Below are 72,089 nucleotides of genomic sequence, written 5' to 3'. Positions count from 1 at the left end.
GTAGGGACCCTCTCCTCTAGTCAGGGCAAGGGAATTACTCTCTTAAAATAACCCCTGCTCACCCTCTAGGTGGCGTGGCGCGAGCAGTCAAGGCTTATTTCAGAGGTGATGTAAGTTAAGCATTTGTGACCACATACAGTAACCCAGTGACAACACTACAAATGGACACCACACAAGGTTTTATTTCAAAAATAAGTATACTTTATATAGAGTTATCACAAGACCAATAAATGACAAAAAGAATCCACAGTACTATTAAGTTTCAATAGCTCAAGTTAGAAAGGCTTAATTCAAGGTTCTGTGTGAGTCGGTAGCCTTATCCGGTTACAACGTTGCTGAAAAGAACACAGAGTCTTACAAATCCAGCGGACTGTGGCGGTCCGGGCCCACTCAAATGTCGACAGACTCAGTCACAGTACCTTTTCCTTGAGGCGGCCAGCACGGATGTGCGAGCCGGTTCCGGGGTTCATCGCGGTGTATAAAAATAAATCATTGCAGGTCACAGTGTCCTTCCAGTCGCGGTGCAGACTACGGCTCGTTGACGGCGTTGAGGCGGAGTCGGTGAGCTCAGAGCTTGCGTTGTTCGAGGTGGACGTTGCTCGTTGTGGTGCTAACAGCTTTATGGTGTGGCGACAGAGCCGGAGTTCGAGAGCTGGCGTAGGTCAGTCCGGACAGCGGTGCGAGTCGGGCGGTGCATCGCGAAGTTTGCGAGGCGTTGCCCAACTCCGGTGCGGTCACAGGACTCAAAGTCAGCAGTCAGCAGCAGTGACTGTGTCGGTCAGACCAGTTTGATTTGGTGTAGCGAGGCGTTGCACTTCGCGGTGTCCTTCCAGTCGGGGTGCAGGCTACGGCTCATTGACGGAGTTGATGAGCGCAGAACTTGCGTTGTTCGAGGCGGACGTTGCTTGGTGCGGTGCCTACAGGACACCGGGTCGGTCGTGAGAGTCGGTCACAGCTCCCTGCCTCTAGCCACTTGTTTACAGCAGCAATTCACAAAGGCTGATGAAGTCCACTGGTCCTGGGACTTCGGTCAGGGGGTAAGCTCTCTTCCAAGCCCTTGGAAATCTTAGCACAAGTTGAAAGAAAAGTCCACAAAGTCTTTCTCCTCCCTTTGGCAGGAAGGCAACCACTGCAGGCCAATCCCCCAAGCAGCACTTCAGATCGGGAATAGTCTCTTCTCAGTTTCCTCAGGTTTCTTCTCCTCAGCAGAGGTTTCGTCTTGTAAGTCCAGAAGTGATCTAATTTCATGGGATCAGGGTCCCAGTACTTATACCCCAAAATACTTTGTTCTCTGAGGGGAGAGTGGCCTGTGCCCAGTTCAAGCCAGTTCTGAAGCACTCTGTTTACCAGACTTCTCCTTTCCTTTCACAACGCAGGGCAGGCACATCAGACGCCCCACAGGAGGTGGAGCCAGCATTGTGGAAGGCAAGTACAGTCCTGGAGCACTTTGTTGACAGTCTTCCTTCTCTTCTTTCAATGTGCAGGGCAGAGACATAAGACACACCACAGGGGGTGGAGCCAGCATTGTAGAGGGAAAGCCCAGCCCTATTCAGGTCCCAGGTGCAACTCCTCTCTCCCATCTAGATGCAGATCTCCCTATTCACCACCGGGCAGCCCCAGTCTGTCTCCTGGAATTCCCCAGTCCTGTCACACACAAACCCAGACAGGGAATACACAACCTCACAGAGGCGGGCTCAAATGGTAGGTGAGCAAATACCTACTTTCTAAAAGTGGTATTTGCAAACACAGAATATTACAATAAACTTTACTAAAAGATGTATTTTATTATTCTGAGTCCAGGCATACTAAACTCGAATTTCTACCATGTTCTCTGAGTCTGCTAGAATTATAAAGTGTAATAATTCTAACAGCCCATTCTGGCCTATGGAGAACAGGTAGCCTTGCAATAGTGAAAAACAAAAATGGCTGTAATTCACTATTAGGACATGCCACACACATCAGGGCTTGTCCTACCTTATACTTACAATGCACCCTGCCCATTGGCCTACCATAGGGGTGACTAATATGAAGTCATGGGAAGGTTTAGGGACTGGCAAGTGGGTGCACTTGCCCAGTCACCATGACAGTACCAGACTGCTCGCAGGCTCTGCAATGGCAGACCTTAGACACGTTTTACAAATCCGCTTCTGTGGGTGGCATAACCAGTGCTGAAAGTCCATTAGCAGCATTTGGAGTTGCACGCCCTGGGCACACTCAGTACACTGTACTAGGGTCTCACAAGTAAACCAAATAGTAAAACATGGATTCACCAATTAATGCATTCATTTACAATAGGGAAAGCATATGCACTTTAGCACTTATGAGCAGCGGAAAAGTGCCCAGAGTCATAAAATAGCCAACAACAGGTCAGAAAAAATATAGGAGGAAGGCAAAAAGTTCAGGGTTGACCCTGCTAAAAGGGAAAGGGCCAAGTCCAACAATGGGCATCAGTCCTAGTTATTGCATTGAGGCCCCTGTAGTCAACATAGAACCTCATCTCTTTCTTACCACCCTGGGTGTGAGTTTTTGGTACCAAGACTATTGGACTAGCCCAAGGGCTATCTGAGGGCTCAATTACTCCCAGCGCCAACATTTTCTCGACTCCAGTCCTGATATAGTCCCAGACATGGTCAGGTTGCCTGTAAATCTTATTTTTAGCCAGCAGACTGTCACCTGTGTCCACTTCATGAGTGCACCAGGTAGTCTGACTTAGAGTTAGTGAAAACATATGCCTAAACTGATTCAGGACTTGCCTACAATCAGTTTGCTGCGGGTCAGTAAGGCTGTCTGCCAAGGTTACACCATCAACTAACCCATCATGAAGGTTCTGTGAGAGCAGGTCAGGGAGTGGATCACTCTCTTCCTTCTGTCTCTCATCAGTAGCCATGACCAAGCTCATGTCTGCCCTGTCCACATAGGGATTGAGCCTGTTCACATAGAGCACCCTTTGAGGGCTCCTGGGAGTTCCAAGGTACACCAGGTAGGTAGCCTCTCCCTTTTGCTCAATGATTGTCTGAGGGCCACACCACTTGTCTTGGATGGCTGCTGGGGCTCCAACACACATACTTTATGTCCCGGCTGATAAACAGTCACAACATCCTTTTGCCCATGCTAGGCCGTTTGTAATTCCTGGCTAGCCTCAAGGTTTTTGGGTGCCTTCTTCATGTACTCAGCCATCCTGGAACGGAGACCAAGTACATAGTCCAAAATAGCCTGTTTAGGGAGTTTGAGAAGTAACTCTCATCCCTTCTTCACTAGACATAAAGAACCCCTAACTGGATGACCAAACAGAAGTTTAAAAGGGCTCTAACCAACCCCCTTCTGAGGAACCTCTCTGTAGACAAAGAGAAGGCAAGGCGAAAGGATGTCCCATCTACACATGAGCTTTTCAGGGAGACCCGTAATCATGCCCTTGAGGGTTTTGTTGAATCTCTCAACTAACCCATTGCATTGTGGGTGATAAGGGGTGGAAAATGTGTAACTTACTCCACACTCCTTCCACATAGCAGTCAAGTAACCAGACATAAAGTTGGCATCTCTGTCTTAGTTCTTTTTTTTTTTTTTTTAGTTCAAGTTTAATTTATTTGTATAGTTAATTAAAACCATTGCAATACAAAAAAATACTCATTTAAAAACTGTCATGTACATAAATAAAACTTTTGTATCTAAAAAGCCATATTGTCTGAGTTCCCAAATCATATACTCAGTGTTCGCAAACCCCTTGCATTTATACAAGTGCTATTTCTAGTTAGGTTCTTATTATCAGTATTTCTGGCATCTTGCTGCCCCACAGTCTCAGATATTTTACTGTTCTGCAGTTCAATTGTGGGTCGCTCGGTTCAAAACATGCTAGCAGATCCTGGTGCGTATCCCTCGTTGATTGAAAGGTTGTTTCAGAAATTTCTTTCGTTCCATTGTAAGTTCTCTACAGGAGCATAGTAGGTGCAGCATGTCTTCCTGAGCCAATCCACATAGGCGGCACACAGAGCCAGCTTGGATCCGAAGCCAGGGAGGGAGATGCTCGGCGCAAGGGATCAGTCCGAGCCTATAACTCAAAAAAGCAATTTTTATCTTTTTATCATAACGCAAGTTGAAGTAGGTTTGTATGCCCGGCTTCCTGTATGTATTCAGGATCATCCAGCCGTGGGATCTCTTTGATAGTGCATCCTTTTCCTCCAGCCATGAAAGGAGTTTCACAGTCTTCCACACTAATTTTTAGAAAGTAGGGGTGGTTGTCGGTGTTTCCCAAAGCTGGTTTAGCCCCACATTATGTAGACTGCTATGTAGAAATTCCGCGGCTGGTAATGCGGGGTGCGATTGTAGCTCCTTCCACATCTGTTTGTTTAGCGTGCCACATTCTGCTCTTCGCACTTTGTGCCAAGTGATGAGAAAGGCCCCTTGTCTAGCAAGTGATTGTTTCAGAACCCCAAATTCAAGTCTGATTTGGGCGGGTGAGGTGCATTTTGGCAGCCCAAAGATGACCCTATATGCCGTTGTTACTGTGGCATTGAGTGTTTTCGCGTCCTTCCCTTTCTGTGCCTCGCTGCCATAGGTGATTGTTGGCAGGAGTTTTGCCCGAACAACCTCGATGAGTGGTAGGATTGATGGGCCTGTTAACTTGGAGTTTAGTGTTTTTAGGGAAATTGCTAGTGCTAGACCTGTGTGCCTTATGCTGTTCTTCTGTGCCACAAACCGGCCGCCTGTGTCCAACTTCACGCCTAGATATTTGTATTCAGTTGTGTCCTCTATTCTCGTCTCACCCCAGAACCAGGCAGCAGTTTGACGCCTTTTTCTCCTGACTGTCATTGTTCTTGTTTTGCCAAGGTTAATCGTCAGGTCATTTGCTTGGGAGAAATCCTGCGTTGTGTTTAAGAGATGTTGTAGCCCTACTTTTGTTTTGCTGATCAGGACTATGTCATCTGCGTAGAGGAGACAAGGTAATGAAATATCTCCTAATTTCTGGGCATGTGAGTTGCAGCTAGTTAGTAGCGGGAATAAATCAGCAATGTACAGATTGAAAAGGGTGGGTGCTAAAACACAGCCCTGTTTTAACCCTTTTTCCATGGGTATGCGCCTTGACAGATGCGTTCCATTTCCCAGCTTCACCTGTAGCCACGTGTTCGTATGTAGATTCATTATTAATTTGAGTAAAGGCTGTGGAAGCCCCCAGCTGTGTAGTTTGGACCACAGTCTGGTGCAGTTGACATGATTGAAGGCGGCTTTGTAATCAATGAAGCATAGAAATAGAGAAGACCGTGTGGCCTCGGCCTTATCCATAAGCATAGCCATGCTTAGTATGTTTGTCGTTGTCCCGACCGATTTTATGAAGCCAGTCTGTTGTAGGGGAATTACGGATTTGTCTTCTGCCCATGCCTGGAGATCCTCCAATAACAAGCCAGCAAAAAATGTTGCTTCGTTGTCTAATAATGCCACTAATCTGTAATTTTGTGGATCCGACTTCTCGCCGGATTTATGGATTGGGGAGATGATTGAACCTCTCCATGAGCTAGGCAGAGTATTCAACATTCTAATTTCTCTGAAGAGTGGATCCAGAGCTTCTGCCCAGAAGGTTGCCTCCTGTTTATACAATGCTGGTGGCTGCCCATTTGGGCCAGAGGCGCCTTCTCTTCTCCCTTTTGCTATCTGCCGTTTGATGGCACCTATATAGTTAGTTTGGGGGTCCTCGGTAGGTGTGTCTGTTACTGAGTTCTCAGAGTCGGCGAGATAGTTTTCGACCCAGGACTTATGTGTCATTTGGCAATCTACTTTGTTTTGATCAGCTTGATCATGGTCTCTCTGGTCGCTGCCTCAGTGGAAATGGGACCTGAGATAGTTTACCCAGAATTCCTCAGAGATGTAGGAGCCGATTCCATCATGATTGTTATTGATAAATCGATTTATGGTCATCCAAAATCTGGAGCTGTTGTTGTGTTTAACGTCAGCGTGTAATTTGGCCCTGAGATCTTCCTCCTTAGCTCTGCTCGCATCACTTTTCAGTTTTTTGAGGGTTGCCCTTTGAATCTGTAATACTTTCAGTTGAGTTTTGTCACTGGGTCTGTCCCGAAGGTATCTCAGGAGTTGGTTAATCCTTTTTTTTGCATACTTAATTCCTTGTTTTGCCATGTATGACATGGGCATTGTGCTGCTAAATCTTTGCTGGTTTGATAGTTTGACCTTGGTTGCGTATGATTCCATTCCAGATAAGAAGTTTTTCCATTTCTCGACTTCTCCATTTCTGACCCTTGCAGCAAAATGTTGTTTTGCAGTTTCCAGCATCTTGCTGCTTGCTGCTACTTTGAATTTAATTCGTCTTAGGTCGATGGTGGTTGTTAATCCTTGAGGCTCCCGGCAGCGTTCGAATGTTGAGGTCACTGTTCTCAGAGCTATTTCTTGGGGCCCATGATCGCTGTCACCTTTATTGCCCATCTGAAAAGATGTGATTTGCTGGAAGAGGCCTAGAGAAACAAAGGTGTAGTCCAGAAATGAGCTGGTTTTTGTGGAGTTGTATGTGGCTACAGGAGGATTATCTTCTGGCAGTCTGCCATTTAGAGCCCTCAGGTTAAGATGTTCTAAATCCTCCAAGATCGTTTGTCCGATCTTGGTTTGCTTACACGTTTCCGGTTTCCCTTGCAGCGGGATATTCCAGTTTGCGTTATGCAATAGCACTTCTTCTCCCGACGAAGAGCCCATTAGGTAATGATTTAAGTCCCCGGTTAAAATGAGGTCGGTTATGGGACCCTCTCTTAGGCATGTTTCCGCAAACTTGCACATTTCCTTAGTTAGTTTGGTTTTAAATTTCGGTTGAATGTATAAGTTTATTATCATGATGCTGGTGTCCCTTTTGTTTATTGATGTTTGCGAGAAGGTTACAATAACTGCTAGTGATGATTGCAATGGAGGGCCAAAAATGCAAACAGAACGAGCAATTGTGTTCGCCACATATATGACCAACCCTCCTTGCAGATGGCCATATTTTGCCCCCCTGATGGCATTTGTATGGAAGCGCAAGAATCCTTGGAGGTGGGGAGGATCTTTTGCCCATGTTTCTTGTAATGCCACAATGTCGAAGGCCCTGACGTAGGTGACAAAGTCGAGATCAGCTACTTTGTTGGCAAGGCCGTTTATGTTCCAAGAACAGAGCCGTACTGCGTCCTTTTTTTTCTTTTCCCATATATAGCGAGCGAAGATCGCGTCAATCTTTTGTGTTGTTAATGGATCTTGCGAACCATTGTGTGTCTTCTTCCCGAGCTTGCAGTGTAAAGGGATGGTTGCAGCTCCTTAATTGCTCTGATTGATGCCTCATGTCCATGTTGCAGTGCCCTGAGGTTCCTCTCAGCACTGATGTAGTTGGTCTAGAAACTGCTGTCACAGGACCTCTCGGTGGAGCTGGGTTTAACAGATCCGGGTATTCTGGTTTATAATATGGGGTGATGGTTATCCCCCAGGATATTAGGATGTCCCTTTCTGAGAGTATTTTGTGTGCTGTTATTGCAGTGGTCCATGTAGCTCTTGTTTTTTCGCCTGCCTTTGCATCACCGCAGTTAATAAATTCTATTGACTCCAAGTCTGTTGTTTTTACATCTGCTAGTGGTGGTATATGAGATAGTAACCGCAGTATGTTACCTCGGTTCAGGATGTCATGACTCCCTTTAGAGGTGTATTCAGGTATGAACCATATTGCATTAGTGTCCCTTGCCCCTGCCCAGTTGGAGACGCCAAATTGGTTTTGCGAAATTGGCCTATTGGCCTCGTTCGGTCCGCTATCCAGTGCCATTTGGGTTCCTTCTGTTTGGCATATGTTTCCTTGCCAGTTTGAACACTGGCTGATTTGAATTTGTTCTTGAGGTATCAGGAAGTTTTGTTTTTGAGGTGTCAGGTGATTTTTGGCCATTTGTTGTGTAGCTGCTGCGTCTATGGGCAGAAGCTGACTGTTCTGTGGTTTCTCATCTTCCCCTTTGGCTGTTTGTTTGCTGAGGTGGATGTTCAGACTCCCCTGGTTGGTGTTCCCCACCGCGGCGGTGTTATTGTTTGAAAGTGGAGCTCTGGAGTTGTCGGTGTGTCCAGTATCCTGGTTTGTCGTTTTAATGTGGATTCTCGTCCCTTAATCTTCTTCCATTCTGATATTGATTTGGTTTGCAATAGGGTTTCCGACTGGGGAGGGTTGGCTCCCGCCTCCCCTCGTGCGTCCTCGAGTGTGCAGTTTTCTTTCTTTCTGCTGGAGTAATCTTGGGCGCCGCTAGACATGCTTGCAGTGTTCTTAATGGCGATTGTTTCTGGTGTGGGAGTGTTCTGTTGCATTGTCCCTTCGAGAGCTGACAATGACCCAGTGGAGTGTAGCTTTGTCCCTCCTTGCAGTGAAGATGCCCCAAAGAGTCTTTGGAAACCGTTCCTAGTGGGACTTTGCTTATGTTTCCGACCTTTTCGTTGTTGTGCACGTCTTTGTTGTGCATTTAATTTCAGTTCAAAGTTTTGTGCCTCTGCCTGTGGTAGCGTGTGGCTGTGGCTAGGAGAAGGTGCTGTAAGTTGTGGGTTGTTGTTATTTTTGGGAATAATTCCCAATTTGTTGGTTAAAGTCGGTGATTGCTCCTTGCCAGCCTCCCCAGGCTGGTCGCTTACTGTGTCTTCCCAGTGACCAGACAGGGTTTGCTCTTCGGTAGGCCGAGTGTGGACGTTGTTTGATGCCTTTTTGATTTGTAAGCATAAGTCCGTTAGCATGGCCGGGAGAGTTGCTAGTTTGTCTACAATTGGGCTGCACCCGCAGGCTCGATGCTCTACTGATGTGTGATCAATAGTGCTCTCCAGCGTTTTGTTCAGTTTCCCCAGCTTGCCGTCAATTGATATGACACAGACAGCCAGCGTGTTCAATAGGGTTAGTTGCAAGTCCATTTTGTCAGTCTGATATTGCAGGGCCTCCACTAGGAGTTTCACAGTTTTAAGTAAGCTTGCCCAAGCATCGCCGTGGTCGGTGCCTTGCGTATCCACTTTAGGGCCACCAGCTTCGTTGCTGATTTTGCCGCTTATGTCTGTTGTTAGTATCTCTCCTTGGTTTGTGCCAAGATTTCCAGGTATGCAAGTGGGTGACTCATGCTGCACCTCCGCTGCCCCCTTCCCCCCTTCTTGTTTGGATTTTCTGGAGATTGGTTCCTGTGCATGTCTCCCCGATAGGCTACAAGTAGTGCCTCCCACTCATCCTTATCTAGGTAAGAGTGTTGATCTAGTTCTTCTTGGTCATCCGGCATGCTGGATTGGGGTATCGCTGGATCGCGTTGTTGGTGTGTTGAGACGTAACGTGCTCCATCTTCTGAGCCTTGCTTGTCCCTTGAGTTTTCAAGTGGTCCCTTTTCTGCCTTTAGGTCTTCCGTGTTTGCTTCCAGGATTCCCTCTGCAGTGTCGGGCTTAATTCCCAACCGTGAGATTGCAGTTGGAATGTCTAGCTCACAGATGGTTATTGGCTCTAGTGATGCACAATTTCCACCTTTTTTTATGTTGGTTGGTGGGCCTGGGTGTTGAGGCCATTGTGATGTTGTGTGCGTTTGCAGGGTTGCGGTTGTTTTTGCTTGGTACTTCAATGTTGTTTGCTTGTTCTTCCCTTGCACCATAGGTCTCAGTCTTGTTTCCCCTGTCTTGCGCAGAAGTTGGTGGTTCCTCGGAGTGCAGTTCAGTGTGCTCTATCTCCGGGGTTTTTTAATTCCAATTTACGGCGGCTGTTGACCCGTGTGGAGTTGTTGTTGGGCTGTCTGACCCTTGCCTTTCCCTCTTTCCTCCTTGATGGGTAGACCCTTCTATCCCTTCCTCCTTATGACGATCATCTTGTCGGGAGGGCAGGAGAGGTGTTGGTAGACCCGCAGGTGCCTTGGGACATGAGAGCAGGGTGTCACCTGCATTTTTTAGAAAGCAGAATTTAGTATCAAATTTAGGCTGGAATAGATGGCATTTTGCTGTTTTAGTCCCTGGTGTTGGGTTGCTTAGCCTCATAGAGTCTTGTATAATTTTAATGATGGTGATATCCTCCTGCGTTGCAGGTCTGGCCTTGACCTGTGGTTCTCCCTCTATGCCGTCAGGAGTTTTCAGCTTCCTTTTCCGCCTCGCAGTTTGGTTTGAATTATTGCTAGTATTGCTTGTTCTCGTAGCCGCTTTGGGTCCCCCACGTACACGTCCTGATCTCATGCTTCGAGTTTTATGAGGATTTTTTGGGCTATTTAAACTGTTTTAAGTTTTTTAGACTATGTTATACAGTTTAAGGTGTTTAAGGTGTTTTTCTTTATCTTTAGGCGTTATTAGAGGCGTTTTAGAGGCTTTTGTAGGCTGATGTGGGTTATGCTGCTTAAGCTGCTTGCACCTTTTGACCTGCTTATACTAACAGTGCTGACAATGCTTTGATTGGGCGCTAAAGTCATTGGATTTGCTAAGAGCAGTCCCGCCCCACAAAAGACCTGCTCACAGGTTGTCAACAGATATCCACTCACTGCACTGAACAGTGTCCTGCGGCTCCAGCCGCAATGCGAAGCGATGAAAAGCCACAGCTACCCCCACACGGGAAGCACGGGTTGCTACTGAAGCTCATGCGGCTCTTGCAGCCGCCGTTCGTCTCTGCCGCACTGAAGGAAACCCGCTGATACAGCCGCTACTTACTACTCAAGGAAGGGGGCACACGCGCAGCTTCCGTGATCACTGCAGCAGGTGCCTCAGGTGCGTTTGCCGGTGCGACTGCTGGTGGAGGGCGCTGCGGCCGCTCCCCTCCATTTTGCCTGCAGTTACCAGCAATTTGCTCCGGGCTCTGCTCTGCGCTTGTCTGCTGAGCTTGCTGAGCCAAACCCCCCAACAGGTTGGGAGTCAAGCAGGGGCTTAACTAGCACTAGGGCGGGCTGTCCTCTGTTGCTTGCTAGCTCCCCAAGTCTCACGGCTGCTGCCGCCACTGGGTGGACTCTGGTGGATCCTGCCTGGTGCTGTTGCCACTGCTGTTGCCACTGCTGAGCTGCCAAAATGCTCCCGCTGCTCTTGCCGCTACAGGGTGCCTCACTGCGGCTCCCGCTGCTACCGGGTCATTCCTGCGTTTGTCCGCTGCGTTTATCCGCGATTAGAGTGGTTGATGGTCGGTGCTGTCCGTGCCGCTGCTGGGGGGACCTCGATGCTTCAGCCCTTCCCCGCCCTGCCCTACCCTGTGCTCACGCTCCGCACTCCGCACTCCGCACTCTACGGGTAGCAGGGGAGCAGGGGACGGGAATGGGCAAGACACCAGACACCAGCCAGAGAGCCGCTTCACCCAAGCTGCAGAAAGGGAGAGGCAAGGGGATCGAAGCAGGTCAAAGCAGTGGCAAGCTCAACCGCTTCAACCGCCTCCCAGCGCGTCCTCTCACTTGCGTCCTCCACAGCACAGCACGGCACTCCGGAAGAGGAAACACCTGTCATGCAGCGGATTACAGGACAAGACTCAAGAGGAGGGGCAGTTGGCATCTCTGTCTGATACTACCTCCTTAGGAAAACCCACTCTAGAAAACATTCCCAGGAGGGCTCTAGCCACAACAGGAGCTGTGGCAGTCCTTAGTGGAATTGCTTCTGGATACCTAGTGGCATGGTCCACCACCACTAGTATGAATCTGTGCCCAGATGCAGTTTGAGGATCCATGGGACCAACAATGTCAATCCCAACCCTCTTAAAGGGATCCCCCACCACAGGTAGTGGTATCAGGGTGGCCGTTGTAGTACCACCTGCCTTATCACTGGCTTGACAAGTGATACCGGAGCAACACAACTCCTTTGTGTCCTCTCACATGTGAGGCCAATGAAAGCGAGGAACAAGTCTGCCCCAGGTCTTGTTTTGGCCTAGGTGTCCTGCTAATGGGATATCATGTGCCAGGGTTAATAGGAAGCTCCTAAACTTCAGAGGTATAACCAACCTCCTGGTGGCAACAGGTTTGGGGGCTCTACCTTCTGAGTATAAGAGTCCATCATCCCAGTAGATCCTGTGGGACTAAGATCATCATCTCCATCAAGAGACTGATCTGCATTCTGAGGCAGGGGGGGGAGATACTGCTTTACCCCTACTTTTCCTTCTCTTGGATAGCACCTGGTCCATTATTCCAGGATCCAGGGTCTGTTCAGTGGAAGACATTTTTGCCTGTGACCTAGTTATGGCAAACACATCTGCTGGGATGCCGAGCATTTCTGCATGTGTCCTGAATACCACTTCTGCCCATGCTGAAGTCTCCAAATCATTGCCCAATAAGCATTCTACAGGGAGGTCTGCACTTACTACAGCCTTCTTATGGCCAGTTACCCCTCCCCAGGTGAAACTCACAACTGCCAAGCAATGGTCTGTCCTGACATTGCTTACATTGGTCACTTTGTGCATCTTAACAAGTATGATCTGTATGATCTGTTCAGGGTCTACAAGATCTTTTAACAACATTGTGTTAATTGCACCGCGTCCCTGTATGCCATGGCCTCCTTACCATTGATCAAAGGCTGTTGTCTGTACTGCCCCAGATTACTGGGACTGACAAATAAGGAGGCAATATCTATGCCTCCATCACAGACTAACACAGCCTAAGTTGGAATTTTGACTGGGCCAGAATCTCCTCAGATCCCAAGGTTAACCCTACTACACCCTTATTCGGTGTACCACCACTTTGAACTGAACTAGGAGGACAATTGCCTTAGGGGCAGTGGTGGCTGGAGTGGATTCCTTGGCCCTTGGACAACCAGCATCTTTTGTTCAATGGGTCTTCTCTTTACACATATGACACCAAGGTTTATTTTTGCCTTTACCCTTGTTTGATTGTGACTTCCCCAGATGAAGACTTTTGGTCTTTGGCCTTCTCCCCACCCTTATCTGAGGTTTTAGAATATTGCGTCTTAGATTCACTACCTTGGTTCCCAGCTTTCTGCTTCACCCTGGTTCTGACCCATTTGTCTGCCTTCATTCCCACTTCTTGGGGAGAGGTCAGATCAGAGTCCACCAGGTAGTGATGCAACAACTGATTTTGGCAATTATTAAGGATCTGCTACCTCATAAATAAATTGTACAATCCTTTAAAATCAAACACCTTACTACCAAGTAACCAGCCTTCCAGAGCATTGGTAGCGCAATCTACAAAGTCAACCCAGTCCGGAGTCTGTGCCTTCTGGGTGTCTCTGAACTTAACCTGTATTGTTCGGTGGTTAAGCCAAACCCATCTATGAGAGCACTCTTCAAGACTGAGTAATTGTCAGCATCCTCTTCTCTAACAGTGAGGAGCTTATCTCTACCTTTGGCAGCAAAGGTGAGCCACAAGATAGCTGCCCACTGCTCTGTAGTTTACAGGCCCTCTCTAGTGTAGTTATCCATTTGTGGATGTCATCCCCACTGTGATAGGGAGGGGCTATCTTGTTCAGGTTCTGATGATCACGAAAATACTCTCTAGTTCCAGGGACACTGTTGCTGCCACCATGGGACTGATGGCGCAGGGATGAGACAAAAGTTTTTGTGTACCCCCTGTGAAGTTAAACTCGCATAACTATAACTGACATAACAGTTTGAAGCATGAATAACTAATCAACAAAATGCAATTAGACATTTAATATTACACGTGGGAAACAAATTGCCATTTGTGATAATAATATATTAACAATTGCGAACAAGTGGTATTAACATAGTGCTATAATAATATACATTAATCAAAGAAGCATGTATGTTTAGGCTTCATTAGATTGTACGTATTCATTGTGGCAAGAGAAAAATAAATGCACTTGGTAAGTAAACTAAAGCTATATGTCACTCTTTTGCTAGGTAATCACTAATTAGGGATATTAGAATGGTGGGAGGTAAACAGAAAAACTATCATTCTAAATCTAGCGTCTGTTGTGTTTGTTTTTGCACTAGTTCTCATTGAGGCCTAGTTGTTGAAAATGGCTGCTGACTGCAGCGTTGACATCAGCTTGAGCGAAAGAGCCTCTATGCATGAGCATAAATGAAAAGCCTAGAAAGCAGAATGGCTGGTATGCAAAGCAAAGTGATGTCAAGGTCAGCTTGGCCTAGGGAACGGAAGTGTGCCAAAGGATATTTGCATCTAAGACTGTGGGAACGTAATCAATGAATGGAAGAGAATAGCAAATCATGTAACGAAAAGTGAATGACAAGCATAAATAGAGATGACTGCCATGAGAACATGTTAAAGACGACTACGCATATTGGAAAACTGGTTTGGGCAAGGTTGGGATGAGGTAATCATAGTCACCCCTCTAATGGGCCAATCAGAATAAACTGTGGACCCTAAAAGTTTCAGTTATAAGCTAGACAGTTAGTGAAAAAGGGTATAAAAAGAGCTTGGATAAAAAGGATAAAGGATAGAATGGATAAAAAAGCTTGCTCCTTGGATTTATTTTGCACCACGACATGCTGTCGGTTTGAACAATTTATGGTGCTAGAGACTGTGAAATATTTTTGGGATTTCATTTTTGGAGCAATGAAGATGATCGAATGCAGAGTTTTCAATTTGGGAGGGAGGTGTTGAGGAGAATAGAGAGACAGATTGGGAATTTGTGATTCTCTGTTATTTTCATATAACAGAACTTGGTAAAATGATTTCTGAATTTCATTTTCTTTTAACATGTACTAAATAAAATGCTCAATTCTTGCTTGTCTAAATAAATCTAAAGTTTCCGTTTCCTAAATGAGATAGATAAATTCAAATTTAAACATACCCTTGAGTTGTGGTTTTTATTGAAATGTTATGACAGAATAAAATGCTAAAGTTATAGGTTTACTATGATTAAGCTGGTCTTAGTCTCCATCAACTAAATTCTACTAGATGATCTATTGACCAAATAGTGGAGTACCTTTGGAGTAGAGTTTTCCAAGTAACATATTAGCATATGTAAAGAAGCTCTATAAATGTATATAATATATAGAATATGTACCCAGGTACCCAGCTAACCAGCAGCTCGCCTTCTTTGTCACTGATTCAGGAATAGTAGTGTGCATGTGTGTGTGACTCGCGGTGTTATGGGCCCCATCGATGAGTAAAATTAACTTGCTCCTGGGTAGAGTGTGGTGAGTATTGAAGGTTGTTGGAGAGCCACGCTGGATGAGGACTCTAGTCCCAATCTTCTGGTTGCTCTCTGGAGCTCTAGGGATTCCCTGTCCATGGCCAATTGCTCTCTCTTGAGCCTGAGCTTGATTCTCTCATTCTCTAGAAATTGGCAATGCTTATCATAAGAGGATTCTCTCTTACTAGATATGGAAGTCCCTACAGAAGTACCTGAGTGATTAGATTCCAAAGAGGGTGATCTAGATCTCCTAGGTATACTCAGTACTCTCCCTGGTGGGGTAAAGAGAGGGCCACTGGGGCCTTCTCTTTCACCTAAAGGAAGACCTAAATTGTCCAGGTTAGCATTATTTTGATTCTTCTGGTCAGGGTTTGAGTCCAGGTCCCCACTGTTTTCACTGTCTGGCCTTTCCTCATTCCGTGCCCCACCCAACCTACCTGCCTCACCAGACCCTGGGGTCTTTCTGAGGTCACCTAGAAGCAATATCTCTATGAGGTGTTGAGAGCTGGCACTTCTCCCTGTCTTCAGCTTTCTAGATGTGCACATGTTTCTCAATTCTTGGAATGAGACACAATCATACCTAGTTGTCAAAGAGCCACTGGCTTCTTCTCTAGAAGACTTACTTGTGTTATGTGGTGTAGGCACCTACCTAACCTAGTGGATGCTAAACTCTCTTGAGTTGGAAAAGGTGTGTGCTTAACCCTTGGTTTACCCAACTCCAAGTTCAGTAGAACTTACTTTATTCTAATCTTGATGTATTATATGTACCTAATACTTTCAGTGGTTTTCAAGTAATCACTCAATGAGATTTATCTGGTAAAACAATAGCAAGCTTGAATCGAAACCGCTGCACACCAATGAGAGAAGTTGGCCTGGTATATGCAGTCCACTAATTAAAGTGGGCACCTTGCACCAGTTCAAACAACCCTTATGGTGATTGGGTGAAAGATAACCTTTATAGAAAGCTATCCTAGTGGTAGCTATGGAGAGCAGCTTTCAATCCAAGTCTTGAAGGAATGTAAACCAGCTTGTTTTACCAGAACAGAATCTCCTGAGTGATCAAATGAAAGGAGAACCACACAAGTGTTATATAAAAAAGATGTATTTATTACTAACCACTCTCTACTAATCTCTATACGAGATTAGGACACAAAGCACACAATACTTAATCAATAGAACAACAGTAAATAGCACAATACACAGCAGGCTCCAGGGGGAGACTGAACCATATACTAAAAAAATGGTATAACAACAACGACTTCAACAGACACAGTGCCCAGAGCACATAAAATTGCTAGGACCTCAAAGAACCACCCAAAGGAGTGACACAGGGAGGCCACGGAGGACGGGTGCAGTGTGGGAACACAGACACGGGCTCCGTACAACTCTATGGGAAAATCGCTGTTGGAGAATTACAGTTTAAGGGCACTTCGGAGAGGACTTCAGGCAAACCCTTTGGAACATAGAAGGTTCTAAGGCCAGCACCCTTGTGAGTTCTGAGGTACCCATGTTACCTATCCCAGAGGATCCGGGTGCATAGGGGTCAAGTGGTATCCGAAATCCTCCTAATTTTCAATGGCGTGATATGAAGAAATGCTGCTGCCGGGAAGATGAAAAGTGTCCACTGGAACCCAAGCCTGTATCTGAGGAGAGAAGAAACTGAAAGCAGAGGGGACAGAGTGTCTGGGTCACTTCAGGGTGATCAGGGGCTCGATAGACGAATGCCCACCAATGTCAGGTGCTTCAGGTGTGAAGATAGGATGCTTGACTCTGCAGCCCCGGGAACCAGGAGATGTTGACGATGACCAAAGTCCGGAGGTGAGCTGTTCCACAGAGGATGTCGAGTGCTGAGGGGTCAGTGTCTGGATTGAACACCAACAAGCCTTGGCAAAGGCAACCCACGGGGGTAGAGGAAACAGGTTTTGGTGAGGACCATCAAGGTCCAGGAGACTCTCCAAACTATGGGGAGTCAGGGCACGTCTGGAGCACCCACAGAAGCCCAAGCAAGTGGAGTGGAGGCTGGAGATCTTCGGTGTAAATACTGCTCGGGGTTGGGACTACATGTAGTCCAAAGCACAGCCTCAGGAATTGCCCAAAAAGCACATGCTGCTGCATAAGTACATGGTGCACAGGGGTTCGGGTTGCAGCGTCCCCACAAGGGTTACTGGTCTCAGGATTGCTGAGAGAGCAGATCGACCTCAGAGATGCCCGGAATCCCACCTCCTGTGTTGCAGAAATCTTCGGAGTCCTCAGGAGCTCGGGAGATTCCAACCGATCAGATGCGTTTAGGTGCCTGCTGCTGCAGGGGAGTAACTCCTTTACTCCAAAGGAGATTCTTTTGTCATCCAGCGAAGTGTAGACAGTTAAAGTACTTGGTTTCTGCTTGCAGAGATTCGTCCAGGTAAAATCCAAAGTCCTGTAATCAGGTTTCCCACTTTATACCCAGGGAAGGGGTTGGGCTGACGCTGGGGACCCTCCTACGGGAGGGGCATGATAGAGGGGTGGCTACACCCATGTTGTTTGTCCAGTTTCATGCCAGAGCAGAAGCAAATGGCTCCTGCGACTGGTTTGAGCCAGACTATGCATGGGGACAACAAATGTGCCCCGGTGCAGAATTTCTGGCACTCTAATAGTGTACTCACCCAGCCCCAATACATTAAAGCCTTTCTGGGAGGTGGTCCCACCTCCCTGTGACAGGAAACCTATTGTCAGTCCTTCCTACGTTCGAGCTTGGCTCAGCTGCAGGAGGGCGGACTCGTGTCTTTGACTGGCCGGATCCATTTTGTGATGCCCAGGTCGAGAAAGCTGGTATGGGGAATACAAGTGTTCTCAATCAGTTATGAGGGAGGAAAGGAAATCGTGATCCTTTCAATTCCCTGTAGTTAACTATAGCTAATCAAAATTGGAAGGATCACTTGTCCTGCATAACATTGGGTATGCGGGAACTCTTCTTAAATCCCAATAAAAAACCCTCATACACGTGTTCACTGATGGTAACGTTAAGCAGTATATTTTCGTTCTCCGCTTTTCCCCACACGTGTCTGCAAAATCATGGGGTTTAGTGGTTAAGCAACCTCCACCTGGAGGTAATACCCTTTGTTAAAACAGTAGTGACCAGAAATGGTGCTCGTGAGAGGTGAAGTGTGTTAAAAAGTCTCTAGGTTCCAGATACAATTCTTTATTCCTTCCGAGTTCTTAGAGGCAAGATAAAAAATAATGTGGGTGATAAAGAGCTATTATGGCTCCATCACGCAAAGACTATGAAAATAGGTCGACATGTTTCAGCCCTTATTCGCCAGGAGGTCGGTGGGCTTTCTTCAGGACCAGGGGGTGAAGTGAAAAGAAGTGAGAGTTACTCCTAAGTATTACTTAGTGTATCTATTACAGAACATCATTTGAGTTGTTGTTCTGAAAAGGTCCTTTGGTACCTATGAGAAAGAGATATTTCAGAAACAAACAAAACAAAGGGATGGGGTTCGGGATTCACACAACATAATGTACGGTATTAAACCGGTAACATACAATGCTCATTTGAGTAGTATGTGGTCTTCTCTATACTATTGCTCTTACTCCCCATGTCATGGGTAAGGTCAACTCTCTCATGTAATTTTGGCAAACTGGTGTTACGATTGCTGTTTAGTCTCTAGTAGCAGTACTGACTGTACAGGTGGAATAAGAAGGCGTATTTCATATACCTTTCAGATGCTAAGTTAATACTGTTTTAAACATATAACATTACTTAGGCACTCTCTCATTTATTCATCAAATGGTAGTCTTGAAGGCGTATTTCATGTACCTTCCATATATACTGCTCATGTATTCACCATGCTTCTAGGGTAACGTTTGTTTTATACAATCGTCTGTGCTCGCATTTAAGTACACCAACCATTCATTTAAAAAAAGGCGTATTTCATATACCTTCTTAAGAACTCATGCATGCATCTGGGTAACGTTCGCCATGCAGTCTTATTAATGTTAAAAACATTCACTCCAGTGCAAGAAGGCGTGCTTCGGGTGTCCTCTCTAAACTCCACTACACTCAACAGCGTGATTTGGTGTTAGAGTAAGATGCGTGCCTAAGTAACACCAGTTTGCCAAAATTACATGAGAGAGTTGACCTTACCCATGACATGGGGAGTAAGAGCAATAGTATAGAGAAGACCACATACTACTCAAATGAGCATTGTATGTTACTGGTTTAATACCGTACATTATGTTGTGTGAATCCCGAACCCCGTCCCTTTGTTTTGTTTGTTTCTGAAATATCTCTTTCTCATAGGTACCAAAGGACCTTTTCAGAACAACAACTCAAATGATGTTCTGTAATAGATACACTAAGTAATACTTAGGAGTAACTCTCACTTCTTTTCACTTCACCCCCTGGTCCTGAAGAAAGCCCACCCGACCTCCTGGCGAATAAGGGCTGAAACATGTCGACCTATTTTCACAGTCTTTGCGTGATGGAGCCATAATAGCTCTTTATCACCCACATTATTTTTTATCTTGCCTCTAAGAACCCGAAAAGAATAAAGAATTGTATCTTGAACCTAGAAACTTTTTAACACACTTCACCTCTCACGAGCACCATTTCTGGTCACTACTGTTTTAACAAAGGGTATTACCTCCAGGTGGAGGTTGCATAATCACTAAACCCCATGATTTTGCAGACACATGTGGGGAAAAGCGGAGAACGAAAATATACCACTTAACGTTACCATCAGTGAACACGTATGTGAGGGTTTTTTATTGGGATTTAAGAATCGTTCCCTCATACCTAATGTTATGCAGGACAAGTGATCCTTCCAATTTTGATTAGCTATATTATACCAGTGTTCCACATAAGTCCCTCTAGGAGGGTCGAATAATACTTTCCTGCCAGTTACTGGCAAGGAGGTATGATTCCAAGGTTTTTGACACCAAACACAACATGTTTCTACGCAGCCATTGTGTAGTGATTTAGAATAGAAATAGGAAACCTATATCTAAGTAAGGGGTGCGTGCACCACCTGACACAGGCTGCAGTAGCAGACCTGTGGTGTCATTTTGAATGGCCTCTCAGGGGTGTAACAATACATGCTTCACCCTTGGGAGGCCTTTGGGAAACCTACGCCCTGGGTACATGGTGTACCATATACTAGGGACTGATAAGGGTACCCCAGAATCCAATCTGCGGTGTACCTAAAGTACAGGCAATCAATTTACAGGAGAAAGCAGATAGACCGGGGTCCTGAATAGCAGGATCCCAGTCAGCCTAAGTCAAAAACCATGATACATCAGCAAAAAGTGGAGGTAACCATAAGAGGCAGATCCTACTCTCCTACACACTGCATTACTCAGTGCCACCTCAGAATCACTCAGCACCACCACAGTATCAGTCGCATCACCACAGCATCACTCAATGCCAACACAGCATCACTCAGAGCCACCACAGCCGCACTCAGCGCCACTGCAACATCACTCAGCGCCACAAAAGCACCACTCAGCACCACCACAGTATAACTCTGCACCACCTCAGCATCACTCAGCGACACCACACCAACACTCAGTGCCACCTCAGCATCACTCAGTGCCAAAACAGCATCACTCAGCTGCACCACAGCATCACTCAGCACCACCACAGTATCACTCAGCGCCACCTCAGAATCACTCAGGGCCAACTCAGTGCCACCTCTGTGCCACCTCAGTAAAAGAAGTCACCCAATTTGGGCTACCCGAGACAGAGTCTGGGTCACTTCAGGGTGTCCAGATGCTGGTAATCGAATGCCCACCGATGTTGAGTGCTTCAGGAGTGAAGAAGGGTTGCTTGACTCTGCAGCCACGGGGACCAGGAAATGTTGAGGATGGATGTCGAGTGCTGAGGGGTCGATGTCTGGCTAGAGCAGCAACAAGCCTTGGCAAATACAACCCACGCGGTCATAGGAAACAGATTACGTGTGGACCAGCAAGGTCCAGGGGACTCTCCAAGCACAGGAGAGTCAGGGCACATCTGGAGCAACCAGGTAAGCCCAAGAACAAACAAGGTGACCCTCGCCAGACCCACAGGCCAACAGACCAGGAATTGCAAGGAGACCTCAAGCAAATTTGCAAATTCGCAGCCCACAGGACACTTGAGGAGTGGAGGCCAGAAATCTTCAGTGTAAATACTTCTCTGGGTCAGGACTATACTGAGACCAATGCACAAGCTTAGGAATTGTCAACAAGCATATGCAACTGGAAAAGTACATGGTGCACAGGGTTTCAGGTTGCACGGTCCCCACGAGGGATACTGGTGTCAGAATCACTGAGAGGGCAAATCGACCTCAGGGACCTTCGGTGACCCATGCTCTGTGTTGCTGAAATCTTTGCAGTCCTCAGGAGCTTGGGCGAAGCCAACCAGTCAGATGGGTTTAGGGGCCTGCTTTTGCATGGGATTAACTCCTTTACTCCAAGGGAGATTCTTCAGTCATCCAGCGTCATGCAGGCAGTCGAAGTACTTGGTTTCTTCTTAGCAGAATCTTGTCCAGGTACAGTGGCGGCTGGTGACATTTGAAAGTGGTGAGGCGGCAAATTATTGCCGGCCCGCATGGCGGCAAGTGAGCGTAGCCAGTGAGCCCGTACAACCTCCAGGGCCCCGGGGACCGGGGAATTAGAATAAAGATGCACAATGCTGCGCACGGAAGATTCGAACTCGTGATGGCACGAGGCGCGTAGAACAGCGTTCATGCTCTACATGGAGCCAGACTCACTTTGCTTGTTGGTATAAAACTCTGAGGCTGCCTGTCAGAGTATGACTTGGAGTCTACAGGCTTGGGATATGATGTGTGGCATGGAGAGCAGTTGTGTATGTGGTTCACATGTTGAACGTGCTTGAACCCAGAGCCCAAGGCACACTATGATATAACACCATGCCTTTGTTCCGATAGGCACCTTGTGCATTGCTTTCTTCAAAGGGGCACTTTGCAGCTGTGTTGCATTCTGTGTTTGAGAATCACAGTTGCTCTTGTTGTCAGGAGGTGGTCTGTACAGGGTAGGGTGCCAACCCCGTGACCTCTTTGCGCCAGTGCAGTTCGAAGGGTAACTTTTGATGGTGCTGATTTCACATTGCAACCTGATGGGCATGAGATGGTGCGTAAAAGCAGGCAGTGCCAGGGAGCACGCGCCGAGTAGATAATCTGTTGAGTGTAGTCAAGCCTAGATGCTGCTCTGGAGGATTGATAACTCCTTACTGGCTATTTGGATTAGTCATCTCTGTGTGTAAATTGTTGTACAACAACAGGAAGATAGTGGGTGCAAGACACACAACGAGTGCTGTCCAAACTAGGAAAAAGACCACAGATGAACATACCAATAATAAAAGAACAACTGGGATTACTAAACTCGACATACATGTTCAAAATGTTATCATACAAAACAGCCCCTTCTAAACACGACATTCGAATTGATTGGGAGATTTGAACCCATTCAACTTCAGGCTATCACAGTGTGATGCCCCATAATCCATTAAAAATCTGGGCGTCATGCAACCCATCTGACATCAACACGTTCTACAGCAGGTAACCGCCCAGCAATCCAATCAGCATGAGACATTCTGGGACACAAACATTCGATAACCTTAATTGGAATTCATTTCTTAGCACATTCGGGACACTGAAATCACGAAATAATGCACCCGTAGCATGTAATGTAAAGCACCTGAATGCTGATATAATTCAACACACAGCAATTCAGCACAACTCTTACCCGGTAACATTTAGCACACAACACGTTCAACATACAGCAAACATGAAAACCATGATCAGCTAAATGTAACCGCAAACTCTCACTCCTGTTGAGGCCCTTCAATAATAAACTAAGCCACTGAGGGAACCCCACTCTGTGCTACTCCTCGATCGCTGAAATTAAATTAACCCCATAAACCACCACAAAGAGCTCAGTCTCAGTGCATAAAATTCCTGCCATTTACAGTGTGCCAACAGTGCCAGAAGGAGGTAGAACAATTTAATTCTGGCTTTCGCTTTTTCACTTCATGTGTTTTCTGGAGGTCGCCTAGCAATATCTGTCTCCCTCTAACAATAAGAGTAAATTAATGACTTCTGTATCGTGACATAACTCGTCCTGGCTCTTGTTAGTATATCTATTAGTGCCAGACTATGCAGTTTTGCAGGGTATGCATGCCTCACAAATGAAATTTAACACAAAAAAACGTGTTTGCATAAGTGTGGGAATTTTCAATATTCATTTTGGGGGAGGAATCACACCACCTTAATAATAAATATCTTTCCAGACTGAAACAATTCACTGATAAATTCGATAAATATGTATGTTAGATGATGTAGGCAGTACCAAAATGAGCATGAAAGTCACGAAACAAAACATTTACAAGGCACAATAGCTGGTTATTGGGGGATGGATAACAGGACACCAAGAGCCCTATGAGTGAATGAGAGAGTCATTAAATAGTATCCATCAAGGCATTTTGGCTGTAATTAAATGCTTTGCTGCTGTCCATATGCACCCTGCAGGTGTTTCTTCGTTTCTCCTTACTACTTCCTGGGCTGGGGCTTCCCTGATGCACTGCGCTTGGATCGTATTATTAGCACTATGCAGATTAACAAGCGAGCCGCCATGTTACCGTATTCATTTCAAATGTCTTCATGCTGATACTGACGAGGATTCAAGCCTTGTTCTGCAGTTTTGGGTTTTTGCGGTTATATATTAGCGCGAACTCGACTCGAAGGTATTGAAGCGCCTACATCAGTCACGTTACACAAGGACACATGAATTATTGTTTTCGGTTGGCACGGGGAAATTAAGTGATGTGCCCAGCGTCAAAGGAGCAAACACCGAGGCTCGAACATGGTTCCCCAGCTCCATGGGGTCGGCAGCTTTGGCCGTTAGGTCACATCCTCTCCCCCAAGTGCCCAGCTCTAGCCCCTAACCCCCCACCTCTATAAAAGGTTCCAGCATGCTTGAAAATTAAATGTACAGCACAGCAGTCAAATGTGGGGCCTGGAGGAGTACTTCTCCGAGAGCGGCAATGAACGCGTGTTCCCTCTCCTCGGTGCGTGTGAAGTGTATTTTAGTGCAGCTAATCTGGTTCTGCCAACAATCCTGCCACTGTCCTCCGGTCAGTGAGTGCCACTGCAAGAAAGAGAGATGGAGGGAGAATGGCGAGAGTTCAGGATGGGAAAAGGAGAATGCGTGGATTGATGGAAAGAGAAAGATAGTTCGAGGAAAGGGAAGATCCAGGGCTGATTTAAATATTTTTCCCAACGGGGGCGCTAGAGGGCGCACACGCTAATGGCCGCACTTCCGTGAGGCTCTGGCTGCCTGGCCAGTAAAATCCTGAAATTATCCGCTTCCCCTGCGTGCTGAAGCCTACAAACCGCACCGAGTGCGAGGCTGAAGGTCCTGCCGGTCCTGTCCGACTTTGGAGGGAATTGGAGACGCTGGGCCCAAATTATGGAGCGGTGAGCGGCCACCGGATCAGGGCGACGCGGAGAGCAGCGGAGGTGCACCGGGAGCTGACCTACGCGAGGCCGCGGCTTCCCACGAGGCAGGTGGGCCTCGAAACCCCTGACGGCGGCCTGCGGAGAGGGCGGCCGAAGGACGATCTGAAGGAGGCTGACGGAGGTGAGTCTTGCCGCCCCCTGTGAGCACCGGGGCGGGGGACGGACGGGACACCCCTTTTTTTCTGCCACCGGGTGGCGATCCCGTTCACCTCGGAGCGCAGCGCCTGGCTCTGCCGGAGGGAAGAGGGACGCACCCGGCCATTGTACCTGCCCCTCCGACTGCATCCTTGACTGGCCTGCTGGACACTGCTGGCGTCAGGCACAGGGGCTAGAAGCCCGGAGGATCACCCGGCAGATCGAGCTGGCGATCGCACACTGGACCGGAGCTGTACTGGCGACATTGCGCTACCCTCCACTGCCGGTGGGCCTGCACCTTTCAATAATGCACGGCCCTGCTGAAATGGGCTGAGCGCTTGACCCCCAGGGCGCCCTGGTCACTGCATCTGGGACAGGGATTCACTACCCCACCTCCTACTTTAACCTACCCTGATAGAACTCGGCGCAGTGAGGGTGACTGGCTGGAGTGCCCTGAACTGGTGGGGAGACATCTATTAACCACGCGTCAGTGTCCGGCCCCGGACGGCGTCACCGGACTGAACACCATGGGCAAAAACGACGCCAAACAGGCGAAACTGTCCTTTGAGGCCGCGCCCACCAAGAAGCCATTGCGAGGCGCTACGGCCTCTAATGGGGCCCCAGGACCATCGGCTGCTGATACATCTCCTGCGTCGACCGCTCCAGAGCTGCGTCTGCTTTTTGACGAGATGCGTCAGGGCTTCGCAATGATCGTAGATAAGGTAGACCGCTTATCTTCCAGGATGGACGGAGTTGCACAAAAGTTGGAAGTCGACGAGGAGCGGCTCACGGAGGCGGAGCGGCGCATCTCAACTGCGGAGGACGTCTCCAACACTCATGACACACGGCTCACCCGGATGGATAATATCCTAAGGGTAATCGCAGCTAAGAACGAGGAATTGGAAGCCAGGAGTAGACGCAATAACATCCGCGTCACGGGGGTTCCAGAATCCACCAACACAGGTCGGATGGAAGACTACGTGGAGCGTATCCTGACCACCGCCATAGGTAAAGAGGCCTTCTCCAGCCAGTTCATTGTGGAGCGGGCGCACCGCTCTCTGGGTCCAGTCCCTAAGCCAGGGGCACAGCCTCGACCTATTATAGCCCGCTTACTCAATTACCGCGACAGGGATGCGGCGCTGAGGGCGGCCCGGACTACTCGGAACTTGGCCTGTGACGGGGTACAGTTCTCAATATACCCAGACTTTACGCCCATGGTACAGGACCAGCGTAGAAAATTCCTGGATGTAAAGAAGAAACTTAGGGATATGCAGATTGACTACGCCCTCCTGTATCCGGCACGCCTCAGGGTGACCCATCAGGGCAAACAGCATTTCTTTTCGAACCCGCAACAGGCCGAAGACTACGTAAAAAGGCTCCGGGCGGCCAGGAGGGAAAGGTGCAATGATGAGGAGGAGGAAGCCGCGGAACATCAAGCCGAACAAGGAGACTAGTAGTGGGGAGACTTCTGCTCGACTGCTAGATAACTACTCAATGCACTATGGGTACAGCTTTCGGAAGTTGTGGGTCCTAGAGGATGAACCTGGCCTGCACTACATATGGTGATGTCACTGAGAACTATCTGGCCTCATGAGGGGACTGCTGCCGGGCGACTGGCAGCTGCTCATCGCATTTTACTGTTCTTTTTTTTTTTTTTTTTTTTTTGCCGAAGCCGTGCAGAGGCAGGTCATGGTGGGAGGACATATGGATTGTGGAAAGATTTACGTATGACGAGGGCTTCTTCCCTTCTTGTTTTTTATTCCTTTTTTTGGATGTGTACATTGCTGGCCCTGGCGGTGGCCGGGAGACGGAGATTTGCACGAGAGATGAGATCCTTTGCAACCGACACGTTGCTGGTCGTTGCCTAAGCACATTTGCCCGACCTCCGGATGGAGGAGCACATTTGAGTTGCGTTGAGGTGTCGGGGGGGGCTTTGGCCTGCAGGGGCGATACAAACCAGGCACCACCCCACCTTCTCTGTCTTTCCCGTATGCTGCATGCGGATGGGGAGGGGAGTGTTGGGGTGTTTCAGTGTGGACCTCTTTTGCTCCCGATAGGGAATTCCCCACATGGTTTTTCTAATGTTCTGGGACACATGGGTTGGGGCGGGGGGGAGGGACAAGGTACTGGCAAGTTTGAGTTGCTTCAGTGGGAGGGGAGAGGGGACAGACAGTCAGGGTTGGGTGACTGTGCGCGTGAAGGGGAGTATAGTTCTTTTGTTAAGCTGCTAGTTGTTCGAAGTGGCGAGTTTGATGCGTATGGCAATTGTGGCGAGAATGCAGGTGGTACGGATGACATGTATGGGAGTATGATTGATTGGGGGGGGAGGTTGCACTTGACGGCGGAGTTGGCGACGAATGGTACTGGTCGATTCAGAGCTGGGGCATTGGCTACCGGCTTCATACTGGGATTGAAAGACATCTATAGGCGATAATGTGTTGGATAAAGTTGTCATATTGTCTTGGAATGTCCGCGGACTCAATGATCCCCGTAAATGCAGAAATGTGCTTGCATATCTAGATCGGCACCAGGTGCAAATAGCTATGCTCCAGGAAACCCACCTTAGGCCGGGTGGTACTCCCAAGTTTGCGAGTCGGTGGGCGTGTGAAAGAGAGTTTTCCTCTTATTCTACATATTCTAGGGGGACGGTAATACTGGTCAATAAGAAACTTCCATTCCAAAAGCTGGGTGTGCGACTGGATAAGGAGGGGAGGTATGTCATCCTTTGGGGGAGACTAGGATCTGATGTAATAATGCTTGTGAACTGCTATGCACCAAATGTCGACACTCCTGGATTTTTCTTGTCATTGTGGGGCCACATGTTGGAGATTGAGGCTGCGCACATTGTCTGGGGGGGGACTTTAACTTATCATTACATGACACGATGGATAGATCCGACGGTAGTGGACATTACAACATGAACGCCACAAACACGCTTCAGGGGATACTTACGGAGGCGGCACTGGTAGACAGTTGGAGGCACACGCACCCGGCACTCAGAGAAGGCACTCACTTTACAGCACATGCGCGTTCATGGGCAAGGATTGATTATTGCTTCATCTCACGGGGACTTGCTGGGGGACTAGTGCAAGCGAAACATTTGCCTCGCACCTATTCGGACCACTGTCCAGTATTGACCGTTCTTGAGGTACCCGGGCACACTAGGGTGAGACCGCCATGGCGGCTCTTCCCCTCGGCCTTGCTAGATCCCGTCTTTAAGCACGAACTTGGAGAAGAGATCGAAGCTTTTTTCCCTAGAAACAAGGGTTCTGTGGAGAAAGTCGAAACCATCTGGGAGGCGTTTAAAGTTACCGTCAGGGGCGTCACAGTCTCTAAAAGCTGCGGGATATTGCGGAGCATAGTGCGCACTCTACACACACTCGAGGGGGAACTTAGGGCGTTAGAGGTGGAAATGGCGGGAAATACCAGTCCTGAGTTGGCAGCAAGATTCAGAGCTAAACTGTCGACTTATGAGGAGGAGGCGGCCAGGGAGGTAAAATTCCGAGGCAAATATTGGACAGCTAGACGGTACTGCGAGGGGGACCGACCGGGGAAGGTATTGGCGGCGCTCACGAGGCACCAACGCTTTGCCTCTCATATCCTAGAGATCTCTGATAAGGAGGGGAAGATCCATCAGGATTCTGAGGGGATTCGGGACACCTTCCTGCAACACTACAGACGCCTATACTCCACACAACAGGAGGGAGAAGTAGAGTTCGGTAATTACCTGGACGATATAGCGCTCTGCTGGTTGAGTGACGGGGACAGGTGGTTCTTAGGGTGCCCTTTCGAACTGGACGAGGTCCGGGAAGCGATCATGTCCCTCAGTAATGGCAAAGCGGCTGGGTTGGACGGCCTACCGGCCGAATTCTATAAATGTTATATCGACATAATGGCGCCGGTATTGAAAGAGGTCTTCGAGGAATCGCTGGAGGTGGGGATTTTGCCGGGGTCCATGAGAGAGGTGGCGATCACCTCACTGTTGAAGCCGGGTAAGGATCCGAAGGACACTGATGCCTATAGACCCCTGTCCTTACTGAACTGCGACGCGAAGATACTTGCGAAAATTTTGGCTACTAGGTTATCCCTGTTGATGACTAAACTTGTACTTCCGGACCAATCTGGATTTGTTCCAGGGAGGGCCACGTCCCACAATCTGCGCACGTTGTTCTCGTTAATCCCCACCATCGCTCCCGAATTGCCGGTTGCTGCTGTGTTTCTGGACGCCACCAAGGCGTTCGACTCGGTGGAATGGGGATACCTGCTGGCCATCCTGGGTAGGATGGGGTTCCCCCGGATATTCATCGCTTGGGTGACATTGCTATACACTTCCCCAGTCGCTAGAATCGTCATCAATGGCGCGCTGTCGAAACAGATGCCGATAACGAGAGGCACTAGGCAGGGATGCCCTTTGTCGCCCTTACTATTCGCCCTGGCGATAGAACCGCTGGCCTGCAGGATACGACAACTGCACAAAGACAGGGCCTTTTACTGCAACCAGCGGCAGATAGGCATCTCCCTCTATGCAGATGATGTCACACTGTATGTGCGCCACCCGCAAGATAACCTCAATCCACTTTTGAGAGAATTTGTAGCGTTTGGAGGCATATCTGGAGTACATATTAATTGGCAAAAGTCACAACTCTTCCCCCTCACGGCATCGGTCACCCAATTTCCGCTGGACTACCCCTTGGAGTGGTGCAGCTCTGACTTGAAGTATCTGGGGATTACAATATCGCTGGACAAGGCTGACACCATCCGAATAAACTACGGCGTAGCCATCACACGACTGACTGACAATATCACGCGTTGGCTGGCACTTCCCCTTTCGATGGCAGGTAGGGCCTCCCTGATCAAGATGGTCGTCCTCCCGCGATTCTTATATTTATTCCAAAATATACCGTATTACCCAGGCGCCTATTTTTTCAAAAGACTTCGCTCTGAACTGCTTCGCCTGTTTTGGGGTGGTAAACAACCTCTCCCATGCTAATGGGAGAGGTTGGAGATGTTGAGACGCCCGCCACTACTGTGACTTGCACGATCGATGCCTGGCAGAGGGTGACCAAAATGCTGGACGCCCCCCTACTGTATTCGCCGGCACTGCCACTGGCGTATCATCCGAGACTATCACTCCTGCTGGAGGGAGGTTTCCGTTCGATGTGCCGCCGCATAAATCTTACCACGTGGGGTGACCTCTTTCAGGATGGCCTATTCCGCACCAAGGACCAGCTGTTCCAGATTACCCCCCCGACGCCTATGGAGGTGTTCTATTACATCCGGCTACGTCAGGGTATGCAAGATATTCTCCCTAACTTCCCGGAGGAACCAGGGACGGTACTGCCGTTACATGTTATGCTCGTATCAGATGGGAGGCACTTGGTGTCTAAACTCTATGCTGCCGTCCAAGAACACCGACCGACCTCCCTGGCTAAGGCTCGGACTGACTGGGATTCGGAACTACCAGCCGCCCTCACAGACGACCAGTGGAAATATTGCTGCTCGGTCACGGCTAGAATATCCCCCAGCTCTCGAATGAAAATTATTCATTATAAGTTTGTGCAAAGGTGCTATTACACGCCGGTCAGAAAATTGAGATTTGGCCTCTCAACGGATGATAGATGTGCTAGATGTCGCATGGAAGGCGCAGGGTTCCTGCATCTGGCTTGGGATTGTGGGGCAATACAGACCTACTGGGGCCAGGTGCACGCTGCCCTTCAGGTGATGATAGCCGGCCCTCTCCCGTTGGACCCGATAGTGATGCTCTTGGGTCATACCAAGGATGTGCCCAGAGCGGATCGCAAGTTTGTTGATATCGCGCTATTACTCGCTAAACGGAGGGTTGCTTGCAGATGGGGGAGGGGTAGAGCGCCAAAGTTCAAGGAATGGCTGGATGACCTCCAACACTGTCAGGAACAGTATGGCGTCTATACGGAACTGATGCCAGCCCGATGTGCTCCCAGTGACATCTGGTCCCCTTTACGGGTATACTGGTTGGCTCAGGAGATGCACAACGACTCCTCTGGGGATGATGACCTGGACCCTGGCCCATGAGCGCATTGACACTGTACATTACAATTGCCTCACTACATCCGCACTACATGCTACATATGGGGACACCTACATTGAGAAACGCCGATAGACCCGGGGATGACGAGCGGTGGAGGGGGTCTTGGTCAGAATGGGTCATGAGACACAACGCCTGAGTCAATTGTCCCACACCTCCCTCTTGGAAGTGACGCTGCGGGGCGGAGGGGATATACACGCATCACTTAATGTAGTGGCAAGGGACGGCTGATGACGAATTGGTGGAAAGGCATGGCGCGCCGCCCTTAGTCGACAATCATGGGGTCCAGGCACAAACACGTCACACGCTGAGATGCAGTGCTGAGCTGCGCACGCTAGGTACGCATAGCTAACGACACTGAGTGGGTTCACGTAGCTAGCTATCAGGTATAGACAGAGATGATGCGGGGCTGGGATGGACAGTGCCACTATACCTGTGTTGCTCAGGCCCCATAATAGCGCAAAGGGATGTAGTCTCCCGGCCTGAACTACTCCTTGTTCCTCCCCCGCTTCCTCCCCCCCCCCCGTACCCCGGATGAATGAGACGTGATGCCCATACTCGACTAGCAGCCTAATGTGACACATAAGGAACTGTATATGTAAAGTGCTGTTTGCAATGTTAAAATGGAACTTGTACACGTGTTCGTCTTTCTCTCGACTGCTGGTCCCATACTGTCATACGAAATTGTACATGCTGTGATGGTCATGCCTTTGTGTTGTATGCATCTAATAAAGGTTTAAAAAAAAAATATATATATATTTTTCCCAACGCCGCTGCTGGTTTCCAAATCGCTGCTGGTTTCCTAATCGGTCCGTTACTCAAAGTGGTTAACTGTTCACTCTATGCAGGGGGCCAGGGCAATACTGACTGAACGCACCCCTTCCTTAACCTGGGCCTGTCGACTGCCTTGCTACCTCACTTATGTAGCTCTGGGTTATTTGGAAAAGCCGGCTGCATTTCTTCACAGCAGAGAATTAAAAAGGGTAATTTTAATTTACCTTACCTGACCGCCGTCCGTCAGCGCCGCATCCTGGGACCTTGGCGCCTTCACTGGAGCAGAAACCCCGCCCTCCGTCCTCAGCCAATCCTGGCGCACACAGGGCATGGTTGCTTTCTGCCCGCCTGCCCTTCAGGAAAGCGAGCTTTCGCTATTGTAATGGGCATGCGCAGGCACAAGTACGCATGCGTGGGCAAGGCTGAAAAATGTGCCTCCGTCCCCACTCATGCGTACCTGTGTGCTGCTGCCTGCCCCAGACAATGCCTTATGCCTGTCAGTCAACATGACACAGGACCGCCCACCCCCTTCAGACTCTGAAGGGGGTGGGCGGTCCTGCATCATTCTGACTGACAGGCATTTACCCTCAGCGTTTTGAACTTAAGTAAACTGAGAGTTTACTTCAGTTCAGAGTACGCCGAGGGAGCTGCGGGACAGGTGCGGGCGGGGGGGGGCAACGCCCCAACGCCCCCAATGGACCAGCCGCCACTGTCCAGGTAACATTTATCTATAGTCCTGTAGTCAGGTAACCCACTGTATACCCATGAGAAGGGGTTGGAAAGATTATATGGACCCACCTAGGGGAGGAGCAGGACAGAGGGGTGGCAATACCCATGTCCTTTGTCCAGTTTCACGCCAGAGCAGGAGAAAATGGCTCCCAGAACTGGTTTGAGCTGGACTATGCACAGGGACACCAAATGTGCCCCCAATGTAGACTTTCGGGCACTCTCAGAGTGCACCCACCCAGCCCCAATACAGTAAACCCTGGCTGGGAGGTGGTCACACCTCCCTGTGACAGGATGCCTATTGTCATGCCTTCTTCTGCTTGATCTTGGCTCAGCAGCAGGAGAGGAGAATCGTGTCTTTGGCTGGTAGCATCCATTTTGTGCTGCTCAGGTCGAGAAAACTGGTACCGGGTAGACCGGTGCCCCACATATGTCCCTTTGAAAGGGTGGAATCATACCTCCTGCACCACTTACTGGTGTGGAGGTATGATTCCAAGGTGTTTGACACCAAACACCACATGTTTCCATGCAGCCGTTTTAAAGTCAGCATTTACAGAGAGATTATAATGCACTTAAACATATATGTATGGCTGCATCACAGACAACCCCGGAGAATGATCTCCGAAGGCTGCAGAGAGGATCTGCTCATGCATGGGTACCCTCTCACGTAAAACCCAGCACCCTGCCTTCAGGATTGTCAAGGCCTGCCATAGGGGAGACAGATAAGCATTTAAGTGTAGTGATTTAGATAGATATATTGAACCTATATCCTAAGTAAGTGGTGCAAGCACCAGCTTACACAGTCTGCCGCAGCAGGCTTGTCGTGTCAATGTGGATGGCCTCTCAGGGGTGGCATAATACATGCTTCATCCCATGGGAGGCCTCTGGGGAACCTATGCCCTGGGTACATTGTATACCATATACTAGGGATTGATAAGGGTACCCCCGAAACCAATCTGGAGTGTATCTAAAGTACATGCATATCAATTTAAGGGAGAAATCATATAGACTGAGGTCTTTAATAGCAGGATTCCAGTCAGACTAGTCCAAAGTGTGACATCAGAAAAAAGTGAGGGTAACCATAAGAAGCAGATACTACTTTCCTACTCAACCCTCCAAATGCAAGGACAATAAACTAACCTTGGGGGGGACACAGATCAGGACCAGAGTCACGGAGCAGGAGGGACTCACCGGGCACACTCCGTCGCTGCTGCTGGGGCCCACACGCTGTGAGTGCTGCACGCTGCCGTTGCTCTCCACCTGCACGGCCGCCGGCGGACTACAGCTCCCAGCAGCCTGAGCGGGTCATTTCCGGTTGCTGCACGCCCGGAGGCGCTGATAACGGACGAGGCTCCCAATGAGGAGCGGGGGGACACAGATCAGGACCAGAGTCACGGAGCAGGAGGGACTCACCGGGCACACTCCGTCGCTGCTGCTGGGGCCCACACGCTGTGAGTGCTGCACGCCGCCGTTGCTCTCCACCTGCATGGCCGCCGGCGGACTACAGCTCCCAGCAGCCTGAGCGGGTCATTTCCGGTTGCTGCGCGCCCGGAGGCGCTGATAACGGACGAGGCTCCCACTGAGGAGCGGGGGGACACAGATCAGGACCAGAGTCACGGAGCAGGAGGGACTCACCGGGCACACTCCGTCGCTGCTGCTGGGGCCCACACGCTGTGAGTGCTGCACGCCACCGTTGCTCCCCACCTGCACGGCCGCCGGTGGACTACAGCTCCCAGCAGCCTGAGCGGGTAATTTCCGGTTGCTGCGCGCCCGGAGGCGCTGATAACGGACGAGGCTCCCTCCGCGTCGCGGGACTGCGCCGGGCTAAGCCCGGGCAAAGGGCGGGCCCTCTGTGGCCCTCGGAGGCACGAGGAGGACGGGACGGGCCACCCCCCTGTCATTTCTATCGAAGAGGTACTGTCATTCCCCTTACCATTTCCATCGACCTACTTTGGCGATTCGCATCATACCATGTCTATCTGGGAGGAGCTGAATGCCCTGTGCGGAACTAAATATATCCCTGACTTTTTACCCACTATAAGCATAGCCACCAATCCAGACGATGTAAACGCCACCCTGCAGATGTCACCCCTTTGCTCTAATAAACCCCAATCTCCTGCCAAAGCACTACCGGGAGGGCTCAACACTAGGAGAAAGAACGATGATGCCATTGTAAACGGGAAGCCAGCCAAAACTCAAAAACTATGCTCCAGTCCCTCTCATCCCCACTCCAACCCTAGCTCTGTGTCGGGGGATATGGAGCAGGGAAAAATGGAAAACCGCCCATCATCCCCTCAACCAACTTTATTGGCCCAGCTTGAGCATTTATTAACCTCTCTAATTTCACCACTGGTGGCAAAAATTAACGATCTGGGGGACAGGTTATCTAGCATTGAACTGATAATCAAAACGCACATTCCATCCAGAACCAAACCAGTATCATCAGACGCTCCTATTCCCCACACTGTCCCGGAAAAACCCAAGCTGAATTCCCGCAGGAACGCGCATTCACAAACCATACCGTTTGTACAAAGAAACCATATTGAGGCTAAACCTGAACCTGTTAGAATGCCACAAATTAATTTACCCCCTGAAGCCGCCCCTTATGTGACTGTTGTCTCTGGGATCCCACCACTAACTCACGGAAAAATTGAAACAGGTCAAGATCTATTAAATAAGGCTATGTTTTGGTTACAGACCAATAGACCTCTGCCACCTGACCTAGATGGGGGGATTCTAAGCGTTAGGAGAGTGGGGTGGTTGGGCACTTTGCTAAAAGCCATCCCAGGGGACTTGGTGCTAATTAGATTCAAGTACAGGAAAATAGTCCCTTATTTACGATCCTGCAAGTATAAAGAGGGGGATGGCCCAATTCGTATCTGGGATTTACATGACTTTTATCCGAGCATTCCACCTACCCAGTTACCAAGAACAGCAGCAAAAAACTACAATGTTTGGGGCGGGGGACTCCGTGCATCTAATTGCCCCTAGCTTACTAGCTGCCAACAGATTCGACCCTTCATAGACCACTGCTTGATGATTTTCCCTAGATCCCTATTCCACTAAATAGCACTGAATGTACGATTCCTCCTTATTTCTACATGTGCTTCTTTTGACAGGGAATTGTCCTATATTGATTAGCTGACTTGTTTTATCAATTTAATCATGCTTTTTACAATTGATATGTAATGAAATTTTGATGTATTTATCTATGCTTTACTGTTGCTTTTATGATTTTAAATCAAAAATCGAATAAAGCTAATCTGAATCTGAACCTTGCCCAGTTGAGTCTTAATGTTCTAAGTGGAAATATCTGGAGAGTCCATCTGCATTGGCATGATTACTCCCAGGTCTATGTTCCACTGTATAGTCCATCCCCTGTAGGGAAATGGACCACCTCAAGAGTTTGGGGTTTTCACCCTTCATCTGTCTTAGCCATAAGAGGGGCTTATGGTCTGTTTGAACAATGAAGTGAGTGCCAAACAGATAAGGCCTCAACTTCCTCAGAGCCCAAACCACAGCAAAGGCTTCCCTCTCCATTGCTGACCAACGTTTCTCTCTGGGGTTCAGCCTTCTGCTAATGAAAGCTACTGGCTGATCCTGACCCTCTTCATTCAATTGTGGTAATACAGCTCCTACCCCAATTCAGATGCATCTGTTTGAACATTGAATTGTTTGGAATAATCTGTACTTTGCAGAATGGGAGCAGTACACATGGCCTGCTTCAGGTCATCAAATGATTGTTGACAGCTAACTGTCCCCTGAACTTTCTTAGGTGTTCTTTTGGAAGTTAGATCATTCAAAGGGGTCACTATGGGTTCCCGTTGCGTTTGTGCTTTGGATTAATGCCTTTGACTCAGGACGTTCCTGAACCTCTACTTCCGTGACATTTCCTGACTGAGACTCGCGCACGGCACGTCTCTGCTTCATAAGGTACTTTGCTATTCTTATACTTCCTGCTACTCACTATGGTCGGACCCCGTGACCTAGAGCTCAGCGCAGGAACGCTTGGTCACTCTGTGGTTTCTTCTCACCGGAGCACTTGCTGGGTGCCAGGGCGTGCAGGAGCGCTAAAGATACTTTTCGGGGGTTTTCAAAGTGCAGGAGCACTTGCTTGGTTTTCTTGTCCTTACATGCGCAGGAGGGCTAAGTTACTTTTGGGGGTTTTCAAAGTGCAGGAGCACTTGCTTGGTTTTCTTGTCCTTACATGGATAGGAGCGCTGAGTTACTTTTGGGGGTTTTCAAATTGCAGGAACACTTGCTTAGTTTTCTTGTCCTTTCATGCGCAGGAGCACTAAGTTACTTTGTTTGTTTCCTTGATTATTCCATTGGGCAAGAGCGCTTGCTGGGCTTCCAGGTCTACTGTGAGCAAGAGCGCTTGCTTGTTTTCTGGTGGTATACGCGCAGGAGTGCTATATGCTTTACAGTCTACGTTGATGACCTGCTTATCTTGCTATGATATTCCTGAGTGCCTGTCACAAGGTGATTATGCTGATGAATCTGTAGCTTGTGTTCCGGAAGAGAGTGAGGGTGTGTATGTTTCATTGGTACTAATCCTTCCCTGCTCTCCCATTCCAGGTGGCATCTCTCCAGGGGTCATAAGGAACTAGAGGTCACCTTTCCATTCAGTCCACAACCCACCCTTTGTTTTCTTGACATCTTTCCCCAGTCCCATCTACATCCTTGTTAGTGTCAGCCTCTACTAGGGGTAGGTGGAGACGGTGGTGGATGCTCATGTCATCTCTGCGAGATCGCCCCGCCAGACTACTGTAAGACTAGCGGGTTCCTTCACAGAATATAAAGCCCAAGTTGATTATATCGCCCGGGTGACATGAGCGATCCCAAGATCACCCTCCAGGACATAGCGGCCATGCTTACTAGCAAGCAGGCAGAAACCCTTAGCTTACAGCAGGACATAACAGTGTTAAAGAACCAGATGGCAGGTGGTATAACAGGGCCTTGGGGTCCGTCTCCTTCCATGAGGGTTAGGCAGGAAGGGCTACTAAGACCACCTTTGTTTAATACGGGGAGTCCTGCCTCACATGCCTCCAATGTTGCACCCATACAGGTGATAGCACCTCACAGTGTAGAGTTAGCACCACCAGAGCGCTTTCATGGGGATAGCACCAAATACAGTGTCTTCCTGCATCAGTGTCACTTGCACTTCATGGCCCAAGCATCCGTCTTTCCAGATGATGCATCCAAGGTAGCGTTCATACTGTCCTACTTGGATGGTGATGCTTCCCAGTGGTCCATATCCTTGGTGGAGAACGATGACCCTATGCTGTACAACCTGCCGGTGTTCAAGGAGACCATGCGAAGGATGTTTGCCTGTCATACCTTCGTGCAATCAGCAGACAACGAACTCCTTGGTTTGAGACAGGGCAACTCAGACCTGCTACACTACAACAATGTGTTCAGTAGGTTGGTCATCGAAGCGCATTGACCAGAAACCAAAAAGGTGTCCGTATTCTATAGATTCCTACACAATGAACTTAAGGACCTGCTTTCTCAGATACCAGAACCCCCAGATGAACATGGTCCCTTTATTTATCTGATGGTTAAGCTCAATTTCCGTGTGCAAGAGCGCAAGACTGAAAAAACCAAAGGAAGCAACTCCCGACTCCTAGCGTACAAAGAAAGAAACAACGAGGAAGCGGCTTTGTCTCCAGAAACCCCTGAACCACTGCAGATCGGTGGCATCCGGGGGCCCCTTTCCAGGGAAGAACGGGAAACAATAAGGAAACAGTACCAGTGCTTGTATTGTGGCAAAAGTGGGCACTTCATCCGAGAATGCCCAGTAAAACAAAACAGACCAAGAGGGAGGAAACCGTTTGCGCTTCCAATCACCAAAGGAGACAGATCAGGAAACGAGAAAACCCGGTAGACTGCGGGGTCCGCCTACTGGCTTCTACACATTCCAAAACCCGACCCCTTCCTTGTGTGTCAACAACCATCATTTGGGTGTGAACGTCACTCTACAAACTCTTTCATTGACACTCAATACATGACGGATCTGGGTATGGCCACAGTACACAAGGAGAAGCAGAAACAGTAAAAGCTGTTGATGGCACGGACCTTACATCTGGTCTTATCAGCTTTCAGACTGAGGAATTGAGGATGACGTTTGATAACGACCACACGGAAGTCATCGCATTCGACGTGATCAATGCACCCCAGTTTTGGTTGATATTAGGCCTTCCTTGGTTGGTGTATCACAACCCCATATAGATTGGGCATCCAGGGTTATGTCACTGGATTCGGCTCACTGTTCTGCATCCTGTTACCCACAGACAAACTCTCCGGGCACCATGGAGGTACAGGCCCATGCCTTACCCCTGACTGGAATGGGCATGGTCTCCCAAGGAGTGCCTGAAGACTACTTAATAATCCACATTTGTAAAGCGCACAATCACCCGTAAGGGTCTCTAGGCGCTGGGGGCCGTTGGGAAGATTAAGCAAGCTATTGCCCAGAGTCAAATGGTGCTGGGCTAATCTGCCGCCGGTGCCGGGGATCGAACCGTGATCCCCAGATTCGGAAGTCAGTCGCCCTAGCCGTGGCGCCACACCTCTTCCCATGGACCTTGGACCTTGCTATTGTGTTAGATAAAAAGGGGGCAAACACTCTTCCTCCGCAACACAGCTTTGACTGCAGTATCGATTTAATACCATGCTCCACGCTTCCTTTTAGCCATATTTATTCCCTTACAGAAAAGGAAAACAAGCACCACCGCTACTACCTAGACAATTACCTGCTTAACGGGTTTGTACACCATTCCAGATCACCTATGTCATCTCCTCTCTCCTTCGTGGCTAAGAAGGAGGGGGATCTATGAACATGCATCGATTTTAAGGCAATGAATGCCATTACATTAAAAAATGGATACCCCTTGCTATCCAATCTGCTGGACCAGGTGAAGGACGCCAACATAAATACCAAGTTGGAACTGTGCGGCGCTTACCACCTCGTCAAAGTCTGGAAGGGTGATGAATGGAAAACTGCATTCAGAACCAAAAGCGGCCTCTTTTAGTACCAGGTCATGCCTTTCGGACTCTGCAACGCTCCAGCTGCTTTCCAGTACTTCATTGATGAAGTGCTGAGGGAGTTCCTTGATCTGTTTTGTGTGGTCTACATAGACAGTAATAAGCATGGCACAACAGCCTGGCTATTCCAAAATTAAAGCACTTTGTTGCGTGCTCCTGGGGTATCACTCTCCGATCCTGTAGAGTGTTGAATATGTAAACTCAAAATGCATCTCCTGATTAGGGGATGTCCATCAGTGCACAGCCATGAAACCCATATGGGCATATACAGTTAAAAATAGCAATTGTATTGATGGGGCGGTAATTTCTTCTGGTAATTTCTCAATGCAAAACCCTCATGCTACCTCTAATGTACCAAATAACAAAGAGAAGTGCCAATACTGATAACATTTATTCAATGGTGGAACTCAACATCCACATCAAGAAAAATAATTCGAGATAGGGTATTGCTACTTAGTCGCAATTTTATTTTATAGAAATTCAACAGTCATTACATAATTTATCTTTTCAAAAAAAGGAAAGAAGCATCAGAAAAAATAAATGGAGGACACATTAAACTACATTCAATAGAGACTTCAAACATCCCAAAACCTCAATCATGTCACAGTCAAAAAGCATTCATCGCATTCATACCTCAATCACACATACCACATGCTACTATTACAGGAAAAGGAAATACAAGCTGGATCTGCACAAATTATACAATAATTCAATACAATTGTTTGAAAACAGTACATTCCAATAGATTTTTAAATTTTGCACCATTCATTAGAGATTAATACATTGATAGGAAATGTACAAAAGATGATAAGGAGTCTGGGAGTAGTAATAACTCCTAGATGCTCAAGCAGACTAGCAGAGACATGGCCTACGCGTTTCGAATCCCCTTCTGTTCGTGAGGGATTCTCATCAGGGCCTCAAAACACTGCAAGAGTGGAGAAAGAAAAAAATAGATTTTTTTTTTGTTGAAAAAACAGAGATATTAAAGTGTTAATAGCGTGTGAAGAGAAGTTCAATTCATATTAAAAGACACATCAGGAGTCTTACATATCAGCAGTGCACCTGTCATAGAGTGGCACTGAACTAAGAAGATAACTGTGGAGAGACATCTTATATCAAAGACCATCCTAGAAACCTGATGGAATACAGCACTAGGAGGGAATATGACCAAATTATCTAGGAAATGGGATTCCTCAAATTACAGGTAGTCCTTATTTAACACTTGGTTTTCCTGAATACTTACCACCCAAATAGGTGACATGTGGATCCTACGGAGGTAGGAACAGGATAGGCTTCTCAGGGATGACAAAGCCTGAAAATCAAAGATTGAGAAGTATGATTCTGGCATTAGGGAAGGAATCTAAGTGATTAGCATGGCAGGAATTGGAGTAAGTGGAGGTCTTACCACGATATGGCGAAATGAGAACAAAGGTGGCTCAAGGTGATAAGCTTATGGCGTGCGACGAATGGTTCATGGACCTAGGCGAAAGAATAGAGTGAAACAAACCCTTAAAGTGAGGCCAATTCGTAAAATGGCATTAATTTATGATACGAACTTGCTGGATGAAAAAATATATACTAGATGGGGGTAAAGCATTGAAATACCTCATGTGGGATGGATCCAATCGCAAAATGTGAAAGGAGATTTGACGACGGAGTTTTAAACGGGAATAATCTTCGTAGCGGTCAGGGAGGGCAACTTTGGCAAATGCCCGCTTGGTCGCAGGTCACGAGTGCTGCGGATTCTTTCTGCAAAGGGAAAAAAAGAGTACTTGGTAGGGGGGCCTAGTAGCGTAGGGACTAAAAAAGATGTAAGGGATTCAATCCAATAAAGGATTAAAACGCAAAAGGTCCCGAGTATGCATCACCTTTAGCCAGGATTAGGCATCAAAGTGTTTACCGGGAATCTTCTCCGTAGCGATGTGCGGAGGGGCAGCGTCAGCACATACCCGCTTGATCGCTTGTACTGCAGGGAGAAAAGAGACCAATAATGATGCCAATAGTCACAATTTTGTTCGAAGGAGCCTGTTTAAGGGGCATCACAAGAACAAAAAAGGGGGTGAAAATCCAGGGTCCCATGGCAGCAGTTCTTACCGGTAGGTTTGAATCCAACGGCGTATTAGTTCGCACTGGGGTCTGTCGGCATCTCACTTAGCACTAGCTTCTCGCGAAGGCGCGTTACCCTGCCGGGTGGATTTCTCCTTTATAACGAGGAGAATACGCTGGTGCCTAGTGGTGGGGGGCGGTCCTAAGGGCACAGAATGACTTGATAGGTCTAGAAGGTGAGGGAGGAGGGAGCTCCAATAGTCGACGTTGTGGAGTGCCAAAGTAGATCACTGGATTGTATACAGTACCGAGCCTTAAGGTGGGGAATTCCATAAAAATGACTTCTAATGTAAGACACTGGGCACTGTTGACATACATGATCGATTGCTTAAGCCAGAACAAACTTAGCGTTAAAAAGATAGGTGTAAGCAGGTAAATTGGGGAATAAACGTGCGTTTCACGCGGACGGAATAACATTACCTAGTAAGCCATAAAGTGTGGCGCTTCCATTTACAGTGGTCATAATTTAAGACCACTGTAAATGGAAGCGCCACACTTTATGGCTTACTAGGTAATGTTATTCCGTCCACGTGAAACACACGTTTATTCCCCAATTTACCTGCTTACACCTATCTTTTTAATGCTAAGTTTGTTCTGGCTTAAGATTTGGATTTTCACCCCCTTTTTTGTTCTTGTGATGCCCCTTAAACAGGCTCCTTCGAAAAAATTTGTGACTATTGGCGTCATTATTGGTCTCTTTTCTCCCCGCAGTACACGCGATCAAGCGGGTATGTGCTGACGCTGCCCCTCCGCACACCGCTACGGAGAAGATTCCCGGTAAACACTTCGATGCCTAATCCTGGCTAAAGGTGATGCATACTCGGGACCTTTTGCGTTTTAATCCTTTATTGGATTGAATCCCTTACATCTTTTTTAGTCCCTACGCTACTAGGCCCCCCTACCAAGTACTCTTTTTTTCCCTTTGCAGAAAGAATCCGCAGCACTCGTGACCCGCGACCAAGCGGGCATTTGCCGAAGTTGCCCTCCCTGACCGCTACAAAGATTATTCCCGTTTAAAACTCCGTCGTCAAATCTCCTTTCACATTTTGCAATTGGATCCATCCCACATGAGGTATTTCAATGCTTTACCCCCATCTAGTATATATTTTTTCATCCAGCAAGTTTGTATCATAAATTAATGCCATTTTACGAATTGGCCTCACTTTAAGGGTTTGTTTCACTCTATTCTTCCGCCTAGGTCCATGAACCATTCGTCGCACGCCATAAGCTTATCACCTTGAGCCACCTTTGCTCTCATTTCGCCATATCGTGGTAAGACTTCCACTTACTCCAATTCCTGCCATGCTAATCACTTAGATTCCTTCCCTAATGCCAGAATCATACTTCTCAATCTTTGATTTTCAGGCTTTGTCATCCCTGAGAAGCCTATCCTGTTCCTACCTCCGTAGGATCCACGTGTCACCTATTTGGGTGGTAAGTATTCAGGAAAACCAAGTGTTAAATAAGGACTACCTGTAATTTGAGGAATCCCATTTCCTAGATAATTTGGTCATATTCCCTCCTAGTGCTGTATTCCATCAGGTTCCTAGGATGGTCTTTGATATAAGATGTCTCTCCACAGTTATCTTCTTAGTTCAGTGCCACTCTATGACAGGTGCATTGCTGATATGTAAGACTCCTGATGTGTCTTTTAATATGAATTGAACTTCTCTTCACACGCTATTAACACTTTAATATCTCTGTTTTTTCAAAAAAGAAATTTCTATTTTCTTCTTTCTCCACTCTTGCAGTGTTTTGAGGCCCTGATGAGAATCCCTCACGAACAGAAGGGGATTCGAAACGTGTAGGCCATGTCTCTGCTGGTCTGCTTGAGCATCTAGGAGTTATTACTATTCCCAGACTCCTTATCATCTTTTGTACATTACCTATCAGTGTATTAATCTCTAATGAATGGTGCAAAATTTAAAAATCTATTGGAATGTACTGTTTTCAAATAATTGTATTGAATTATTGTATAATTTGTGCAGATCCAGCTTGTATTTCCTTTTCCTGTAATAGTAGTATGTGGTATGTGTGATTGAGGTATGAATGCGGTGAATGCTTTTTGACTGTGACATGATTGATGTTTTGGGATGTTTGAAGTCTCTATTGAATGTAATTAAATGTGTCCTCCATTTATTTTTTCTGATGCTTCTTTCCTTTTTTATGAAAAGATAAATTATGTAATGACTGTTGAATTTCTATAAAATAAAATTGTGACTAAGTAGCAATACCCTATCTCGAATTATTTTTCTTGATGTGGATGTTGAGTTCCACCATTGAATGAATGTTATCAGTATTGGCACTTCTCTTTGTTATTTAATATGTAGGCTCAGCCTTGCTGATTAGAGCCAACCCTATTTTTGTTTTCACATTTCACACCTCTAATTTACAGCTGAAAAGGTGTTGGGCCCTTCACACCGTGTATTACCTTCAGGAGATTTAAATAAACCTGAACAGTCAAAAATGCAATTATTATTTCAAGCCAATAAAGAGAGTTGTTGAGTATTTTAAAGGGTTTTATTTTCTAGTCAAAAGTTAAGTTTTTCTCTGATCCTTTATTCATTAGTAAAATATCAATCAGGTTACAGAATTTGGAAAACAGGAAAAATAGCACTAATATAAAACATATTACAGTCTGAATATAAGCATTACATGTAGGAAAGAATTTATGGCACAAAATTCTTAAAAAGTTTCTAAGAAAAACAGTCTTGCAAGGCTAATCAATAATTAAATAGTTGGCAAAAATCTTCTATAAAGAGAAATACATGCATAAGACAAATAAATCTTTTCAGACCTAATTAATTAGTCAAAGCATAAACTTAAAGTTTAGCATCTAATTCTATCTTAATCAGCTGCACTCGCTGTTCTTGTCTGTGTCTAAAGAGCAAAACAGCCCCCCCTTCACAAGACCTCAAAGGAATGTGGCCTGCCATGCCAAAATATGATGTGCAAGGACTCTTTGAAAAAAACCACCAGGGAACCCCCCACCTGACTCTCCTAGGACGCCCACGGCTGCACCCGTGACGATCTCGTACTTAACCCATAGAATGTCTGGTCTAATCTGTTCCTTCTCTCACATGCCCCCCTGAAGCCTAATGAGCCTAGTAGCCAAAATGAGCAAGAAGCCAACCACGTCTCCAGAGAGGTCATTATTTATACTCTAATACTTGGCAGACTATACAAAAATGTTTCATCTACAGCAAAACTTGTCCGTGATTAGTCAGTCATGATGGCATGAAATCTCACTATCCTGACTCATTGAAAATTCTAGAGCATGCCAGTCTTAACAAAAGAAGAATACATGAGTAACTATATTTTATAAGTTTGCAACATTTGCTAGGAAAAAATGTTCATTCTAATTTTCTTCCTTCCTTTCACAGCACAGTAGGATGGATATTTTAACTAACTGGTACATTGGCACAATCACAAGAATGTACAAAGTTCAAGATGGCCTTGACTCCCTTGTGGCTTGAGGAAAGCTGATTTGCAAGTCATAGCCTTGATGGATTCACAGGCAGCCATGTTCTCTAAGGCCCAAAAAACAAAGCAAACACAAAGAGAATATTAATTTCATGTAAATAAGCCCATTATGTTTCCCTCCTTCATACTAATACCCCTTATAAATGTTTACCTATCCAAGCTATTAGTTTCAAGCAGATTTTTTATTATTTATGTATTTAGTACAGCACACACAGCAACATGCTTTAATGTTTTAGATAATTTTTCATGCAAAAAAAGCATTTAGCCTCACGTGCAGTGTTTGGTGCATTATTAATTCACACACATCATGAAAAGAGGTGTTATTAAACTAAACATGTTTATTCAAATATGCAAGAAGTCAAAGTCTTTTAAGACAGAAATAGTGAATTTAGATTACAAGGGATGAGCTGGGAAGAGAGAAACACATTCTATTAATCATCAAAGCTAAAAAGGCCACTTTTCTCTATACTGCAAAAACACATGTTAATTCAGCACAAGCATTTAAGACTGACTTAGGCCTCACTTTCATATTTTTTCATGTGCCATGTTTTTAACATGCACCAAACTGTGCTTGGCAATTTAAATGCAGTCTGTCTGAAGCACAAAAAAACCAATGCCTGACTCCAGGTGAAATCTACTCCATCAATCCACTCTTCTGATAATATCAAATCATAATCAAATGATTTATAATTCATCACACATATTTAATTTCACTAGTGACATTTCTTATTGCAAAAGCTGAGCATATAACAATTTTACTTCTATTTCTAAGGCAAACACAAGTCTTCTGTAATCAGATCATATATAGCCAAGCTCAAATGTTTTAGTGCAGAGTTCTGTAAGTAGCTTCTTGGAACAGTTAGTCTTCTCTAAAATAAGTAACTAAAATAAAAAAGGAGAATTCAGCAATTCTTTGCTCTTTGTCATCAGATTGTCATCAGAATGGCTCATACAATGTGGCATTCTGTACTTTTCCATGCAAATTAGACTACTTAGATGCTGACAAACTCTGACAGAGCACCATCAATCCTTTGCTCTTTTTTCACCCAAGGCCTTTCATTCTTATTTTCACTTTGATCAGATTCAGATGTTTCACCACAGCATCTCTCAGACCAAGCTGTTGCACCATCCATTATGCAGATCTTGTGTAGCAGCTGCAATCTGGTGAGAAACTGCACACTGTACATCAACCAGACCTACACAGCAATGGTTAGTGTTCTCATCAGTGTTTTCCACAAATGCATTTGCATATGTATTTTCAAGCCACTTTGGTAATGCTGAAACACAGGGGCATATTATCAAGGGGGTTTATCTCCGCTTTTTTGGCTTTAACAGCCAAGAAAGCGTAGATAAAATTATCTCCCTATGACCTAGCTGTTGCTAACACCAGTTAGCGACAGCTAGTAGGAGATAGCGACCATCTTGGGCCCCGCTTTGCATGTCAGTGATATTTATCACTAATGACATGCAAAGTGGGCGTGCCAAGATGTTAGCGACTGGAAATAGTCGCTAACATCGCTATCTCCTATTACCAACTTTTGGAGATATTCGCGCTAAGCGCGAATATCTCCAAAAGCTAACACCTGCCCTGAGCAGTTCTTAGCCATATTATCCAATGGGAGGTGGATAACATGGCTAAGAGCATTAGCTTGGTAATGCATGAATATCGCTGACTTTTCAGCGATATTCATGCATTTCGGTCGATTCTTATCGCTTAGGAGATATACCTTGATAATAGCAAGGTTCCTAAGCGATAAAAATCGCCGCAGGTCTGCGATAAAAACATCGCCGCTAAACCAACATAGCGATAAGTGTCGCTAGTTGTTGGTAATTTGCCCCACAGTCCTTTGCAAAAGGTAACTCTGTGCTGCCATTGCGTTGCTTTATTATGCTTAACACTTCAGGCAGATAGCTACAATCCACTCCTTGTCCAATCTGTTGTTCTGCACTCATCATCTTTGAGACCCCATTATTATCTGATTTCAGAGAAACTGGCAATCTATACCTGGGCATCAGTTTTTGCAAAAACACATTTACCACTTTGCAGTTGTCACTTTTCTCAAAAGCAGTTCTTATACAACCCTGTTGTTCTGCTTCTGAAACATTTTCTTGAGCCTCTTTTAATTCAACTGTGAAGATTCCATTGAATGTATATGTTAACAGAACACAATTTTGTGCAACTGAATTAGCATTTCTCTCTCCCATGAAAACAGTGACTTCCAATTTAGCAGATATACTGCATGTTATGGTAAGGGCAATCAATTTCAAATTTTGGGTTGAGGTAACTACTGAGAGCCATGACGCTTTGACCACATAATGTATAAGGAGCACAGCATGTGCTGCTTTTAATGTGTCACCTTTTAAACATGGGCCATCTACAAAATGGACATTGTTGGGCTGACTCAGACGTTCATCCTTAAAGTCTGAATTTGGCTTTATGCATCTTTTCATGATATTTAGACACTCATATTCAGTTTCATCACAATCCAATTCATGTGCTGACATTTCTGTGAAGTTAGGGTCAAAGGTCATTGGGCAATTCATTACAGACCCTTGAAAACATTCATCTTTTTTGAATAGGCAATGAGAGAGCGCAGCCCTCCCTCCCACTGAAAATTAGTGTATTTTCATTCAAAGAAACTTTCATTCCTAGTGCTGGGGCGCGACATTCTTTCTCTTTCAACTCTAGGAATGCTTTTGTGCAATTGTTGTCCAATGGAAACGGATCAAACACACCCTTTTGTGTCAGCCTCAGTAAAAGCTTAGCCACTAGGGAAAGGTTTAGTAGCCACTCTCTACAGCAGCTAACCATTCCCAAAAAGTTCCTGACTTCTTTCTGAATTTGAAGTGGATTTTTCTTGGAAATTATTTCCACCCTCTCTGGTGACACCTTTCTACCTCCCGTTCCAATTTTGTGTCCCAGGTATTCATCTTCTTTTTGACAGCACTCCTGACTATTCTCATGCAATGGCACTGTGACATGAGCTTTGCAAAAATCAATAAAAGTAAGCCATTCTTCAGCACATGGAATGTGAAAAAATATATTGGCTGGATTCGGTACCACAGGACAACATGGAAAAAATATGCTTTTAATCTCCTGCACTATTCTGTTCTTTTCATTTATTTTCTGTGAACCTGTGATCAAAAAGTTACATAAACTTCCAATCAATTCCATCAAAAATCCTTTTATTGGTAAAATTCCTGCAACTGATGGTATTCCTGAATACATGCCATCTGGTTCTAATTTTAATAATACATGTTCTGTACATGTCATTAATCTGGCATCCTTCTCTGTGAACTCTCTTATTTCTGTGTTTATTATTTTTTCAAAAGCAGAAGTTAATTTTTCAACTGTCTTTTCTGAAAATAATGCTACAGCTGTCTCTTGTTGGGCCATTTTAAAATGTACATCCTCATCAGGAATCTGAAAATGAACACTATCTGGTGTACAGTATTCTGTGCTGTTTAATTTGCAAAACAATGGTTTTCCTGCTAGGCCAGAGTCACAGACAACAGTTTTGCAATTTTCCTCAAATGGGCCTATTTTTGCTTCAAATTCTTCTAACACTGGGTTTATAATTTCTTTGTTTAAAACTCCTGCAACTAAATCTGGACTTTCCACTGCCTTCACAATGGAATTGGTAAATTCAGAATTGTGAGGGTTCAAAATCTCATTTTCAAACACAGCAACCTGTTGAACTGGGTTCTGATTTTGTCTCTGGAAATCAGTGGCGGCTAGTGACATTTGAAAGTGGTGAGGCGTAAAATACTAATCATACTGGCCGTAGCAAGCGAGCGCAGCGAGCGAGCCCGAACCCCTCTAAGGAGGGTTCGGGGGGATTTCCCCCGAGAAAATTTTGAAAAAAGCGTGGACAAATGGTGCATTTTCAAGCAAATTTGAGAAAGCAGGAAGGTTAATAAAGCAATTTTGAAAGTGCAGTTCTTACATTAATAGATGTCATAACATAGGTAGCTGCTTATTCAGTATAACCACAGAGCTTCATACATAACACTCCAATTTTATCCTTGCAGTTTGCATGCAGCTCTTAGATGACCGTTATTAGCTCGCAGTTGTATGTTAGGATTTTAACTTACAAACTAAAAGTAACAAAAGGATCTCTCTGACAAAAGCAGTGACTCACTGACCTATTTAAATCATGTGCATTTTGTGATATGCATCAGGTACATGTTCTTTGCAGCGGGCACAATAACCTTCTGTGCTACCTTTCCATGAGTCAAAAGTTCCATTAGACAAAATCTCTCTCTAGGAAAAACATTACCAATATCCTTGGTGCAACAACACCTTTAGGAACTTGATATGGGCTGTGATCTATGCTGCCTAGCCTTGGCTCTTCTTGTCAGCAATTAACCAGTAGGAGCCCGAGGTGCCTGAAGCCCTTAGCTGGTGACTGGGGCTCTTCTAAGGCATCCTTCATGCTTACGACTGCTTTTTCACCCTGCCTTCACTTGGAATCCTACATTAAGGCTATTCCACTGAAAAAACAAGGACCAAACGTTTGGGGCAAAATGTATCTTTTCATTCCTTATTGGGCAACAACTCATGATTGCTTTCCCCCTGTTTTCAGTTTGCTCTCCCATGCCCTCCCACCTGCCCTCTGTTTTCATCTGGCTTCCCCAAAGGGGAATGGAAAGGTGGGGGGATTGAGCAGTGATCAGTTAGCAACAATACTGTAAAAATAAGGACAATGTGCAAAGTAATGGTGTGAAACAAGAGGCGCAGCCTTTCAAGTAGTGCTGTATAGAGCCTCCAGAGATAAGCCATTAGTGCACTGTGTGTTGGTTCTGGAAAGGCAGGCCTAGAAGAAACAGCGGTAGCGGGTGCAGTAAGTTGGGGTGTGCAGGGGCAGTTGTTTGTGGATGTCCACAGTTGGCCATACGATCAGAAGGAGGCCGCCAGACCAGAACCATATATGTAGACAGGTGGGTTATGGCCGCAATACTAATCATGGAGGAAGGCTTGGAGCGGCAGTGCTGCAGTGTTCGGAAAGGAGTGCCTCAAAATCTAGGGTTAAGGCACACCAACTCAGGGAAGAAAAAAGTTCTGCCAAGACCAACAAATCTAGCAAGAACTACAGAGACAAATAATCAAAAAACCTCACTGTCATCTGTAACAAATCTTAAGGCATATATGGAAAGGCAAACATTCTACAAATCTGAAATGTGTATAGTTTCCTTTTTCGCTCCTTATTTCACTTTTTCCCTCATTGTTTGAAGCCTCCCTGCCTTCCCTGCCTCTCCCTCCCTGTTGCTTCATCGTCCTCTGTTTTTTTCTTCAAGTTTCTTTCTCTCCCTTTTTTCAGCTGTCTGTTTGTCTTGTGCTGTCTCTCTCTCTTTCCCTATTTCCCTATTCTCTCCTCATTTTATATTTCTCTTCTTTCTCTCCATCTTTTCTACTGTCTCTTTCACACTCCCCATTCATTACTCCTGTTCTCTGGCTTTCTCGCCTTCCTTTCTCCTGCTTTTTCTTTTTTCTTGCTGTCACTAAATCTTTCTCTCTGTCAAACTGTGTCTTTCCCAATTTAATCCCGAATTATGTCTCTCCGTATCTTTGTATTTATTCTGTCTCTCCCTTTCTCTGCATCTCTCCCTATCTGCCATTCCACTTTCTCTCTTCCTCTCTTTGCATGTCCTACTGCTCTCTCTGTTCCTGTCTGAGATTCACCCAGGCTATGAGTGCCTTTGTATTTTCTGCCTCAGTTTGGCTGTCTCAGCAGAGTCCCTGTCTTATGTCTTCCTCTTTCTTTCAGTGTCTGTCTTGGTATCACACTGACTGTTAAAGTCTTTATCTTTTCCTCTCTCAGTCTTTCCCCATCTTTATATGCCCCTCCCTTACTTTGACTCCCCCTCTCCCGTCTCTTTCTTTGTGTCTGAAAAAAGCTGTTACTGGGAAAATAAAGAAACATAAGTAAACATCTCGAAATGAAACAGTATTCCTGTGATCCTTTTCTGTTCCTTCGCTCGGCTCAATGACACTTAGTAGTGGCCCCTAACAATCAGTGAGTATATTTTTATTATTCGTAAATCGCATATCTTAGTGAGGAAATGCTGTTTGATACACTATTCAGTCAATAGAAATTAAACTTGCACACTCTCGGTGCTGACACATGCTGCCTGTAAGACAGCAACTGCATCTTCCAATGTCTTATCGTAATGTAACCTCACACTAAGTACAACAGAAAGGGTGCCACTGCACACTTAATTCACCTTGTCCAAACATGTTAAAATTCAACACTCGGTCAGCTCCTGAATGCACATCTATGATAAGGCCACACTAGTGCTAGGATACATGACAACAAGATCAACTGCCACTCCTTCCCAGAGAATGCACTAATTACCACTGAGTAGGGTTTCTTTCCAAGTGCCAGACTCTGCCAGAGCTGACGACGGCAGAGCCGGTCTCGCTCCCAGCGTCCGCTCATCACCTGCTAGGTTTGGGCAAGGATATCCCCTGGCACCAAGAGTTGGGCCTGCCCAGGTGTAGAGGGGTGCGGGGGTTGGGCGAGGAGTTTATAGTTACGGGCATGGCAGGGGTGACTGACATGGGGAGCCGTGAGGCGCGTGCCCTTCCGGTAACATATTGGGTGCAGTGAGTGAGGGGGCCACCCTGGACTGGCGTCATGGGAGTTGAGCTGCAGTGGCCGGCAAACAGTTGGTGCGCAGCCCAGGAGTTACTGCCTGGGGAGGCTGGGTTAATTCTTCCTCCACTGCGCCGGGCTTTGCAGGCCGGGGTTGTGCCAATAGGAACTTTGCACACTGATGCATGTGGACTGTATGCAGTCATGTAAAGAAACATTTATGTATTTTTTCATTGGTTTTAGGCATGATTTTGCTCACAAAGGATACAACTATTGATTCATGGCCACTGCATGGCTTTGCATACGCCATGGTGTGATTGGCCATGCAGTGCTGCATGAGCAGCCACCACCACCACCACCCCACGCGCAGCGGCACCATTTGTAGTCAGCGCGGTGACTCCAGCCAATCCTGGCGCAGCATTAGCAGCGCTACTGCACCGGGATTGGCTAAGAGCAGCGTTATTCCTGCCCATAATGAGACACGGGGGCCCGGGTCCCTGCCAATGTCCGAGTTACAATTTAGGGAGGAGAGAAGCAGTACTTTGTGTGCGCATGCTTGGGCCAGTACTAAAAATTACTAGGCCTTAGTTTGACATGCGCACACTCACTGCTGCAGCTGCTGGCTAAATCTCTATTCTGCTGCGCTGTCACTCACTGCCGCAGCCCCGCCCCTACAGTCCTTCCGCAGTGCGATGTCCCCGGTTCAGTCGGGCTTGTCCCGGCAGAGCTCTCTCCAGGCGAGTCACGAGAGAGTGCGCTCTCAGAAATAATTAAATAAGCGTGTATGAGCAGCATCAGCATGACGGTCGTCCACATGGCTAGTGGAGCAACGCCCCCACGCCCCCAATGGACGCACCGCCGCTGGTCATAGGCCAACCAGTAAGAAGTATTGACATCATTCAAAGCGCATTTTCCTGATATTTGCATGTAATAAATGAAACATATTAAACATAAAACAATCTTTGCATGTGACTTTAGTATCTGGTGCCACTTTATAGTGTAAATCAACCAGGAAACTGTACAGACAAATTGTCTCTACTTGAAAAGATACAGATTGAAAAACAAAATAATTAAATAGGCCTCAGACTCAAAAAAGGACAGTGAAAAATGGAAAGTACTGTCAAACTGATTAATCAACCACCAAAAAGTGTACTGTCATCATTACAGAAAAATGCAATAAGACATAAGGTTTGTGACCTGTCCTCGTATTCATCTATGTCTATCAAACATCAGGTTCCAGAAGCAGCTGGACTGTGAGGGCAGCTGCAGACCACAGGCCCTTCACCAGCACAAATACCCTAGTATTAACCAGTCACCGACTCAGTGGTCAAAAATTACAGTGAAAACAAATTACAATTACATGATAAATTGAAAAAAGCTGTACAGAATAGAGGAAATATGTATTAGCAAAAACTAAAAACAAGATCGATGCGAGAGTTTCAGGTTTTGCCAACAGCATTCAATGCATGGCACGAATACCAGCAAGAAGTAGTTCAATTTCCATCGTCCGGATGAGGGTAAACTAATACCATTACATTTGGCAGTGAAGCATGCAGTTTTTTTTTTAAATAGAGACCATTTCGGCAGTATTTCATTTCCTCTGTTGTAAAAAACATATCTTCCTTCTTAAACTTTACAGTTGACCTCTTATACAAATCCTGCAAAACTAAATTAGGATGTTGTGTCCCAGTAGCATGCCATTCCCTTAACACCTTAAGTGCTGCGCCCGTCCAGCGGCCGACGGCACCACTACCTCGGGAGTGCTGCTGTCGGCCATTGGACGTTCCAACTGCACCTGCGCAATGGAACATTCAGCACTGGAGCTGGACGTTCCATAGTCGTTAAGGTGTTAAAAACATTTCAACAAAGGTGTTCTGAAATACAATTACAACGTGCACAAAAACAGAAAAAGACTTCTATTTCAAATTAAATCAAAAGTATTCACTGCCAAACTTTCCCATGGCGCTTACCTTACTGAGGGCTTGTTCTAGAATGCCAGTGTGAGTGACCGATGCTAGGTTCCAGGGGAGTTGTCCTGTCAGCATGGCTTCTGTCTCCTCTCTGACTACCTGCCCGAAATAATCCATTCAGACCTGTTTCCGAGTCCGGAGTTGAAGCGCTGGAGATCAAATGGCGGCCTCAATAGAGTCCCGCAGTTAGCAGCACAGGAAACCGACACCTCCTCGAGGCTGCAAAGTGTCTTTTCAGAAGTCATTATGGCAAACTGTGCACAATCGACTTTTGGGCTTCCCGCCTGCTTGCAGCCTCTACCCCACCCCTTCACAAATCGTCATAGGGCAGGTACCACCCACTGTGACGAAACGGGAAAGGGTCCGGTAACCATTATCTCCTCTCCCTGACTGACGTGGATCCCCGGTGCTTCAGGGCTCCAACCTGAAGCGCCCGGGCCAAACTTTACCCAAACGTCATCAGGAGGTGGAGACTGGAGCTCGAGTCTATGTCTTTGCCGAGCTGATGACCTCACAGACCTCAGGGATGTGAGCTCATCCGCCCGGCAAATACATTAGACTCAGTCACTCAGGCGCCAGGGTTCGGGCAGAGGCAGAACATTTAGGAATATATCGGACTGGCTGGCAGTGTGTCAGCACATCTACTGCCTTGCCCCCAACAAAAGTGTGTACATTTTTTTATAATAGACTTCCCCCTAAAGAGTTTTTTTACCTTAGCTATGCCGACGCTGGGGGGATGAAAATAAAGGGGGCGGAGCCCCGACGCCCTTAACCAGAAACCGCCACTGCTGGAAATAATTCCCATTTGCTCTGGGCAACCTATTTAAATGAATGTTAGCATTATCCATATTTTGTGGGACCATCTGTGCTTGAAAGATTCCTGCCATTGGTACCTGTTTCTGAACTGACATTTGCATTTGCTTAACCGGCATATTTTGCATCTGCATTTCTCCATGTTTTTGTGCATCATGTTTAAATTTATATTTCTTCTTCCACTGCTGAAATCTGTTATAAAGATGGCAAAAGGACACATTTTCCAGCAGTACAACATCCATACCTGAATGTGCACAAACCAAAACACCTTTACTTCCATCCTGTGTTCTTTTAATCTGTACCCAATCAACATCCTTTGCTGGCACTCTGCCCTTCAGGAAAGTAATCACTGCTATATTTTCCTCCATAACAACAGAAAATGACGGTGCATTCATGCAAACCCTTTTCATTGTCTCTTCACCTGGCTTTTTCACAACAACTTTAGATTCAAACCACAATTTAGTCTGCATGGCAATGTAAAAGAACAGTTCCAAATTAATGCACAACTCCTTTAAAATGTAAACAAATCCATCAATTTGTGGGTACCACAGCATCATTTTGTCTCTCAATTGTGGAAATGTGTTCAGAAATGCCACAAGTTCACTTTTATTCTATGGCATATGCACATACATTTCTCCCACCTTTTCTCTCAATGAGTAAGCAAAAGCTTCTCCCTCAGTCTGTTTATTATTTTTCCCAACTAGATCTGGTGGCTGCTTTTCCTTATCCAGTTTCCTTTCTAGGTCTGGTGGTTTCTTTTTCTTCTCATGTTTTCTTGCCCACTTGTCTCCTAATTTCTTAAGCCCATTGCATTTAAAACTATATTCTATTTCTTCAATGTGCAAATGCATTCCTGAATAACACATTTTCTCATTTGCTTCATCATCCACTTTTCTGAAATGGAAAACTTCCTAAAACATCAGTTTCATATTTTTTAGCCAAATCTGTCAGTCCATTATGTGTAGTTAATGCACATGCAGCTGTTTCCTTACTCAGGGAAATTAATTATTTTTCCTGACACTGGTTCACATTTTCATGATTTAAACAGCAGGGATTGTTAATTTCTTCATGTTCACATGTTGAATTTAAAACACTAAGCTGTGTCTCTTTTTCAGGGCCTGTATTAATATGTTCTCCCATGTTTTCTATCTTTTTAATCACTGCTGCTTCCTCTAAGCAGGTTTGAAAAATCCCATTTTCATTTTCAATTACATTCATTTTATCCTGGGCTGCAGATGTTGTAAATACCATTTTTCCCTCATCTTTCAGTGCTTGGGGTAATTTCTGTTCAATAATCTGTGTATTCTGAGTTTCTGAAATAAACCCTGCCATAATCACTCCTTCTGCAGCTCTTTGCACCTTTTCAGGAGGGACCATATTAATTGGGACAGTCATCATTTTTCTAGGCATTATCAGTGAATCTGTAGTTTGCAATTCTTGAACTGAATCAGTCACATTTGAAGCAGTAACACCTGGAGGTATCACTGTCAGTACTGAATCAAAAGGTGATGGGTCAATATAAAATGTCTGCGCAGTTCTCTCAGTCTATATTTCTCTCTGTTCAACAGAAGCAGTAGCCCCTGTAGTATTTACTGGTGCACTATTTTCAGTATTTTTCATGGGAACCACATAAAGTGGTGAACACTCAGTTAACAATTCATCCATTATTTCATCCCCTGAATTATTATTTATTTGAAGCTCTTTATCATCACTAATTCCCTTTTCCTGAATTTGGTGCTTTACCTTTTTATCCTAATTTGCTTTCTCTCTTGCTGTCTTTTCGCACAAGCTTAAGGCCTCAAATTGTGCAGCTTTAGATGATGTCTTTATTTCATATAACACTTCCCTTAATTTGTCAATAATTTGCAATTCAAAAGTACCATCTTTTGGAAACCTCAAAGCACCCTCTTTTTCAGTAATCTTGCACCATCGGTGAACCCACATACATGTGTTTTGTTCCAAATTGGGAGACATAAAATGCACAGGTGTTCCTTCAGGAGCATCACCAATAAAAAACGAATTTTTCACTTTAGCTCCTAACAGCTTCTTTAAACCTTCAAACATTTTCATTTTTGCAATAGTTCAATGCAATTTCTTTTCTCCAAAACTGTAAGTCTCAATATCAGTCAGTTTTACTCCTACCACTGACCCTCCACAAAATCTTACTGCAATATTTCTCTTAATCAATAACTCTGTTAGTAACAACATAAATACATTCGCTACTCTGTCTGTTCCACTAAATAAAGGATAGATTTATATTCACTGCGAGTAACACATTCCGCTTACCCTTCACAAAGTAAGACCTTCCGTTTACTATTCAAACACTACAGGTAAATCCCTTCCGCTTACCTTTCACTCAAGCTCAGAAGAACCTGCTACTCCTCTTAACCTTTATCCACTCCGGGATATACACTAAGGTCAAAGTTTCACCAGCGAACCCTTTTTCTGTCAATCAAGCTCAGAAGAACCTGCTACTCCTTAGGTGTGACCCTTTCTAGGTGATATCAGACCAAAGTTTCACCAGCGAACTCTTTGCTGTCACTCAAGCTCAGAAGAACCTGCTACTCCTTCAGTGTGACCCTTTCTAGGTGATATCACACCAAATTCTAACAGCGAACTCTTTGCTATCAATCACTCACACAGAAAATAGTCCCTAATTTAACACTGCCAGCCCTACCTAGCTTCTCAGTGTTATTCCAACAGACGAGTAACCTTAGTGCAGTGTGGCTTCCATTTACCTCCCGCTATTCCTTCCCGTGATTCTGCCACAGGTGTGCATACCTGTGTTTCAAGACAACATTGAACAAGACACTAACTTAATATGAAGAGTTAAAACATGTAATTAATAACCAAACAAACTGAGGCTTCTTAGACAAGGTTGTAGGAGTATCGAGAGAAAATGGAGGAAATCCTGGGACCCAATCGACAGAGAGGCTCATAAATCCTCTCTACGAGCCTACAAACTCCAAGTGATAACTGAGAAACAGATATTTTTCCAATCTGACCAGCTCTCTCTCCTCTTCTACAGAGCTCTTTAAAATCGCTGACTCTCTATGCTCCCTACAACTCCCTGACCCGGTAGTCAGCTCTCAACAACTCTGTAACGATATCTCTGATTTCTTTCATAGCAAAATTCATGATATACATGTCTCTCTTGAAGCCCATCGTCATGCTCTTGACCAAAAAATTTCATCTGACATTTCTAGTCTTGATTCACTAGGCAAAGACCCGACTTGTCTACTCACAACATTCCCTTCATTATCCCTTGAATCACTGAACCTACTATTGGACAGGACCAAATCAGCCTCCCCCCTTGATCCGATACCGCTCAAAAAACTAAAAGAATGCAAAAATTGCCTCCTTCCTCCCTTGCTTCAGGGTCTCAACTTGGCCATTTCTCAAGGATCTTTCCCCCCTATATGGAAGAAAGCAATCGTTAAACCTCTTCTCAAGAAACCATCCTTGGATCCGACCTTGTTGAAAAATTTCAGGCCAATCTCCCTCCTTCCAGCACCTGCGAAGATGCTTGAGGCTCATTTGAATTTCCATCTGTCCTCCTTCCTTGATTCCTCGGAATACCTGAATAACACTCAACACGGCTTTAGGAAACATCACAGCACAGAGTCCGCCCTTACCTGTGTTGTCGATAACATCCGACGCAAGGTAGACTCTGGCCAAACTACGATTCTGGTCCTTTTAGACCTCACGGCCGCGTTCGACACCCTATCCCCCGCCATTCTTACATCTCGGCTGAGGGAAGCTGGTGTTACAGGACCGGCCCTGAGTCTCTTAAACTCCTTCTTGACCGAAAGGGAACAGAGAGTTATGCTTGGGAACCACCTCTCCCCTGCCAAGTCACTGCAATGTGGGGTGCCACAAGGGTCGGCCTTGAGTCCGACCCCGTTTAACATCTATGTGGCCCCCCTTGCACGACTGGTTAAATCTCAGGGGATGGAGGTGGTATCCTACGCAGACGATACCCAGATCATGGTATCACTAACCCACACCTCTGTCATTACAGCAGCCGCTAGTTTCAGGGTTTGCATGCAGTATGTGGCAGACTGGATGACTATAAACTCCCTCAAACTAAACGGCGAAAAAACGGAGGTGTTGGTTTTTGGGAAGAGTCAAAATCTGTGATCGAGCGAGTGGTGGCCTTCTTCTCTTGGCAACTGCCCCACTCCCTCCCCTTCCGCCAGAAATCTTGGTGTATTATTTGACACCGCGCTCTCTATGTCCCTGCAAGTCAATAGGACCGTGGCCACCTGCTGGGGCGTGATTAGTACGCTCAATAAAATTCGTGGTTACCTATCACCCCAGGCGCGTAAACAGGTTGCAGTCGCCCTGGTTGGTTCAAGGCTGGACTACTGCAACTCTCTGTACATGGAAGCCAATAAAGGACTGATACATCGTCTGCAGATTCTCCAGAATGCTGCAGCGCGCTTTGTTTTGGAGCTTCCGAAAGCATCTTCAGCCACCGCAGCCAGGAAGGAGCTCCACTGGCTCCCAGTGCAGCACAGAATTGCCTTTAAAATTCTCTGTCTGACCCACAGAGCACTGAAGGATGGTCCTTCTACTGCCATCGGATCTCTTCTTACGCGTTATGTTCCCTCAAGAAACCTCCGATCTGCGGGACTATGTCAACTGGTTGTTCCCCGTTTCAAACTTGCCAGATGGGGCGCCAGAGCCTTTTCTGTGGTTGCTCCGCAGCTGTGGAATTCCATCCACACAGAAATAAAAACTCTCCCGACCATCGAATCTTTTAAAAAAGCTCTCAAAACCTACTTTTTTAAGAGGGCCTACCCATGAGCAAATAGGACCTGGTAGTTATTCTGTCTTCCGTATTTGAATTAGACGCCTTGACGCCCATTGGGCTAAGTCCGTGCATATACAAGAACCGGTTCATTCATTCATTCATTCATGTCCTATGAAATTACCAATATAATCAATAACACCATCAATTCAAAACGAGCAAAATGTCATAAACAGTAAAAAACAACCCTTAATATTTTCAACACTTCAAAAATACATGCTAGCATATTAACAGCATTTCACAGCCCTATTGATGCTAACACCACTTCTTGCATCACGTTCCAGTACTGCTTTGCCAGTCTTCAGGTTCTGAGCATTGGAGTCAGGAATCAGGACTTGGACATTTTATCTAACTTGGGCAATTATTTTACTTCCCTCTTAAGGTCAATAATCCATTAGTTGAATAGTTGATGGTGAAATCGATAATCATTAATCACCAAACTAATCAATAATGACCATCCTCTGATTACCAAAAACTGATGGAGCGGTAATTACTTCTGGTAATTTCTCAATGCAAAACCCTCATGCTACCTCTAATTTACCGCTGAAAAAGGTGTTGGGCCCTTCACACCATGTATTACCTTCAGGAGACTTTAAATAAAGATGAACTGTCAAAAATGCATTTATTATTTTAAGCCAATAAAGAGAGTTGTTGAGTATTTAAAGGGTTTTATTTTCTAGTCAAAATTTAATTTTTCTCTGACCCTTTATTCATTAGTAAAATATCAATCAGGTTACAGAATTTGGAAAACAGGAAAAATAGCATTAATACAAAACACATTATAGTCTGCATATAAGCATTACATGTAGGAAAGAAAATGTGGCGCAAAATATCAGTCCAAATTCTTAAAGAGTTTCTAAGAAAAATAGTGTTGCAAAACTAAACAATAATTAAATAGTTGGCAAAAATCTCCCATTAAGAGGGGGCGGAGCTAGACGCAGAACGAAATGGCCGCACCGTGAACGAGCTCCTCCAGGGGCCCGCCAACATCATCCTCATCCTGCACTAAAAACGTGGAAACTGCGCTAAATAATTGCAAGGCATATACCACTTGATATGTCTCCAACAATCGGCGAAGAAATTGACAGATTTTGATGGAAGGAACCGCGCCATTAGAGCAGGCAACTTGCCGCGGCCTACGCCGAGACACCCCAGGAGCGGCACCGGGCTATAGTGGGAGGCCAAGCTGAGACGCACAGCACGCAACTCAGGCAGCGGAGGCCCCGCCTACCGCTGCGGACCAAGAAGGGCGGCAAACTGTGGTGGCAAGCTCGAGCATAGACAACAAGATTGGCACCATGCCCCAGGGCACTACAGTTGAGGAAGGTGTGAGGTGTGATGAGGCGTCATACCACCGCATGCACACAAACGACAGATAGCCGCCATTTCTCACGTGGGCAGGCGCACACGGAAGAACTAGCCGGCTGCCCGTAGTGCTCCGACAAGAGCTGCAGCATAGGGGATACGGCAAGGTGGAGAGATGGCCTACATGGTGAGGCGTTGGCCAAGGAGTGGTGAGGCAATTAAGACACGCTAGCGGTGAGCTGAAGGTCATACCGACGAGTAGGCCTCGATCGGGGTCTCCGAAAACAGCCCGCACAAGAGGTCTGGCATGGAAAAACAAAATCGGCCAATAGCAAACAGCAGACACTATCAAGCCAGACATAGCAATTGAAACTGTCACCAGAGTAATCACCATTATACACGGTGCTAAGGCAGATATCGAGCGCATCGGAAGCAGCGAGTCAGCGCAGAACCAAGATGGGCAAACCTGACAAAAATAAGCCAAAAATCAATTTTGAACAGTCCAAAAAAGTACAGGAACGAGATGGCGACGACGCCCAGACAGCTACGCAGTCAACGCACGCTGCGGCCGGACATGCGACGGACAGTGTACAGTCGATGTTCGTCACCATCCAAACAGCATTGATGAACATACATGGCAAAATAGACAACCTTACACACAGGGTTGATCGCATGTCGGAGTGGCTGGACAGGCACACAGAACAAATAGACATGGCTGAACGCAGAATTTCAGATGTGGAGGATATGAATACTCAAATTACCACAAAGCAATCCGGGGTAGACAAACAACTTGCAGCGCTGATTGCTAAGACAGAAGATTTGGAGGCCCGTTCTAGGCGGAGTAACGTCCGGATTATGGGCATTGCGGAAACCACAAATACTGGCCCTATGGAAAAGTATGTGTAACAGCTCTTGATCACACTGCTGGGCAGAGAAACATTCTCGGAGGTCTTCCTGATTGAAAAAGCCCATAGGTCCCTCGCCCCTAAGCCACCGCTAGGCTCCAGGCCAAGACCCATTATAGCGAAAATACTGAACTATCGCGACCGTGACGCAGCATTACGGAAAGCCCGGGAATAGGGGGCCCTGCGACACGAGGGCATGGATATAGCTCTCTATCCCGACTTCACCCAGTCTGTTCAGGAAGCGAGGAAAAAATACATACAAGGGAAGCAGAAACTACAAGAACTGCAAATCCCATACGCAATGCTGTACCCTGCCAGGCTAAAGATCACAGGTGAAGGATCAGTGAAGGTGTTTAATGACCCTAAAGATCTCCACAAATACTTGCAGCTCAGGAAACCGAAGGGAGAATGCAGACGTTCGCCTAGAGACAGACAGCAAGATCAAGAGCCAATGTCTGATACGGAATAAGATGCCTGGTCAGACCGGATGAACAAACCACAGAGGAACACAGTTGCTGATACCCCCACTACTGGGGTAGACATTGTAATTCTCTGCAGCTGGATGGTTCATAGGAACAACTACCACCTTATAACGTTCGGAGACCGCACTACTTTGAGACACACGCACGCCGGAGGCTCCGAGGAGTGGCCGCGTTTGTTAAGATAAGTTGGGGAAACAGACGAACCATAACTGTCTATATGATAAACTGTACGAACTATTATGGGATACAAGTTAAGATTGTGAAAAAGGAGATGCAGGGTCCAAAGATACAGTGCACTACCATGTTAATAGGAAGGCCACCCCTCTGGGAGCTTCGGTAGAGGGGGTTCGGGCCGGGCTACTTCTGCCCACCTGTGTACTTCACAAAGTTTCAAAAACGGGGAAATGTTCGATGCTATGCATGCAGGGAGGGGAAGGAAATGCATAGCGAAGTAGTGGGTGTTGACTTCGTCAGGGAGTCTTAGGCGAAGTGGGAGGGGGAAGGGAGGGGGGATAATGTTGAAAATCACCAGGCGGCATAAAGAGACACCACGTGTCGTTTAAATGTTATTACAGGATCGAAATGTATGACGAACACAGATGCAGCTAACTGTTAAAATGTACATTGTGGTAGATATCATGCAGCAGGTTAGAACACTGACTCTTTTGTCATGGAATGTAAGAGGCTTACAGGACCCGCGGAAAATCAGAAAAGTCTTAGCGTATTTAGACAGGCATAAAGTTGACGTAGCATGCATTCAAGAAACACACATTGCACCTCAAAGAGAGTGCAGAATCGGCTACCGATGGGCGCAGTTCCGAGTGGTGTCTTCGTACTCTAACTATGCCAGAGGAGTGTTGATCTTGGTTAAGCGCAGCACCCCTTTTACCCTAATTAACACGATCACGGATGACCAGGGGAGATACATCATACTCAGGGGGAACTTCGGAGTCGCGAACATCACAATCATCACGACATATGGACCCAACATTGACAAGCCACTTTTTAATGACACTATCTGGTCTAAGATCCGGGAAACAAATCCAAAATCAATGACATGGGGGGACTTCAACCCATGCTTGGACCCACTACTCGATAGAGCCGTAGGGGTGGACAGACACAGAAGATGCGTGGCCAAGGCCATAGTAGACGGAATGCAGGAATGGGACATGGTGGATGTGTGGCGACAGAGGCATCCGGGGCGTAGGGAAGGTACATGCACATCATTGACACATAACACGTGGTCGAGATTAGATTACTGGCTCACTACAAAAGAGGTAAGCACGTGGACCACGGCAGTGGACCATCTGCCTAAATCTCTATCGGACCGTTCTCCGGTGAGACTTGTGGTGGGGGTACCCACTCACACTCCGAGACAATTCACATGGAAACTCCAACCCGAGGTTTTAAAAGACCAGGTGTTCCGCGTGGAACTGCGACAAGCCATAGAGGACTTTTTCCAGATAAACACAGGGTCGATGGAGAGCCCTAGGACAGTGTGCAAGGCTTTCAAAGTAACTATAAGAGGTCACTGTATAAGTAAGCACGCAGGGATTCTAAGCGATATTGGACAACAGCTGACAATGGAAGAAAAGGACATTCAGACGTTAGAGACCAACTATGCCGATACCCTGCAGGACTGCATTCTAGTGGACATAAGGAGTAAGGTGAACACATATCATGAATATGCGGACACAGAAATTAAATGCCTCTCCAAACAATATAGAGCTAGAGCTTATGGTGAGGGAGGCCGACCAGGTCGAGCACTGTCACACAAAATTAAACCAATGCAGGGAGCATCCCTAATAACACAAATAGAGGATGAGGAGGCAGGGCAGGTATACGACACCCCATCCCTTCTGGATCAATTCAGAACATACTACTCTTCGCTATACACCACGAAGATACAACACTCACAATCCGAGATTCACGAGTACCTAGACGATATAGGACTGGCCTGGCTGACAGATACTCATAGGGAATTCCTAGGAAACCATATTACTGAGGACGAATTTAAAGACGCGGTCAACTCGCTACCTAATAACAAGGCCCCAGGGATAGATGGGTTACCGGGGGAGTTCTATAAAGAATACAAAGACCTGCTGATTCCACAACTAGCACAGATGTTTGGGGAGGCTTATGAGGAGGGTGCACTCCCACCCACACTGCGAGAGGCGCTGCTAATAGCACTTCCAAAACCTGGCAAAGACCCCACACACTGTGAATCATATCGCCCCCTGTCCCTTATCTATATAGACGTAAAAATATTGGCAAAAATAATAGTGAACAGAATACAACCACTGCTTAAGCTACTGGTACTCCCGGATCAAGCGGGATTTATACCCACGAGGTCCACAACCCAAAACATACGCACTATATTTACGATGTACCACAGCTTGAACTCAGAATTGCCGGCGGTGGCTGCATTACTTGATGCGACAAAAGCCTTCGATTCAGTTGAGTGGGATTTTATGATGACCGTCCTTTCCAGGATGGGGTTCCTGCCCGCCTTCTTGAAATGGATCGCATTACTATACGATGAACCCAGGGCCAGAGTACGTATCAATGGGCTAACCATTCAGGATCAGCCGTGGCAGGGATGCCCGTGGTCTCCCATACTATTTGCGCTCACGCTGGAACCGCTGGCATGTAAAATAAGACAACACCAACCTGAAACTGCACTCCAATTTAGTCTTCGACCTGTGAGCATATCCTTATATGCAGATGACATGGTACTGTACACTAGATACCCCGAAAAGAACCTCAACCCGCTGATCAGGGAATAAATAAAGTTTGAACAATATTCAGGTCTAAGTATAAACTGGGACAAATCGGTAGTGATTCCTTTGACAGCGGGAACCCTAGAACCCCAACTAGATTATCCATTGACATGGAGTACTGAACGGGAGAAATATCTGGGGATCTGGATACACCGCGATCCGGAGACGGTGATCAGAGCAAAATATGGAGTGACAGTGAGCAAACTAGAGGACCAAATTGATTGATGGATTAAAATGCTGCTATCAATGGCAGATCGTATTGCACTGCAAGAAATTATAGTATTGCCCCGATTTCTCTACCTGTTTTAGAATGTTCCTATTTGTCTCCCACAGGCCTTCTTTACTAAATTGCGAACTACGCTGCAAAGACTCACGTGGGCCGGAAAGCAGCCCAGGGTGAGCTGGAGGGTCCTCACGAAACCGTACTACGAAGGAGGCTTCACCGCCCCAGACCTGCAACTATACTACTACTGTGCACAAGCACATCATGCACACTACTGGACATAGCCACACTCACATATCCTGCATACAGCTGTGGAGACTGACAGCATCCACCCGCATAAACTGATACAATACATAGGAGACCCAGTAGGGAATTACCCAAATGACATAATACACCCTGTCAAGTGCACCTCGAGAGCTTGGCATGTGTTAGCAATGCGAGCACGTAAATTACCAATTTACGCTCCGGCGCTGCCACTGGCGCATAATCCCAAACTGTCGGTCACACAAGAACAGAATATGAGCAAGATTCTTGGGGAGATGGGTCTTCAGACAATGGGTGCACTATTCCCACAGAACAAATTCATTTCCTGCCAGGACCCGTCTCTGAGTGAGCACCAAACGCCATTGAAACGGTTTGCCTACTTTCGATTTCCGGCGGCCATGAGAGAACTATATGATGATTTCCCGACTGCACAGATCCCATTGCAAGCACTACAGACGCTACTCACTGCGCCGACTAGAGCAGCACTGGTCACAAAATTATACACAACATCACAAAATGAGCAATATACAGACACAAATAGGGCAATGGCACGGTGGGAGGAGGCACTTGGGGCACCTATATCTGAGGAGGAATGGAACTACAGCTGTACACAGTTGCATCTACTTACGCCGAACTGCAATCTGCGCATTATACACTTTTGTTTTCTACATCAGACATACTACACACCAGATAAAATGTATAGATATGGTCTTCGAGCAGATGATAGATGCAAGAGATGCGCCGCCCCTAAGGCTGACTTCCTACATATGGCGTGGGCATGCCCTGTACTGGAAACATACTGGCGTGAGGTGGTGGAAGCACTGGCTCGGATGTTGGCAGACCCCATCCCCAACACACTCATGACATGTCTTCTAGGCGCTTATAGGCTCAAACTGACTAGGCGGCGCAAACTGCTGGCAGTGGCGCTCCTCCTGGCAAAAAGACGCATAGCTATGAAGTGGGGCAGTAAGCGCCCGCCTAGGTTTAAGGAGTGGGTGTCTGATATGGTATATTGCAAGGAAACACTGGGAACCTACGAAGAAGAATTGCCACAGTTATTCAGGCCGAAAGATTTTTGGCAGCCCCTTATGGAATACTTACAGACACTCCATTGTCCGATGATTGTCCGATGATTCCACTCCATTGTCCGATGATCCAGGCTGGATCATCGGACAATGGAGTGGAATTGGGAGGCACTGTAATAGGTGACGCACTTGTAAACCAAGCTACAGATTGGGAAAATGTAATATGAGGCCCACCAAATGACGTATATGCTCGATACGCGTATAATGTGCACTGTCCATTGTAGCCTCCTGCACAAGTAATATGTCGACATGCTGCATCACTGCCTTATGATTATTATTGCTTTATATAATGTAAGATTGTGCAGAGAGACAAGATGTTGTATCTGAGACTATATTGTTGGTGTATGTATATACTGCTGCCTGGTGAATCAATAATAAAAGTTTTAAAAAAAAATCTCCCATTAAGAGAAATAAATGCATAAGTCAAATAAATCGTTTTAGACCTAATTAATTAGTCAAAGCATGAACTTAAAGTTTAGCATCTAATTCTATCCTGATCCACTGCATTCTCTGTTCCTGTCTGTGTCTAAAGAGCAAAACATCCCGCCCTTCACAAGGCCTCAAAGGAATGTGGCCTGCAGTGCCAAAAGATGACGTGCCAGGACTTTGGAAGTAAAAATCACCAGGGAACCCACCACCTGACTTTCCTCACGCCCAAGACTGCACCCGTGACGATCTCGTACCTAACCCATAGAATGTCTGGTCTAATCTGTTCCTTCTCTCAAGAGCTCACACGCTCCCCTGAAGCCTAATGAGCCTGGTAGCCAAAATGAGCAAGAAGCCAGCCAGTTAGCAAAAAGCCAACCCCGCTCCAGAGAGGTCATTATTTATACTCTAATTCTTAGCAGACTACACAAAAATGTTGCATCTTCAGGAAAACTTGTACGTGATTGGTCAGCCACAATGGCATGAGGTCTAACCTTACTGACTCATTGAAAATTCTAGAGCATACCAGTTTTAACAAAAGAAGCGCTAATTATTTAATAATATTTTATATGTTTGCAGCTTTTACTAGGAAAAATGTTTCATTCTAATTGCTCCTTCCTTCCTTTCACAGCACAGTCAGGACGGATACTTTATCTAACTGGTACATTGGCACAATCACAAGAATGTTTCAAAGTACAAAGAGGCCTTGACGTCTTCATGGTTTGTGTCAAACAGATCAGCGCATGTACTCTTCTCTGAAAATGCAAGTCATAGCCTTGCTGGATTCACAGACAGTCATTTTTTCTTAGGCCCCAAAAAATAAAAACACAAAGAGAATATTAATTTCATGTAAATCAGCCCATTATGTTTCCCAACTCTATACTAATACCCCTTATAAATCTTTACCTAGCCAAGCTATTAGTTTCAAGCAGCTTTTCTATTATTTATGACAACATGCAAAATAAATGTGCAATGTCAACATAGCATTCTTATGCTTTAGTGTAAAATTTAAAAGCACACACAGTTAATAAAGCCCACACATTTAATACAGCGCACACAGCAACATGCTTTAGTGTTTTAGATAGCTTTTCATGCAAAAAGCATTTAGCCCAATGTCTAGTGTTTGATGCATTATTAATTCACAAACATTATAAAAAGAGGTGTTTTAAACTAAACATGTTTATCAAAATATGCAACAAGCCAAAGTCTCTTAAGTCAGGAATAGTGAATTTAGATTGCAAGGGATGAGCTGGGAAGAGAGAAACACATTCTATTAATCTTCAAAGCTAAAAAGGCCACTTTTCTCTACACTACAAAAAAACACATGTTAATTCAGCACAAGCATTTCAGTCTGACTTAGGCCTCACTTTCATAATTTTCATGTGCCATATTTTTAACTTGCACCAAAATGTGTGTGGCAATTTAAATGCAGTCTGTCTGAAGCACAAAAATAAAGCAATGCCTGACTGCAGATGAAATCTGCTCCATCACCTCTGTCCACAGTCCTCACCCCCTATCCTCGGCCTCCTCAGCCTCTGTCCCCAGCCCCTCACCCTCTGACCCTCGCCCTCTGTTCCTGGCCCCTCACCCTCTGACCCTTACCCTCTGTCATCGACCCCTCACCCTCTGACCCTGGCCCCTCTCCCTCTGTCCCTGGCCCTTCACCCTCTGTCCCCTGCCCCTCATCCTCTGTCCACAGCCCCTCACCCTCTGTCCCTCACCCCTCACCCACTGACCCTGGACCCTCTCCCTCTGTCTCCGGCCCCTCACCCTCTGTCACCGGCACCTCTCCCTCTGTCCGGGCCCCTCACCTTCTGTCCCCGGCCACTCACCCTCAGACCCTGGCCGCTCTCCCTCTGTCCCGGATCTCTCACTCTCTGTCCCCCTGCCCCTCACCCTCTGTCTCGGGCTCCTCACCCTCTGTCCACAGTCCCTCACCCTCTGTCCCCGGCCTCTTCAGCCTCTGTCCCCAGCCCCTCACCCTCTGACCCTCGCCCTCCGTTCCCGGCCCCTCACCCTCTGACCCTTACCCTCTGTCCCTGGCCCCTCACTCTCTGACCCTGGCCCCTCTCCCTCTGTCCTGGGCCCCAAACCCTCTGTCCCCACCCCTCACCCTCTGTTACCGGGCCCTCACACTCTGACCCTGGCCCCTCTCCCTCTGTCCCTGGCCTCTCTCGCTCTGTTTGGCCCCTCACCCTCTGTCCACAGCCCCTCATCTTCTATCTCCGGCCCATCGCCCTTTGTCCCTGGCCACTCACCCTCTATCCCCGGCCCCTCTCCCTCTGTCCCCAGCCCCTCACCCTCTGTCACCAGCCCCTCACCCTCTGTCCACAGCTCCTCGCCCTCTGTCCCTGGCCACTCACCCTCTGTCCCCGGCCCCTTTCCCTCTGTCCCTGGCCCCTCACCCTCTGTCCCCTGCTCCTCACCCTCTGTCCAAAGCCCCTCACCCTCTGTCCCTCACCCCTCACCCTCTGACCATGGCCCCTCTCCCTCTGTCTCCGCCCCCTCACCCTCTGTCACTGGCACCTCTCCCTCTGTCCGGGCCCCTCACCTTCTGTCCCCGGCCACTCACCCTCAGACCCTGGCCGCTCTCCCTCTGTCCCGGATCTCTCACTCTCTGTCCCCCTGCCCCTCACCCTCTGTCTCGGGCTCCTCACCCTCTGTCCACAGTCCCTCACCCTCTGTCCCCGGCCTCTTCAGCCTCTGTCCCCAGCCCCTCACCCTCTGACCCTTACCCTCTGTCCCTGGCCCCTCACTCTCTGACCCTGGCCCCTCTCCCTCTGTCCCGGGCCCCAAACCCTCCCTCCCCGGCCCCTCACCCTCTGTTCCCGGGCCCTCACCCTCTGACCCTGGCCCCTCTCCATCTGTCCTTGGCCTCTCACCCTCTGTTTGGCCCCTCACCCTCTGTCCACAGCCCCTCACCCTCTATCTCCGGCCCATCACCCTCTGTCCCTGGCCACTCACCCTCTGTCCCCTGCCCCTCTCCCTCTGTCCCAGGCCCCTCAACCTCTGTCACCGGCCCCTCACCATCTGTCCCTGGCTCCTCACCCTCTGTCCCTGGCCCCTCTCCCTCTGTCCCTGGCCCCTCACCCTCTGTCCCCTGCCCCTCATCCTCTGCCCACAGCCCCTCACCCTCTGTCCCTTGCCCCTCACCCACTGACCCTGGACCCTCTCCCTCTGTCTCTGGCCCCTCACCCCCTGTCACCGGCACCTCTCCCTCTGTCCGGGCCCCTCACCTTCTGTCCCCGGCCACTCACCCTCAGACCCTGGCCGCTCTCCCTCTGTCTCGGATCTCTCACTCTCTGTCCCCCTGCCCCTCACCCTCTGTCTCTGGCCCCTCACCCTCTGTCCACAGTCCCTAACCCTCTGTCCCTGGCCTCCTCAGCCTCTGTCCCCAGCCCCTCACCCTCTGACCCTCGCCCTCCGTTCCCGGCCCCTCACCCTCTGACCCTTACCCTCTGTCCCCGGCCCCTCACTCTCTGACCCTGGCCTCTCTCCCTCTGTCCTGGGCCCCAAACCCTCTGTCCCCGCCCCTCACCCTCTGTCCCCGGGCCCTCACACTCTGACCCTGGCCCCTCTCCCTCTGTCCCTGGCCTCTCACGCTCTGTTCGGCCCCTCACCCTCTGTCCACAGCCCCTCATCCTCTATCTCCGGCCCATCGCCCTTTGTCCCTGGCCACTCACCCTCTATCCCCGGCCCCTCTCCCTCTGTCCCCAGCCCCTCACCCTCTGTCACCAGCCCCTCACCCTCTGTCCACAGCTCCTCACCCTCTGTCCCTGGCCACTCACCCTCTGTCCCCGGCCCCTCTCCCTCTGTCCCTGGCCCCTCACCCTCTGTCCCCTGCTCCTCACCCTCTGTCCAAAGCCCCTCACCCTCTGTCCCTCACCCCTCACCCTCTGACCATGGCCCCTCTCCCTCTGTCTCCGGCCCCTCACCCTCTGTATCCAGCACCTCTCCCTCTGTCTGGGCCCCTCACCCTCTGTCCCCGGCCCCTCACCCTCTGACCCTGGCCCCTCTCCCTCTGTCCCAGGCCTCTCACTCTCTGTGCCCAGCCCCTCATCCTCTTACCCCGGCCTCACACCCCCTGTCCCCACCCCTCACCTTCTGTCCCTGGCCCCTATCCCTCTGTCCCTCGACCCCTCACCCTCTGACCCTGGACCCTCTCCCTCTGTCCCGGGCTTCTCACTCTCTGTCCCCCTGCCCCTCACTCTCTGTCCCCAGCCTCCTCAGCCTCTGTCCCCAGCCCCAGCCCCTCACCCTCTGACCCTCGCCCTCTGTTCCCAGCCCCTCACCCTCTGACCCTTACCCTCTGGCCCTGGCCCCTCACCCTCTGACACTGGCCCCTCTCCCTCTGTCCCGGGCCTCTCACTCTCTGTCCCCCTGCCCCTCACACTCTGTCTCTGGCCCCTCACCCTATGTTCACAGTCCCTCACCCTCTGTCCCCGGCCTCCTCAGCCTCTGTCCCTGGCCCCTCACCCTCTGACCTTCGCCCTCTGTTCCCAGCCCCTCACCCTCTGACCCTTACTGTAGGAAGGTGGATACCTGACTATGGTTACCCCAGATTTGTTGCCTTGTGTTTAGCTGGTTTTCGACTTAGTTGGCCTGGTTCCCTGCTAATCAGGGCCCCAGGCTATCTGCTCTCTCTTTAAAATGGATTCCATGTACCCTAGGTGCATAACTAAATTGGCTTGGGTCACCTTATCAGCCCCTGTACAGTGCACTATAGGTGCCCAGGGCATAGGTGCATCCAAGGCCTACAAGGGGCTGCAGCATATCTTTTGCCACCCCTGGCTAGCTATCCAAATTGGCACAACTGGCTGATCACTCAGCTGGGGCAAGGTGGTGTAATCACCCCTTGCTTAGATATAGTATACCTATATCTAAACCTAAATCTGGACACATATATGCCTATAAGTCACTCCTATGGCAGGCCTTAACAATCCTGGAGGCAGAGTGCTTGGTTTTATGTGAGATGGTGCTCTAGCATGAGCTGAGCCTGTCTGCAGCTGTGGGGACCAACTCCCTTAGCTGTTCCGGGATATTGCCATACCATATACTCTTAAGTGCATTATAATCCTCGCGGTTACTTGCTAACTTTGGTTTGGCTTTATCAAAACATGTCGTGTACATGTTAGAACAGTGATTACCTGCTTCGACGCCATGGAGATTGCCGGCGGCCCTGTAGCAACCCTATTCCTTGACGCCGAGAAGGCTTTTGACAGGGTCGCTTGGGAATATTTGTGGGAGATAATGAAATCATATGGCTTTGGTGATAACTATATTAGGGCAATTCAGGTACTATATAAGGCACCAACAGCTAGAATCAAGGTTAATCGAGACCTAACCGCGGTTGTACAGATAAAAAGAGGCACTAGACAGGGCTGCCCCAGTTCCCCTCTCCTCTTTGAATTGTATATGGACCCGTATCTGCGCTATCTCGAGCTTAACCCTAGTATTCCCCCTCTTTGTTCAAATGGGCTAGAAGTTAATGTGTTAGCATATGCAGACGACGTCGCTATAATCACCACAGATCCATCTAAAGCAATGGGTGAGATTGAGTTAGAGGCCCGTAAATTC

The sequence above is a fragment of the Lissotriton vulgaris genome, chromosome 10, assembly GCF_964263255.1.
Source record: "Lissotriton vulgaris chromosome 10, aLisVul1.2, whole genome shotgun sequence".
NCBI lineage: Eukaryota > Metazoa > Chordata > Amphibia > Caudata > Salamandridae > Lissotriton > Lissotriton vulgaris.
Note: the sequence above shows the minus strand (reverse complement) of the source record.